Raw genomic sequence first — 71,168 nt, 5'->3', positions numbered from 1 at the left:
ACAAGCATGAAAAAATGAATTATATATTTGGATAGTTGGCCGTGGTGCTTTGAAGTAGCTATGTTGTTGATGCTCTGCCATGAGTTGGAAAATGATACTTGGTGATGTCCCACCATAGACAAAAAAATATGGTATTATTGATGCCCCGCTATGGATTTAAAACATAATACCTGTTGAAGCATCGCCATTAGTCGGAAATATGGTATCTATTAACTATTAATGTCCTATCACAGGCCAGAAATTTGGTACTATTAATATTCCACCATTGGCCTAAAATATGGTTGTGGTTAGTCCAGAGTCAAAAGGCTAAACATTACCGGATCCGATATATACTAATAAAAACCAAAGATAATTATTTGGAATACAAATTGCAAGGAAAGATATTTTAATACTATATGATACATTGCTGAATTGGAATAATTATTTTATTATGAGGATAGCTCGTATCAAAAGTTTTTTTTTAGCATCATATTTATATTAGCTTTGATTATTTCCTATTTTTAAAGTTATATTATTATTATACTAATCTGGGTGCGTGGAAATTCTTATTAAGCTGTAAAGTCAGTGTTTCACTTTTTCTTTCAAAGTCGCAGGATACTTAGTATATGGCTATGGTTTGGGATCAATGGTTTATAATTCTCAAAAATAGACAAAGCCTCAATAAATGAGGAGTAGGAAGTTATAATGCCAACAAAATATAAATATTTCTAGCAACAAAGAGTTCCTTGAAAAAACATACCTAATTTATGGCTTCAAGTTGTTTGTTTTTTTTTTCTCCGTCATGATATTGCACACTTGCACAGTTACGTCATCCGGGAAAAATCGATCCATGAAATATTACAAAAGCAAGATATTTGAAATAATTATTAGGAAAAGGCCATAATGCAAGGAATGGAGAAACATTACCATTAAAGGTATATTAACATCCTTTCTCAAATCAACATTTATTTAATAAATACCTCAAATTTAGTATATTCTATGTGGGCCTATATCGATTAGATCATCATGACCTGAACTTTCCATAGGTCAAATTTGGCTCACTAGTCTGCATAAGTGCCGTAAGCCCTCGTATCTCCTGTTGAGGAGTATTCTTTGGATTGATTCACAAGGGTCAAACTTGTAACAAAAATTTCCATGCCGATGTCAGTGCTTTGGATTCTACCCAAGAAAAAAAATATGGAAAAGGCGAAACAAAAGAAAATCAGCAAGAAAGACAAGCTGCAAAGGTGTCTCTTTATTACTTTGATCCTAAGGTTTTCAGACTTTAGGTACCAGGTACATGCATGGTAAGGCTGCTAGAATTTCCAGCTTGACACTGAGTGTGATGCGGACACCAGTGCCTAGTCAACCGGTCTCCACAGGATCCGGCTATCTCAGCGGGTCCCAGCCAATTCAACCAGCCTGATTTTATTTTGGATTGATTTATTTTAGTTAGGTTTATTTTATGTTGATTGGATTTATTTGCATATTATTATTTAGGTTTATTTGCATATTGTCGTTTTAGGGCCTTTTTGAGATTATTTTATTTGTAAGGGTCTATTTATTATTTTGTGACCCTACATATATGGATCCATACTCATGTTTAGAGTTTGATGAATGATGAATGAAAATTAGCCTCCTGGTCTTCTTCTTCTCCTCCTTTTCTCCTCCTCTTCTTCCTCCTTCTCTCTCCTTCTTCCAGTTGTCCAGTGGCTTTAATGATGTATTTATTCTTTAACTTTAAATTAATAGCCGAGTGACGGATTCAAACATTTTTTCATGGCATTTTTCTGTAAATGGCATTACTGAAGAGTGAAGAAGGGGTTATACGTAAAAAAAGGTTCACACCTTTCCGTTTTCCCGATAACACCCTGTAGAGAAGAAATATTAGATTTGAGTACCCTAGCTTTTGTTAAATTTTTCAGAAAATTTTACTTCAAAAGTGAATAAATGTAACAAGGGCAAAGAAAACATGAAGCATCATAGCAAAGACAGAAAAAAAACATGAAGGATCATAATCAGGAGGTATGATAACAAAGAATAAGAAGATGTCGTTCGAAACTTTTGACAAGATATCTCCAAATCTAGAAAGAAGAGTTGATGCCATTCTTTGCACCACGGACCACTCTGCCGCCGCCTCCACGATTTGCAAATTCCTCCTCAGCCTTAGCAACTTAAAAGTCTCTTGAGTCCTAATCACTCTTCCATGTCTTGCCATCGAAAGCTATCTAGAAACCATAGAATCTTATCCATCCACTGATAGGCTCGAGAATTACATGGGTGCTGTCAATTCTGTTGACTCAAGAATTAGCACATACTCCCCTGCATCCAAAGTAGCTATGGTTAGTGTATTAGAGGTGACCATAGGTGTCACTAGATGGGTTATTATCTTTAAGAATTTGTTGATAAGACTTGAAGCATCTTGAAAAGTTTTCCCAATCATGATAAGAGACTATTGCTAGTTTTGTAAGAGTAATAACATACCTTAAATTCTCTCTATTTAAATTCAATTTCTGAATTTAAGTCACCCGTCTGAAAGAGATGCAATGAGATGGCTAAAATCCCTCTTGATTGGTTGGAATTTCTTTGAATTTTTGTTGAACATATATAGCATGTACAAGAGTGATTATAGGAGAAAAATAAGAAAAAATTACAGCAACAATTCAAATTCAATATTTGAATTTGAATAGAGAGAAACTAGAAAAAAATAATGACAAGATTACAATAATAATTTGAATTCAAATTTTATGAATTTGAATTCAAAATTTAAATTTGAATGGGGAGAATTTAAGATATGTTATTAAGGAGTAGTAATGTTCAACTCCTGGTCAACTTGTAACATTGTGGGATCGATTAGCACAGGCTACATCATGCTGGGGCTGAGTTGAGCTTTAGGTCTTCAGTCATGACACTACAAAAAAATAGTCTTTTTCGATGTTTTTTAGAGTCTGTACTGATGCTTATAAGCATCGCTAATTTTGGCGCCAACCCTTTGAAAAGCGTCAAAACTTAAGCTATGCCAACCCTTTGAAAAGCGTCGGATAGGTAGGGGTGCAAAAACTTAAGCTATGCCGACGCTTATAAGTGTCGGCCTAGTTTGGAGTCTGCCAATACTAAATAGCATCGGCACTCATGAGATTTATTGAAAAAGAAGTAGGAAAACAAGTATCAACTCTTTAGCAGTATTATTTAACATGGTCACAATACAAATTGCTGATATGGCTGAAGAACTTGCAACCAAAGCCAACAACCAAATATGGAGGATACTAGCAAAGATCAATCATATTATGAGTATGTTTCCATCTACTTGGTGAGTTCAATAACCCAAGTAGTGGCAAAACAATACTGAGCTTTCAACCCCGTGAAGCCGGCTCCCTCGGCCAAGTCCTTGTACTCTTTCTCGGTCCTCTCTTTCCCACCAGGGTTGTGAGCCAACATGATCATGTCCAAATGGAAGACCCCCTGTGCTGAGGGAGTTGGTTCTGGAGCTACTGGAAGGATACATTCAACAAGGATCACCTTTCCATTGTCTGGCAGAGCTTTGTAGCAGTTCTTCAAGATCTTCACACAGAGCTCGTCGCTCCAGTCATGCATGATCCACTGTAAATCACATTATTCAACTTCAATTGCTAAAATTCAAGGTTGATTTTGGATAACATTAGTTCTTGTTCCAAGGTTGCAAGCCAAAAAGACAGAAAGTTCTCCTGGAACATTTTCACTAGTGCCAAGTTAGTTTGATAGCTTCATCTTAGGGTTAAGGTAGTGTGAGATTGAGTTGTCCTATAATGGTTTTATAGTCAGATTTACTATGAAAACAGCAAAAGTTTATAGAATTTATTATTTAAAACAATTTTGCTCTCTCTCTTTTTTTTTCCTCTTTTTTTTTTGGAGGGGGGGCCTGCGGTAAGTAATCTGGTTCTTCCTTGATACCTAGAGAATTATAGCAGGGTTTGCACTGAAATTTTAATTTTAAGTGCATGTGTCAGTCTTTGGCTATTAGCGTTAGAGAAAGTGTTATCTCCATCGTAAAATAGAAATAATATCCACTTAAAGCCTATTTGGATAGTTGGGCTAGGCCTATATTCATAAATATTCTGGAATAGCTTTAAAGTGGGCTGGCCTGAATTCCATAGAAAGAAGCAAAAGAAAAAAAAGACCACCAGCAGGCTCTTAATCGAGTTGGAGCACAACAAAAACCCCAAGATGGATGGAAAGAATTTGTTTTGGCTACATCAATTGGCGAGGATGTATAAATAAATCTGAAAGTCTTCTAACTAGATATGGCTAAAATGTAAATACTTATAGGCAAAACAAGCCTACCAATTATATAAATTAGATATTCTATCAGCTAGTTGTTTAAGAAAGTGGAGTGTGTAGCTCATGGAACATAGGTTACTTTCACCTAAATTCATGTGTACATCTATGCAGCCCATGCTGCATTGACCATTGGTTTCTCTGACTAGCATCTCATGTGAGCCATACCCTTAGCTTGGAAACTGATGTTAAGCAAGACCTGCTTTATTAATTATTTAATGCAACCTAAAACAGATAAAGGTTAAGATTCGATACATGAAATTCTTTTGTTTCAGTTTTGAGTTGACTGCTATATTGCAAGAGGATTATAGTGCTACAATTTTGATGCACTATAATTTATGCAAGCCATGCACTTATGTAATTACCTAATCAGATTTGATGGATTGATGGCAACAATTATGATGCATGACAATTATCAAAAAAAATTGCATATACCTTTTTTTCCCCTCTCTCTCTCTCTCTCTCTCTCTCTCTCTCTCTCTCTCTCTATATATATATATATATATATATATATATATGGTTGTAGACTTTTGCATGTATCACTTTTACACTCCGTATTTTATTACTTTACCCTTTCTTCTACCATACACAAAACTACTACAAACTAAACGTTTGCTAATTAATTTGACTTCTATCACGAAGTAGTTGGCAAAACCTACCTTCATGAAAATAGCATCCCCGCTTGGAACGCTAGCAAACATGTCTCCACCAACATGCTCCACACCTGCACCAAAATTGCACCGAGAGGATCAAGTCTTAAGGAAAATCTCATGACCAAGCAACAAAAGACAACCATTTAAGTCTAGCGAGTAGGGTAAACCTTGGAATGCCGGCGCTTCGGAGATGACATGAGGAAGATCGAAGTTGATACCCTTGATGTGGGGATACTTGGAGGTGATCATGTTGATGGTGGCCCCGATGCCCCCGCCGACATCAACAAGCACCTTAACATCTTCAAAGCCATTGTAGAACTCCAAGAGCTTCATGGTGGTGATGGTGGAGTGGTCCTTCATGGCCTCATTGAACACCCTGTTGAACCTAGGGTCGGTGCCATAATACTCAAATGCCGTCGTGCCATAGGCCTTGTTGAAGGGAATTCCTCCATCCAAGACTGCATCCTTCAAGTAGTACCTATTATTGTTGTTGAGGACAATTTAAAAAGAGATCAAACATAGTGTACTTTCTTTTAATTTTTGTGATGAAAAGAGAGTATGAATTTCATATTATCTCTTATTCTTTACACAAGACAACTTATTGTCAGCTAACTAGATCATTGCCCTACTTAAAAATTTATTTAGATGCGAACCTAAAGCCGCCATCCATTAATCAAAAGGCCTTGTCAAGGAAACGGGAAGTCAAAGAACCCCTTCATTCATTTCAAAAAAGTTCCACGGAAAAATGGAGGAAGCATTTCAGAAAGGAGTAAGGTCACATTTTCTTGACCATAGCGGTTTTTTTTTAGAAGAAAAGAAAAAGAAATGGTTTTGTATCAACTCTTTACCAGCTCCCCATGAGGATCTTGTCCTGGTTCATGAGGGTCAGAGCGGACATGGACGCCCCTTCGTTGTTCTTTGTCAGCCACTTGCACACCGGCGCTGCGCCGTATCGACGGAACGGCTTCCCATCGGCATCGATCTCCACCGAGCAGGTAAGGATGTTATAGGAGGCGAGAAGGCGGAGCATGCGGTCCAGCATGGTGGCGGCCATGGGATTCTCGGTCGGCAGCTGGGTCGCCACCTCGGCCGGGCTGAGCTTCGCACCTGGGCCGGCTTTGACGATGATCTCGAGGATGTCGAGCTCGATGGCGGCCTTAAGGGTCATGGGTAGGATGGAGGAGCTGGCCAGTTGCACTGCATACATGCACGCCGCCTCGTCCGCCGCCTGTTCCTCCCGCGACGGCGGCGGCACCGCCTGGTTCTTGATGGACCCCATGCTTTTGCTGTTGTTGTTGGTAGTGGTGGTGGTGGTGGTGGTGGTGGTGGTGGTGGTGGTGGTGATTGTGGTGGTCTCTTGGAGAGGGAGTGGAGAGTTGGCTGGCGGGGAGCGGCTTATATCTATGGAAGGGGGTGCAAATGGGTTCTTGGCTATTCCAACCACCTCGTCACCTAACGAGGCGGACTTCAAACTTGGTTTTCGTTTTCATTCGATTATTTTATTTGTATTTGATTGCTTTAACATTTTTTATTTGGTAAGTGGTGGACATCTTCCACCTTGTACGTGGTTTTCTATGCCGTGGCTTTATTTCTCCCTTGTGGTAAATGGTTGTCTGGGAAAGGCGTTTCTGAATGAGTACAATAAAGTGATAAGTTTGTCAAAACGGAGTCACTTTTTTCTTCGTACCTTTATTTCTTTGTTGACTGGTTTAAGTTTTGATCATCTCCTCGCAGCAACATGATTGAAGAGACTCTGAATACTAACTAGTAGATGTCCGTACATTATGTGGGCTGCGTTCAACCAAAACTATCATGCAATACATGAACAAAATGATTGAGAAGCTAGCTAGATCCTTCTTCATTCAACCTGAGCTGAGAGGATTCCGATTCAACTGAATTTGCATTCTAATAAAAAAAAAAAATCATTGCCGCGTTATTTCGGTACCTATGGCACCAATAGAAATGATATTCGAAGTCTATATTTGTCGACAATCAAAATTGCTGGTTTGAAAGAGAGAGCTTACGCGAGCAATCATCTCCCTTCCCTGAGCACAATTGGTGATGGATTGATATGTAATAATCCACAGTCTTTGTGTATAGTATCAATCGTAGAATACATATTTCTGGCAGAGAAGAAAGTGGTGCAGTATAAATGCTTGAGAATTGTTTAATAAAAAATATTAATAATAATAATTGCTAGAGAATTAAGTTTTCATACAAATTAAAAAAAATTAGCTATTTTGTTAATTTTTAAACTGGATTCCCCCAATATTACAGAGGAAACGAGGCTTGGCAAATGGTACCGTTTCCCACATCCATTTCCCTCTGGGGGGAGAATCCGAATAGCCGATACGCCTATTTTTGCTTGGGCCAATGGGGTTTTCTTGCGCCATGTGTCCGGTTGCTACTGGCTAAGCCTGCGCTCTGTGACATGCGTTGGACCTGGGTGAGGCCTGGGCGCCAACAAACCTGTGGGCCCCAGAAAGATGGATTATCCTCCGCAAATAATTCCACTACGCTGTTGCAATCTAGTAGGGTGCAAATGGGTCGGGTCGGGTCGGATCCTGGATGATCCCGATCCGACCCAATTTTTTGTTCGGGTCCTAATTTGGATCTAGACCTGATCCGGTTGAAGATCGGGTCGGGTTCGAGTTGGGTCCGGATCGAGTCCGGATCCGAGTCGGATCGGATTCGGATCCTAATCGGATCCAATTTTTTTGTATTTTGGAAAAGAATTTGGACAAATCTAATTTAGTCATATCATAATTGTTACGGGGGAACTCAGCCACCATGCCCCACGTGACCGACACGCGCGCCCAAGAAGACCACAGCTGCCCCTTGATCCAGTAACCCGACCCCGAGTCGGATATCTTTGGCTTCGCAGCCCGACCCCGAGTCGGCTGCCCCTTGACCCAGTAACCCGACCCCGAGTCGGATATCTTCGGCTTCGCAGCCCGACCCCGAGTCGGCTGCCCCTTGATCCAGCAATCCGACCCCGAGTCGGCAATCTCTCGACAACGACAGGCTGTTCCCCTGAAGCACGCCACGACCCTCTGTCCCTGCAACGGTCGTATCCGGCGCTGCTCCACGATCTCCTGTAACAGCCATACAAGGCGGAGCTCCACTACGCCCTGTCACGGCCGTACCTAGCGCTGCCCCACGACGCCCTGTAACGGCCATGTCAGTGGCAACTCCATCGTGCTACACGATGACCAACCCCCCCCGAAGGACCCCCAGCCTGATATATATGCTGCGGGGGGGGAGAAGGGGGGAGGTAAGCAAGAACTTCCAGAGCATTCTCCTACTACCTGCAATTATCTCTCCTTCTCCTCCAATCTCCTCTGACTTGATCGTCGGAGGGCCCCCACTACCCCAGTGGTGGTGCGAGGCTTGCTTGCAGGTTTCCCGGTGGAAGGTGGAGCACAATCAACACCAACCAAGGCAACTCAGACGGAATCCCGTTCACACCGCTGTGCCAATCGTTCTCGGTTTGGACCACCAGCAACAGTTGGCGCTAGAGGAAGGGCCCGAATCTTAGAGCGATCGTAATGGCACGGCGAGGTGGTCGTGGAGCTTCCAATGCCTCCGGTCGCGGGGCCTCTCGCGCCTCCGGCCGGGAGGCTGCTGCGTCTCCAACACATTCTCAGCAACACTCCACCGTTCCACCCCCCATCCAGATGGTCGAAGCCGCTCAGTTCGACCTGTTAGCTCAGCAGGTTCGCACCCTCGCGGAGGCGGTGCAGAACCTGCAGGGTGTAATGTCTTGGGCGCCGCAGCGGGCCCAGGAGCCGCTGCTCCCTGAGCGCTCACCTGTCCTCCTTAACCCGCGCTCCTTCCTCTCCCATGGGGAGGAGCGTCGGCGCGAGGAAGATTCTCGAGCACGGTCCATTCTGCCGGGACCGTCCCATCGGAGCTGCGCGGGTACGAGAAGCGGGCCCGGGCGCGTTCCCAGACCCCCCAGTCCTCAAGGAACCCGCGCTCCAGTCGGTCCCCCTCTCGGTGCTCCTTGTCTCCCACCCATCGGTCGCGCTCCCTGGACCGGCGGGTGGACGATCTCCACCGACAACTCCAGGTCCTGAAGGGCCACTCTAAAGATCCCTTCGCCGACTTGGAGATCTCCTCCCAACCGGCGCTTGCCTCGAGGATCCTGCGGACCCCGAATCTGCCGGAGTTTAAAATGCCGGCGATCGAGCCCTATGACGGGGCGGCGGACCCGCGGGATCACGTCGAGAGTTTCAGGACCCTTATGCTCCTCCACGGAGCATCAGGTCCTCTCCTCTGTAAGGCTTTCCCGGCGACCCTCCGTGGCCCGGCAAGGGCGTGGTTCGCCGGCTTGGAGGCTAACTCGATCCAGACCTTCGATCAGTTTACCCGCCTCTTCATCACCCATTTCGCCATCAGTAGCCGGCGGCGACTGGTCTCCGACTCCCTCTTTGATGTCCGGCAAAACGAGGGAGAAAGCTTGCGGGATTATCTTACCCGCTTCAACAAGGCTACGTTGGAAGTCCGGAACCTGAGCCAGGAGGTGGCTCTTTCAGCCCTGAAGCGTGGCTTCCGAAAGGGCAGACTCACCTTTTCCATGGACAAACGCCTGCCGCGGAGTTTCCCGGAGCTGTTGTCCCGAGCGAACCAGTATGCGGACGCCGAGGAGGCGGCCGCCCACCGGAGCAAGGAGGCCGTCGAGATCCTTCCAAAGCTCGGGAAGAAAAGGCGAAAAGAGGCACGCCAGGGGAGGAGCCCGACGCCTCAGCGTCGGCGCAGAAGCCTGTCGCCGGCGAGGAACCACGGCGCCCTACGCCCTCGTTCTCCGCCCCGACGTTTCAACCGGTACACTCCTCTCCTGACTCCCCGGGCCCAGATCCTCATGGAAATCAAGGGGCGGGAGGACCTCCCGATCCCGAGACAGATGAAGAAGATCCCTGGGAGGAGGCCCTCTCGGGCGTACTGTGAGTACCACCGGGACCACGGCCACGACACCGAAGACTGCTTCCAGCTTCGGGACGAGATCGAGGCTCTCATCCGCCGAGGGCGTCTTGGTCGATATATGAACGACCGACGTCCCCCCGCAGACTCGCGTCCGGCCGACCCGGCCCCTCCGGAGCCTCGAGAGCAGAATCAACCCGCCGCGGGCGTGATCCATACTATTACTGGGGGCTGCCCCCGGCCCGAGAGGAACACGGGGGGCTCGACTGAAGCATCAAGGGCAGCCGTCGCAAAGAGGCAGAGGGTCGGTAATGTAATCACTTTTTGTGATGAAGATGTAAAGGGGGTTCAGACCCCCCACGACGACGCCATGGTGATCTCCCTCACTATGGCAAACTATGATGTAAGGCGTGTTCTTGTGGATAGTGGAAGCTCAGCTGATATTTTGTTTTACGAGGCCTTCCAAAAGATGAGCTTGTCCAGACAATTGTTGCACAAAACATCCACCCCCCTCATAGGATTCACTGGAGACGCTGTCTCGGCCGAAGGTGTCGTTGAGCTGCCTGTGACTGCGGGCGTTGCACCCGCAGAAGCCACGGTGCGGCTCGGGTTCTTGGTCGTCCGTGTTCCCTCGGCCTACAACGCTATCCTCGGACGACCCGGACTGAACGCCCTTCGCGCGGTGGTCTCAACGTACCACTTGCTCATGCGGTTCCCCACGGCGGCCGGGATTGGAGAGGTCCGAGGTGACCAACCGACCGAAAGGCAATGTTTCCTAGCAACTCTCAAAGGGAAGAAGCCCGTAGAAGCCTTAAGCGTCGAGTCCCTCGACGCCAGAGACGAGGTGGCCTTGCGGCACGGGGAGCCGGCCGAAGGTGTGATCGAAGTCCCCCTCGAGGAAGGTCGCCCGGACCGGACGGTCCGGGTCGGCACCAATCTCGACCCGGGAGCTCGGGCTCGGTTGGTGGAATTCCTCCGAGCCAACGCCGATGTATTTGCCTAGTCGGCGGCCGATGTACCTGGGATCGACCCGGAGGTCATTTCTCACGCCCTCAACGTCGACCCAACCCACCGACCAGTAAAGCAGAAGAAAAGACACTGTGCCCCGGATCGGATCCGAGTGGTCGACCAGGAGGTAGACAAGCTCTTGGAGGCAGGATTCATAAGGGAGGTCAGCTACCCCGAATGGCTGGCAAATGTCGTACTTGTCCGGAAGGCGAGCGGAAAGTGGAGGATGTGCGTCGACTACACCGACCTGAACAAGGCATGCCCCAAGGATAGCTTTCCGCTTCCGCGGATAGACCAACTGGTCGACGCGACTTCCGGATATCAGCTGCTGTCTTTCATGGACGCCTTCTCCGGCTACAACCAGATAATGATGGCTCCACAGGACGAGGAGAAAACTGCCTTTATAACAGACCGGGGGCTGTACTGTTACAAGGTAATGCCCTTCGGTCTGAAGAATGCTGGCGCCACTTACCAACGCCTCGTCAACAAAATCTTCAAAGAGCAAATCGGCCGGAACATGGAGGTGTACGTGGACGATATGCTGGTGAAGAGCCGCCATGCAGACCAGCACATCGCGGATCTGGAGGAGACGTTTGCCACCCTGCGGAAGTTTCGCATGAAGCTGAACCCAGCGAAGTGCGCCTTTGGCGCTTCGGCCGGGAGGTTCCTCGGTTTCATTGTCAACCAGCGGGGGATCGAAGCCAACCCTGACAAAATCAAGGCCATCCAAGATATGTCCCCTCCGACCAAAGTGAAGGAGGTTCAAGAGCTCGCTGGGAGGGTCGCCGCGCTCGGACGATTTGTGGCAAAGTCGGCCGAACGCTGCCAACCTTTCTTCAAGGTGTTGAAACGCCCGAAAGACTTCCTCTGGACGGCCGAATGTCAAGCAGCATTCGACCAGCTCAAGGAATACTTGGCGTCTCCTCCCCTGCTGTCCAAGCCGCAAGAAGGGGAGATGCTCTACCTTTATCTGGCGGTCTCCCAACCGCAGTCAGTGCGGTACTGGTTCGGGAAGAGGCAAAGTTCCAGAAGCCTGTGTACTACATCAGCCGGGTCTTACGGGATGCCGAGACGCGGTATACGAAGGCTGAAAAGATCGCCTTCGCGCTGCTGACCGCGACCAGGAGGCTTCGCCCCTATTTCCAGGCCCATTCTGTCACCCTCTTGACCGATCAACCGCTGCGGCAGATCCTCAGCAATCCTGAGAATGCAGGACGGTTGGTGAAGTGGGCAGTAGAACTTGGTGAGTTCGACATCCGCTACCAGCCCCGACCCGCTATCAAGGCCCAGGCGCTCGCGGATTTCTTCGCTGAGTGCACGGTGCAGGAGGCGGAACCTAGGTCGCCGGAAACACCTAGCCTCGACCTCCCGATTTAGACGCTTCACATCGATGGGTCGTCGAACCCCGAAGGTGGAGGGGCCGGGCTGGTCCTCACCAGCCCTGATGGGGTGATAGCCGAGTATGCCTTGAGGTTCGGATTTCCAGTGACCAACAACGAGGCGGAGTATGAGGCCCTAGTCACGGGACTCAAACTCACCAAGGAGCTCGGCATCCGGCGCCTGAAGGTCTTCACCGACTCCCAGTTGGTGGTCGGGCAGGTCCGTGGGGAGTTCGAAGCCCGAAACCCGACCATGCAGAATTACGTCCGGAAGGTGCAAGCACTCATTTCCGACCTCGGCAATGTCGACATCCAGCAGGTCCCAAGAAGTAAAAATGTCAGGGCCGACAGGCTGTCCCGCTTAGTGAGCGCAGACGCGCACAACTTGTCGAGGGCGATCTACCTGGAGACCCTGGATGCCCCGAGCATCGGCGAGGCTGGAGCGGTGATGGCGATTGACCCGGAGCCGTCTTGGATGGACCCGCTTGTCGCCTACCTCGCCGAAGGGATCCTCCCTGAAGACGAAGATCAAGCTCGGCGACTTGTTATGAAGTCCGCCCACTACGTACTCAACGAAGGGAGGCTGTATCGGACCTCGTTCACCGCCCCCCTCTTAAAGTGCCTCCGCCCCTCGGAAGCGGCCTACGTCCTCGGCGAAGTCCACGAAGGCGTTTGCGGATCCCACTTGGGGGCTAGGTCCTTGGCGCACAAGATCATGAGGCAAGGCTATTATTGGCCTACCTTGTTGGAGGACTCAAAGGATCATGTACGGAAATGCGACGCCTGCCAGCGCCACGCCAACGTCCAGAGAGTCCCTTCTGTCCCCTTGGCACCAATCACTGCACCCTGGCCCTTCGCCCAGTGGGGAATGGATATCCTCGGACCATTCCCCGTCGCTTCAGTTCAGCGGAAATTTTTGATTATTGCAATCGACTACTTCACCAAGTGGGTGGAGGCAGAGCCGCTGGCCACTATCACAGAGGTGCAAGTCCGGAAGTTCGTGAAGAAGAACATCATTGTCCGATTCGGGGTACCGCGGGTCCTCATCTCGGATAATGGCCGACAGTTCGACAACAAGCATTTCCGTGACTTCTGCGAGGAGTTCGGGATCGAGCATCGGTTCACATCTGTGTCGCATCCCCAAACCAACGGCGAGGCCGAGGTCACAAATTGGACAATCCTCCAAGGAATCAAAGCGCGAATCGGTCGGACGGGGCGAGCTTGGGTCGAAGAACTCGAGAATGTCCTTTGGGCGTATCGAACCACGCATCGGACCCCTACCGGGGAGACGCCTTTCAGCCTAACCTATGGCACGGAAGCCGTTGTCCCCGTGGAGCTCGGACTCCCCTCACCTCGGGTGGCCGCGCACCGACCCGAGGCCAATTCGGAACAACTCCGAGGGAACCTGGATCTCTTGGAAGAAGCGAGAGAAATGGCGCAGGTTCGGATGGCGATGTATCAGCGGAGGGTGGCCCGATATTACAACTCCAAGGTCCGACCGAAGCTTTTCAGAATCGGAGATCTGGTGCTAAGACGAGCTAAAGCATCTCAACCTGCGGAAGGTGGGAAGCTAGCGCCAAATTGGGAAGGCCCGTATGAGGTTCGCTGGGTAAACCGACCCCGCTCCTACCAGTTGGAGGCCCTAGATGGTCGAGAAATTCTAAGGAGCTGGAATTCTGCTAACCTGCGGATGTATTACCAGTAGAACGACGATGCCAGAAAGACAGTTCAAAAATGTATAACACTTTGCATTTCAATAATTTCTGGTTACAACGGCGTGCTCGTGTGATTACAAGGAATTTCCAGAGGGGAATTAGGATGTAAAGAAAGTAAAGAAGAGGTGGAGACTCCAAGGAGCTGAAGATCTGGGATCCCGAAACCTCCATCTGAAGCGGTTGCAACCCCGTCGGAAGTGGGTGCTTCCAACCGGAGGCGCCATCGGCGTCTCACGAAAGAGACGAAGAGCCGGCGCGGATGAAGAAGAAGTGGACGAAGGAGAAGTCCACACTGCCTCCAACCGGAGGCGCCATCCACGCCCCACGAAGAGGACGAGGAGCCGCCGCAGACGAAGCTCCCGCTGCCTCCAGGGGAACGCCACCTCCAAGGGATATTCCGGTCCTCCCCAGTGTTAGGGGAGAGAAGGAATACAAGGGGGAAGAGCGTATGGAGGCGCGGTCCCGGATCAAGCACCTGGTGCGGAGCTCAATCGGGAGGCCGAACTTCAAGGAGGGGAGACGTGATCCCGGATGAAACGCCTAGAGCGGAGTTCCGCCGGGAAGAACCTCCTTGTTGATCCCAGATGAAACGGCTAGTTGGCGGAAGTCGCGAAGGGCGCGCCTCCCGTTCCTTCGGCAGGGGTCTCTCAACCATGCGCCGGAGAGGAGGCCCACGATCCATGGCAACCTGAACAGCTCCGGCTTGGCAGGCTCCATCGCACCTGCACCTATATTTATAGCCAAACTGCGGCCCCCGGTCGTTCCGATACGGGTGGCTCCAATAAATGCGGGCGCATTGAATCCGGAGCCGATCCGGCTCTCAAGGCGTATCTTTCCGCGATTTCCTGAGCGTCATTCTCCTTAATCGCATTCTTTGTGCAGGACACTCCGGGTGGCCTGTACCCCTAGGTCCACGTATCTCCGCTCGCGCCCCAAGCCGCATCCGCCTCGAAGAACGCGCGTATCGCGGCCGCTTAACTGACACTCCTCGCAAGCAGCAACTGGCGTTCCGATTTCCCAGGTAACCCCTTAATTAGCACTTAATGCCCATCTGGTGTTCCCCAGGCGACGCTTGGAGAGGAGGAGAAATACAATCGCAGCTGGCCATGGAGAAATCCCGTCGGGCGGCGAGCGACAGGCGCACGACCAGCGAGCCTTGGCCGACCAACGAGCGGAATTTTCCGAGGCTCGGCCCTTGGATGCCAGGCTAACCCGATGATCATCCCGGGAGCAGACTAGCCTGAAGCCCCGACCGGTCGCCTCGGCTTGCTCCAGCCTTGGCCGACCAACGAGCGGAATTTTTCGAGGCTCGGCCCTTGGATGCCAGGCTAACCCGATGATCATCCCGGGAGCAGACTAGCCTGAAGCCCCGACCGGTCGCCTCGGCTTGCGCCAGCCTTGGCCGACCAACGAGCGGAATTTCCCGAGGCTCGGCCCTTGGATGCCAGGCTAACCCGATGATCATCCCGGGAGCAGACTAGCCTGAAGCCCCGACCGGTCGCCTCGGTTTGCGCCAGCCTTGGCCGACCAACGAGCGGAATTTCCCGAGGCTCGGCCCTTGGATGCCAGGCTAACCCGATGATCATCCCGGGAGCAGACTAGCCTGAAGCCCCGACCGGTCGCCTCGGCTTGCGCCAGCCTTGGCCGACCAACGAGCGGAATTTCCTGAGGCCTAACCCTCGGATGCCTGGCTTAGCGCCGGAAGAATTTTCGGAGGCCTAACCCTCGGATGCCTGGCTTTGCGCCGGAAGAATTTCCTGAGGCCTAACCCTCGGATGCCTGGCTTAGCGCCGGAAGAATTTTCTGAGGCCTAACCCTCGGATGCCTGGCTTAGCGCCGGAGGAATTTCCTGAGGCCTAACCCTCGGATGCCTGGCTTAGCGCCGAAAGAATTTCCTGAGGCCTAACCCTCGGATGCCTGGCTTAGCGCCGGAAGAATTTCCTGAGGCCTAACCCTCGGATGCCTGGCTTAGCGCCGGAGGAATTTCCTGAGGCCTAACCCTCGGATGTCTGGCTTAGCGCCGGAAGAATTTCCTGAGGCCTAACCCTCGGATGCCTGGCTTAGCGCCGGAGGAATTTCCTGAGGCCTAACCCTCGGATGCCTGGCTTAGCGCCGGAGGAATTTCCTGAGGCCTAACCCTCGGATGCCTGGCTTAGCGCCGGAAGAATTTCCTGAGGCCTAACCCTCGGATGCCTGGCTTAGCGCCGGAGGAATTTCCTGAGGCCTAACCCTCGGATGCCTGGCCTAACCCTCGGATGCCTGGCTTAGCGCCGGAGAAATTTCCTGAGGCCTAACCCTCGGATGCCTGGCTTAGCGCCGGAAGAATTTCAAGAGTCGGGAGTCAGCGAGACGCTACCAAGAGTTAAAAAGAAGAAGGACGAAAGTGAAATGAAGAAACTCTATTTGCATTAACTTTTATTGTTTCAGGGCTGAGACCCATACAACTTGGCAAAACGCCAACACACAAAGAAAAGAACAAAATACAGAAGGTCAGCTTGGAGGAACCCCCGGGTCGAGAACGTCGGGCACGTCCGTAGGGGGTGGGGAGACGGTTGGAGAAGCAGCAGGCAATGGCGCCGGAGGGGAGTCGAGAAGGGAGATCCCACTCAGGTCAATTTCGGGGTACTTAGCCGACACCCTTGCCAGGCCTTCCTCGAAGCCTAAGACAAAGGAGTCGGACCCCGCGTCCGACATATCACGGACGAACTCGTCGGACTGACGATAGGCCTGTACCGCCTCCGACATATCACGGGTGAACTCGGCGGACTGACGATAAGCCTGTACCGCCTGACGCCCGATCTCCGCACTCTTCTCGGCCAGCGTCGCCTCTGCTCGCTCCATAATTTGAGCTTTTGCCTCCAAGACCTTCGCCACAATCCGGTCATCCGCCTCGGAGGAGACCCTCAGCAGATCAGCCTGGGCCTCCTTGTGCTTCACCTCGGCAGCGATGCGAGCAGCCTCAGCCTCCTCCAGGCGCGAATGAAGCTCCTGGTCGCTCGTGCGGGACTTCTCCAAAGCCGACTCCAATTCGCCCAGCTTGGCTTCGAGAGACCGGGTCCGGTTGCGGGCGTTGTCGGCTGACCGCTGGGCCTTCTCCCACCTCTCCCGGTAGTCGGCAGCCTTCCGGGACTGCTTCTCGGCCCGCTCCTCCGCCTTCTTGATCTCGCCCTCGAGACCTGAGGCAACCTTGAGTTGCTCCCGAGCCTCCAACAGTTGCTTCTCGAGGGTGGCGAAGCCGAGTGCCCGCTCTTCGACTACCTGGAGCCTCGTCTCGAGGTCCCGGGTCGTCCTCCCCGCCGCAGCCTGACCTCCCTCTTCTGTCGCCTTCAGTTGGCTCTCGGCCCTCGCCAGAAGCCTCGCCTGTTCCTCGTAGCACTCCTCCAGGAGGATCATGTACTGGGCGAGCTAAGAGATAGGAAAAACGAGGGCGTCAGGCGGGGATCAACAGAGCCTATAAATGATGAAAGCGACCGAAAGAACACTCACCGACATGAGACAGACGCAGCTGGCAGCCCCAACGTCAGGGACCCTCATCTCCCGGACCTGCCTGCGGTCCTTCTCCAGCAGTACCGTCTCGATGAGGTTTCGGGCCCCGGCGAAAGTGAAGGCCGACCCCGACTTCTCCCCGGAGTCGGACGGTGGTTCCGCAGCCTTACCCTTACCCATCGCTTGGGGAAGAGTCATGCTGACCACGCTCGGGGCGGGGGCCGCCCCTGGAATTGACAGGGTCCTGCTCGGCCGGGGCCTCGGCGCGTCCCCCCTCGTATCGTCCGGAGCCGACCGAGTCGAAGGCTGGGCTGGGGACCGATCACGTCCGACCCGTCCATCTTGGGCGCGCCCGGGTGATGCCTCCGGAGAAACGGTAGTCTCGGCATCGGAGGGCTGATACAACGTCAACTCCCGGTCCGCGCCCGCGGCGTCCCCCTGATCGGTGGGTCCGGACCCGTCTGTCGGCGTCGGAGTCGCCTGCCGACGGGACTTCTTTGCCGGTGGAGCCCCGCTCGGAGGAGCTCGTTTCTTCCTCCGGACTGCTTCCAGTAGGGACGTCCTACCAACGGCCGTTGCCTTGTCCGACCGCATGACGTCGTCGATCTCTGCAAAAAGGACGAGGTGGTCGGAGGTTGAGAAACTGAAGGAAAGAACGAAACGAAAGAGGAGAAAAGAGCTAAAAAAGAAATGGTGGCGGGCTCACGGTCAATGGGGACCGAGCTCAGACCGACGTTCACCAAGGTATCCTCGGAAATAAGGCGACACACCGGGGGGAGCCGACCCTCGGCAACCAACTCCTTCAAGACGGCGACGCCATCGGATTCCTCCCTCGACAACCTCGATAGGCCAATCGGGGACTTCATCGGCGTCTCCCAGGTTGCCCTGATTCCCCAAGAGGGATCTGCGTCAACGAAAAAGAAGCGCTCCTTCCAGCCGTGAATGGAGGTGGGAGCCTCCTTGACGAGGCCGCACCCTCGCCGCGCCGCAAAGCACCACCACCCTTTATCCTGGGGGTGGCCACTCAGGCCGTAGCATTCCCAAAAGACATTCAGGGTGGCGGGAACCTCGTGCATGCGGCAGAGAACCTGAAAGGCTGTCAGGGCGCGCCATGAGTTCGGCACCAGCTGCGTCGGCGCCACTCTTAAACCCCGAAGCACCTGAACGACTAAGTCCGAGAGGGGAAAGCGGAACCCGGCCTGAAGAATGCCCTCATTGATGGCAACCTTCCCTGGAGGAGGATGGGACATCCTCTCCTCAGGCCCCGGGAGTGTAACATTGCAGGCCTCGGGAAGGTGGTATCGAGCCACGAACCTATCTAGGTCTTCGGCGGCCAACTCCGACTTAATGCGGTTTGCTCTCACTTCGCCCATCCCTAATGGCCAGTGAATCTACGGTCAGGACAGGGTCGAAAAGGGGGAAAAGACCGGAACGACTGGAGTACACTAATACAAAAGGAGAGTATGGAGAGCCCTAAATTAAAGAATGGAGCAACTCACCGGAAGAGAAGGAAGAACAGCTCCGAAAGCATCGAAGGAGGAGCAAGCGAACAGTCCGACGGCGATGACGGCAGCGCAAAGGAGAAACTCGAAGATGTCTGTAAAGAGAAAGGCGGATGGAGGAGGACCCCCGGTTAAATAGGCGGAAAGGTGGGTGACGCCCCGGGGACGCCAGAGGACGCCTGGCTGCCGAAGGGTCGCTCGCGCCCCAAAGGCGAATCGACGCCATTAAGGAAGGATGTCCGCCGAAATCCTCAGACTGCCAGGTCAGCAACAACCGCCATACGCCATAAAGAAGACGGAGAGCTCGAAGCGCGCGCGCCTCTCCGAGGGATGGCGGCAATCTCGAAGCATCACTTCCTTCACCCGTTCCCCTTCTGGTTCCAGGCTCGGAAGTGGGGGGCTACTGTTACGGGGGAACTCAGCCACCATGCCCCACGTGACCGACACGCGCGCCCAAGAAGACCACAGCTGCCCCTTGATCCAGTAACCCGACCCCGAGTCGGATATCTTTGGCTTCGCAGCCCGACCCCGAGTCGGCTGCCCCTTGACCCAGTAACCCGACTCCGAGTCGGATATCTTCGGCTTCGCAGCCCGACCCCGAGTCGGCTGCCCCTTGATCCAGCAATCCGACCCCGAGTCGGCAATCTCTCGACAACGACAGGCTGTTCCCCTGAAGCACGCCACGACCCTCTGTCCCTGCAACGGTCGTATCCGGCGCTGCTCCACGATCTCCTGTAACAGCCATACAAGGCGGAGCTCCACTACGCCCTGTCACGGCCGTACCTAGCGCTGCCCCACGACGCCCTGTAACGGCCATGTCAGTGGCAACTCCATCGTGCTGCACGATGACCAACCCCCCCCCGAAGGACCCCCCAGCCTGATATATATGCTGCGGGGGGGGGAGAAGGGGGGAGGTAAGCAAGAACTTCCAGAGCATTCTCCTACTACCTGCAATTATCTCTCCTTCTCCTCCAATCTCCTCTGACTTGATCGTCGGAGGGCCCCCACTACCCCAGTGGTGGTGCGAGGCTTGCTTGCAGGTTTCCCGGTGGAAGGTGGAGCACAATCAACACCAACCAAGGCAACTCAGACGGAATCCCGTTCACACCGCTGTGCCAATCGTTCTCGGTTTGGACCACCAGCAACAATAATTATGAGGTGCTGGGTGACCCATGACTTGAAAGACTTGCAATTGATCTCCAGTCAGGACAGATGGCCCCGACTTACTAACTAAGTCGGTCTACAAGCCAAATTTCATATCACACTATTTTTTGTCCATGTGACTAATTGGACGGAACTTGGTGTCTCCCAGCTCCCCTCTCACGAGGACAAAAAAAATCCCAGACCTTCTTCCAAAATCCAATTCCATTGCAGAAAACTGGCACATGACCCATATTCAGTTCGGTGTTCCCTCACTTCCTCCCTGTAAAAGTTAAAAAAAACAGAAACAAAAAAACCAAAGGAAAAAAAAAAAAAAGCCAGCTACGAGACATGACCCAGAGGTATCAACAGTGTAATAGACCGAGAGAGGATCCTGACGGACCAATAGTACCACGACCCATAAAAAAAAAGAAAAAAAAAACTCTCTTTTGCTTTTTCTCCCTCTCTCTTTCTCTCTTCGGGTCCATTTGGGTCGGATCGGGTCCGTTCGGTAAACCTAGACCTGACCCAGAAAATGATTCGGATCCAATTTTAGGACCTGACCCGGACCCGCGGGTCCTAAAATTCGGGGTCGGATCGGATTCGGGTTCGAATTCCATAGATAATCTAATATAGATGGTATTTTCTATAATAATGGAGAAATGAAACACACTTACTCATGATTTCATCTACTTGACATTTTGAAAAAAGAATTGGCTGAACTTGAAAATTGACTCATCGAATGAGTAAACGATTGAATCAGATTCGGTTGGGTGGTACCAACTAAATCGAGTACTAACTCCCATTTTTTTTCTTATTGAATTAACCGATCAACTTGCTATCGGACATTTATTTTTGATTTGACATCGCCCTAGGTTTTTTTCTTCAAGTGTGGAAACCACAGGACTAGAAGGGGTAGGATTGATTCTCATAATTATAATAAAGTGAAATATGTCGAAAATTTTTTTGGAATTCGGGCCGGGTCGAGTCTCGGGTCAACCCGACCCATTTGCAGCCTTACAATCCACATAAGATTTTATGTGGGGCTTCTTTAACGTCACGCCGATGTGAAGGCTGGCTAATTTAGGTTGCTCATGTAAATGCTATATAATACTGAGCGCATAATATCCATCAGAACCTATTTTTATATTCAAATTTATCTAGATATAATAGAAATTTGAACATCTAATTAATATCTATATCCGTAAAAAAAATAGATATGAATATAGATAGATAATTATCCGATCAGTATCCGAATATCCGATTATATTTATAATTCTATTTAATTTATATATCACTCATAAACTTTTTTAAAAATAAATGATCATATTAACATACTATTAATTTGATATATTATCCATTTAGTAATATCTTTGATTCTGTGTCATAAAGTTTAATTTTTTTATTTATATCTATATTTATATTCTGGTATTCGATTTGTATCCGTATTCGTTTAAAACAAATACAGAAATAAATTTTTGCATCCGACTAACATCCGTATCCATATTTATATTTGTCAAACAAAATAAATATAGATATGAATATACTAGTATTCGATCCGATTTCAACTTCGGCTTTTCACCAACATGTCATCCACATAGACCTTCATGTTTCGGCCTATCTGGTCTTTGAAGATTTGGCTGACCAGTCTTTGGTATGTGGCTCCTGCATTCTTCAATCCGAACGGCATCACTTTGTAACAATAAGTGCCCTTATCGGTGATGAAAACCGTTTTCTCCTTATCTTCTGGTGTCATTCGGATTTGATTGTATCCCGAGAAGGCGTCCATGAAGGTCAGCAGCTGATGTCTCGAAGTGGAATCGATGAGCTGGTCGATTCTTGTTCAAGTCGGTGTAGTCTACGCACATATGCCATTTTCCATTGGCTTTTTTCACGAGGACCACATTGGCGAGCCAGTCCGGATAGAAGACCTCCCGGATGAAACTGGCCTTGAGAAGCTTGTCCACCTCCTTTGCTGCTGCTCGTTGTCGTTTTAGGGCGGAGCCCCGTTTTTTCTGTCGCACGGGTCTGCAGGTTGGCTTCACTTGGAGCCGGTGGACCATGACCTCAGGGTCAATTTCTGGCATGTCGGCGGGCGACCAGGCAAAGATGTTCAGGTTGGTCCGAAGGAACTCGATCAGGCGGTCCCTCTCGAGGGAACTCAGGCCGGAGCCGACCTGCACGGTTAGCTCTGGGCAATTTTCTTGTAAAGGAATCTGAGTAAGAAGCTCACCAGGTTCCACCCGTTTCTTCCAAGTGCTGTCCCGCACCTCCAAGGTTTCAATGGGCAACGCCTGATTTGATGTTTGGGTTGGCGCCTCGGCAGTTTGTTCGCCATGACTTGGTGCTTCAGCTTTAGCCGGTTGCTTTGCTTTATGGGTTGCCGTATAGCACCGCTTAGCCATCAGCTGATCTCCACGAACTTCGCCTACTCCTTGGTCGGTGGGGAACCGTACGAGCAAGTGGTAAGTCGAGACCACGGCTCGGAGAGCATTTAGCACTGGTCGTCCGAGAATGGCGTTGTAGGCCGAAGGTAGGCGGACCACAAGAAAGTCCATCCTCACAGTACTTTCTCGGGGGGCGAGCCCGACCGTGACCAGGAGGCCAACCTTGCCCTCCACTGGGACTGAATCCCCAGTAAATCCGACCAATGGAGCATTAATTCTCCGAAGCTGGTTCTCTGTCATCCCTATTTTTTGATAGGCGTCATAGTACAAGATGTTTGCCGAGCTTCCATTATCTATTAAGACACGTTTTACATCAAACTTATTTACAATCATAGAGATGACCACAACGTCATCATGAGGAGTTTCAACTCCTTTCAAGTCCTTGTCCGAGAACGAGATGGCTTCAAAAGTGCGCAGGCGCTTCGGAGGATCCCTTTCATTGGCTGGCCCTCCGACCGAGGTTCCTCCGATGGTGTTGATGGTGCCTGCGATGGGTCGGTTGGCATTCAGTTCTTCGTGCTGCTCGGCATTTTCTGCTAGCTTCCTTTCCTCGCGCCGGTTCCGTACAAACCAGTTCAGCACTCCACGACGGATGAGTGCCTCGATCTCGTCCCAGAGCTGGAAGCAATTCTTCGTATTATAGCCGTGGTCTCGGTGGAAGCGGCAATACTTTCTAGGATTGCGGTAAGCTTCGGGGTCCCTTATTGGGTGGAGGCCGGAAATAATCTCGGCCCTCGATCTCTATTAGATCTCTATCCGGGGAGCGTTGAGGAGAGTGTAATTTTCATACCTCCCTGGTGGTACCCGTGGCCGTGCTGGAGACCTTAGTCGGGGCGGGGACCTTGGTCTGCGTTGTCCCTGCTGCCGAGGTGGACTCAGCCACGACAAATTTTTGTTTCGGCGGGGAGACTGGCTTCTCTGACGGCCGCGCTCCTTGCGGTGTTTTTTCTGCTTCTTTGAAGCCTGCTCGGTCGCACCCCGCCTGGAGGCGATGGCCTCCTCGGCCTTTGCATACTCCGAGCTCGGGTCAGCATTTCGGTGAAGTCAGCGGAGAAGCTCTTCTCGATAGAGAAGAGAAATCTGTAGGAGCGAGCTCCAGTCTTCAGCGCCGATATGGCTATCGACTGGTCGAGCTCGCGAACCTCCCAAGTTGCAGCGGTGAAACGGTCGAGGTACTCCCTGCTACAAGATCTCGTGCATTGGAACCCATGGTTATGGACCCGAATACGTTAGTATGGAACATTTTCTTTTCCAAGTGAAAGATTCTCCCTCCCGCTGTTTGACATTCAGGAGGGAGTCCGACGTTCGCCGCTGGCGCTGGCTGGCAGCAAAGTTGGTGGCGAACTGCCTGCCGAGCTGCTCAAAAGAGGAGACCGTGCTCGGCTTTAGCCCAGAAAACCAAAGCCGAGCCATTTCCCTAAGAGTTGCTAGGAAGGCCTTGCAGAGCACAGCCTCCGAAGATCCTTGCAATGCCATAAGGGCTCGGTAGCTCTCCAGATGATCGAGAGGGTCGGTAGTCCCATTGTAGGGCTCCACTTGGGCATTTTGAATCTAGGTGGAACCGGCTTATCCTCGATCTGGCGGGAGAAGGGGGACTTGGTGGTAAACTCAAAGTCGCCCTCGCGCCTTACCTTTCTGCTGTGAAGTGCCTCAATCTGGCGCTCAAGGTTCTCGACCTTCCTGTCGAGTTCTCCAACCTGGGGGATTGCCACGGTAGTTTGCTCCGGCTCACGGCGGTCTGGGTCCGACTCGGCCTCCGAAAACTGTAGCCTCCTGTCTATGCTCCTCCCCGGCAATTCTCTCCGATGAGACGCCCTGGCCAAGTCTTGGCGACAGCATCGCTCTTCATTGTTGGCCCTTGAGGAGCCGTGAAGATCTTGGCCCTGGGGCATCGGTCCATTTAGGGGGAGCACTGGCCGGAGCTGGGCATGCGAAGGCGGCATAGGTGGGGCTTCCCCACGTTGCAGTCCTTGAACAGCGGTGGCCAAGGCCTGAACCTGCTGGACCAGGACGTTGAACTGTTCCGGCTGGACCTGGGGAGTTGAATCAGCCGGAGATGGCGAGTTCCGGACAGAGTGTCCGAGGCTTTGTGGGAGACGCCGGGAGACATTAGAGGCTCCTTTACTTCTCAACTTTATGGCCGCGACTCGGGCCCTTCCTCTAGCGCCAACTGTTGCTGGAAATTGGACCCGAGGGCGACCGTCGGTTGAGAAGGAGGAGCTTCGGTGCTGGAATGGCAGAGGAGGTGGTCCGTCGGCGGGCGGCGTTCTCCGGAAGACCTGCAATAAACCGGTGGCTGGGGTTTCCGGCGCCGGCCCTCCGATGCTTAAGTCAGAGGGGGCTAATATGTAAGAGGAGAGGGGAGATATGCTTTTTTTGGGTTTTTGAGTCCAACCCCCTCTAAGGTGGAAGGGTTCCCCTTTTATTGAGGGGTATTGTATTACCTGTGAAGTGACGGGGCAAATGGTTCTTTTTTGGTCATAATTGAACACGATCGTGTGCATTAATATAGTGTCGTGGGAGATCAAATCGGAGTCAGTGAGTCATCGTGGCTGATTAGATGTGGCGGAGTAGTTCAACTGCCTGCCGTGGAGGGCTTGAGATCCGTAGATAACAAGCACATTGATTGTTGAGTGAACCGGAGATCAGCAGAGGCCATACGCTTTAATGGCTGAGTGAGCCGGAGATCAGCAGAGGCCATACGCTTTAATGGTTGAGTCAGCCGGAGATCAGCAGAGGCCATATGCTTTAATGGTTGATGGCGAAGCAGGGTATGGTCTCCGGTTGAGCTACGGAAGGGCGTGACATTAGTAGGTGAGCGGTGAGGTTGGGCTTTTGAAACTAGGCTCCCAAAGGAGATTAGACCGAGGTCGAATACTATGACGGGGCGTCTCGGAGTCCAGCATTTGGTCGGGCGCCGAGCTGAGCTAGTCGCCTTCAGGTTGGGCGCCTTCTGGTCGGGCGCCCTCTGGTCGGGTGCCTCCTGGTCGAGTGCCCGCAGGTTGTTCTGGGATAACTTAGTTTTTTTCCGAACACTACTCCTTATGTGATTAGTGTTTTTCTTTCCAACAATAAGCATTTTATTACTTCATGTAAAATAGATGGCTTCATCTTCGTAAAAATGCCTTAATTCTAGTTAGTGCCATTAGATATTATCTATCTAATTCATTTGACATGATAATTATGCATACATACTCAAATTACATTGAAGGGATGATTTATTATAATTTATAACATAATAATTGCCGATCTATAGAATTAATATTCAAGCAACCATACTTCGATATATTGCAGGTCATCGCCAATTGGTTGCCACTACATTTTTCGTATGTTTGTAGGTGTAGATGAGAATTGTTTAGAAATTCTATAAGAATTCCACCAAAAAAAAGAGATTCTATAAAAATTTAATATCTTCTTAGTTTGCAGTTGCATGCCAACAATTCTTTGTCAATTTTTTATTTCTTTTTATTCTTTCTCTTATTTGTATCATTTTATCATCCTGAAATAGAGGTGGAAGATCCAAGAAGTCTGAAAAGTTGGGGATGACTGGGGTCTCTCATATGGTGGTTGAATGTGATTTAAAAACCTGAATATTACTCCTCTAACACAAGAAATAAGACATGATACCCCATCTTTGCAGGGACGATTGGGATGAATAAAGGTTTCAATTATTATTCATTTCTAAGGGAGATCCAATAAATTATCGTTATTTATCATTATGATATTGATAATAGTTATTATTTATTTCATTATATAATCTAAAATTATTTAATATTTTAATAATGTTTATTATATTATTTAGTATAAAAATATCATATAAAAATAATAAAAATAAATTATTATACAAAATTTGTCATGTATATAGTAAAAACATCTTTTGACAAATATTAAAAATTTGAATTGCAAGTTGCTAAACAAATCTATCTTATAATCAATTATTATAGCACAAAATAACTTGTTAAAATGATAGTTACTATTTCCTCTTATTATATTTAGAAATAGAAATTTTTGACCTTACCAACGTACTCAAGTCAGATCTGACCCTTAAAATTTATGGATTGGGTAAGGTTAACCAATCTCAACAAACCGACATGCTAGATATGTTTCGAATCAGGGCTCCTCAATCCATTAGATCAAAAAAAACATATTGTTGCTGGTGGTCCAAACCGAGAACGATTGGCACAGCGGTGTGAACGGGGTTCCGTTTGAGTTGCCTTGGTTGGTGTTGATTGCGCTCCACCTTCCACCGAGAAACCTGCAAGCAAGCCTCGCACCACCACTGGGATAGTGGGGGCCCTCCGACGATCAAGTCAGAGGAGATTGGAGGAGAAGGAGAGATAATAGTAGTAAGTAGGAGAATGCTCTGGTAGTTCTTGCTTACCTCCCCCCTTCTCCCCCCAGCCGCATATATACCAGGCTGGGGGGTCCTTCTGGGGGGTTGGTCATCGTGTGGCACGATGGAGTTGCCACTGACATGGCCGTTACAGGGCGTCGTGGGGCAGCGCTGGGTACGGCCATGACAGGGCGTAGTGGAGCTCCGCTTTGTACGGCTGTTACAGGAGATCGTGGAGCAGCGCCGGATACGACCGTTGCAGGGAGTAGTGGAGCAGAGGGTCGCGGCGTGCTTCAGAGGAACAGCCTGTCGTTGTCGAGAGATTGCCGACTCGGGGTCGGATTGCTGGATCAAGGGGCAGCCGACTCGGGGTCGGATTGCTGGATCAAGGGGCAGCCGACTCGGGGTCAGGCTGCGAAGCCGAAGATATCCGACTCGGGGTCGGGTTACTGAATCAAGGGGCAGCCGACTCGGGGTCGGGCTGCGAAGCCGAAGATATCCGACTCGGGGTCGGGTTACTGAATCAAGGGGCAGCCGACTCGGGGTCGGGCTGCGAAGCCGAAGATATCCGACTTGGGGTCGGGTTACTGGATCAAGGGGCAGCTGTAGTCTTCTTGGGCGCGCGTGCCGGTCACGTGGGGCATGGTAGCTGAGTTCCCTCGTAACAGTAGCCCCCCACTTCCGAGCCTGGAACCAGAAGGGGAACGGGTGAAGGAAGTGATGCTTCGAGATTGCCGCCATCCCTCGGAGAGGCGCGCGCGCTTCGAGCTCCCCGCCTTCTTTATGGCGTATGGCGGTTGTTGCTGACCTGGCAGTCTGAGGATTTCGGCGGACATCCTTCCTTAATCGCGTCGATTCGCCTTTGGGGCGCGAGCGACCCTTCGGCAGCCAGGCATCCTCTGGCGTCACCGAGGCGTCACCCACCTTTCCGCCTATTTAACCGGGGGTCCTCCTCCGTCCGCCTTTCTCTTTACAGACATCTTCGAGTTTCTCCTTTGCGCTGCCGTCATCGCCGTCGGACTGTTCGCTTGCTCCTCCTTTGACGCTCTCGGAGCCGTTCTTCCTTCTCTTCCGGTGAGTTGCCTCATTCTTTAATTTAGGGCTCTCCATACTCTCCTTTTGTATTAGTGTACTCCAGTCGTTCCGGTCCTTTCCCCCTTCTTGACCCTGTCCTGACCGTAGATTCACTGGCCATTAGGGATGGGCGAAGTGAGAGCAGACCGCATTAAGTCAGAGTTGGTCGCCGAAAACCTAGATAGGTTCGTGGCTCGATACCACCTTCCCGAGGCCTGCAACGTTACACTCCCGGGGCCTGAGGAGAGGATGTCCCATCCTCCTCCAGGGAAGGTTGCCATCAATGAGGGCATTCTTCAGGCCGGGTTCCGCTTTCCCCCCTCGAACTTAGTCGTTCAGGTGCTTCGGGGTTTAAGAGTGGCGCCGACGCAACTGGTGCCGAACTCATGGCGCGCCCTGACGGCCTTTCAGGTTCTCTGCCGCATGCACGAGGTTCCCGCCACCCTGAATGTCTTTTGGGAATGCTACGGCCTGAGCGGCCACCCCCAGGATAAAGGGTGGTGGTGCTTTGTGGTGCGGCGAGGGTGCGGCCTCGTCAAGGAGGCTCCTACCTCCATTCACGGCTGGAAGGGGCGCTTCTTTTTCGTTGACGCAGATCCCTCTTGGGGAATCAGGGCAACCTGGGAGACGCCGATGAAGTCCCCGATTGGCCTATCGAGGTTGTCGAGGGAGGAATACGATGGCGTCGCCGTCTTGAAGGAGTTGGTTGCCGAGGGCCGGCTCCCCCCGGTGGCTCGCCTTATTTCCGAGGATACCTTGGTGAACGTCGGTCTGAGCTCGGTCCCCGCTGACCGTGAGCCCGCCACCATTTCTTTTTTAGCTCTTTTCTCCTCTTTCGTTTCGTTCTTTCCTTCAGTTTCTCAACCTCCGACCACCTCGTCCTTTTTGCAGAGATCGACGACGTCATGCGGTCGGACAAGGCAACGGCTGTTGGTAGGACGTCCCTACTGGAAGCAGTCCGGAGGAAGAAACAAGCTCCTCCGAGCGGGGCCCCACCGGCGAAGAAGTCCCGCCGGCAGGCGACTCCGACGCCGACAGACGGGTCCGGACCCACCGATCAGGGGGACGCCGCGGGCGCGGACCGGGAGTTGACGCTGTATCAGCCCTCCGATGCCGAGACTACTGTTTCTCCGGAGGCATCACCCGGGCGCGCCCGAGATGGACGGGTCGGACGTGATCGGTCCCCAGCCCAGCCTTCGACTCGGTCGGCTCCGGATGATACGAGGGGGGACGCGCCGAGGCCCCGGCCGAGCGGGACCCTGTCAATTCCAGGGGCGGTCCCCGCCCCGAGCATGGTCAGCATGACTCTTCCCCAAGCGATGGGTAAGGGTAAGGCTGCAGAACCACCGTCCGACTCCGGAGAAGTCGGGGTCGGCCTTCACTTTCGCCGGCGCCCGAAACCTCATCGAGACGGTACTGCTGGAGAAGGACCGCAGGCAGGTCCGGAAGATGAGGGTCCCTGACGTTGGGGCTGCCAGCTGCGTCTGTCTCATGTCGGTGAGTGTTCTTTTGGTCGCTTTCATCATTTATAGGCTCTGTTGATCCCCGCCTGACGCCCTCGTTTTTCCTATCTCTTAGCTCGCCCAGTACATGATCCGCCTGGAGGAGTGCTACGAGGAACAGGCGAGGCTTCTGGCGAGGGCCGAGAGCCAACTGAAGGCAGTAGAGGAGGGAGGTCAGGCTGCGGCGGGGAGGACGACCAGGGACCTCGAGACGAGGCTCCAGGTGGCCGAAGAGCGGGCACTCGGCTTCGCCACCCTCGAGAAGCAACTGTTGGAGGCTCAGGAGCAACTCAAGGTTGCCTCGGGTCTCGAGGGCGAGATCAAGAAGGCGGAGGAGCGGGCCGAGAAGCAGTCCCGGAAGGCTGCCGACTACCGGGAGAGGTGGGAGAAGGCCCAGCGGTCAGCCGACAACGCCCGCAACCGAACCCGGTCTCTTGAAGCCAAGCTGGGCGAATTGGAGTCGGCCTTGGAGAAGTTCCGCGCGAGCGACCAGGAGCTTCATTCGCGCCTGGAGGAGGCTGAGGCTGCTCGCATTGCTGCCGAGGCGAAGCACAAGGAGGCTCAGGCTGATCTGCTGAGGGTCTCCTCCGAGGCGGATGACCGGATTGTGGCGAAGGTCTTGGAGGCGAAGGCTCAGATTATGGAGCGGGCAGAGGCGGCGCTGGCCGAGAAGAGTGCGGAGATCGGGCGTCAGGCGGTACAGGCTTATCGTCAGTCCGCCGAGTTCACCCGTGACATGTCGGGGGCGGTACAGGCCTATCGTCAGTCTGACGAGTTCGTCCGTGACATGTCGGACGCGGGGTCCGACTCCTTTGTCTTAGGCTTTGAGGAAGGCCTGGCAAGGGTGTCGGCTAAGTACCCCGAAATTGACCTGAGTGGGATCTCCCTTCTCGACTCCCCTCCGGCGCCATTGCCTGTTGATTCTCCAACCGTCTCCCTACCCCTTGCAGACGTGCCGGGCGTTCCCGACCCGGGGGTTCCTCCAAGCTGACCCTCTGTACTTTTCTTTGTGTGTTGGCGTTTTGCCAAGTTGTATGGGTCTCGGCCCTGAAACAATGAAAGTTAATGCAAAGAGAGTTTCTTCATTTTACTTTCATCCTTCTTCTTTCTAACTCTTGGTAGCGTCTCGCTGACTCCCGACTCTTGAAATTCTTCTGGCGCTAGGCCAGGTATCTGAGGGTTAGGCCTCAGGAAATTCTTCCGGCACTAAGCCAGGCATCCGAGGGTTAGGCCTCAGGAAATTCTTCCGGCACTAAGCCAGGCATCCGAGGGTTAGGCCTCAGGAAATTCTTCCGGCCCTAAGCCAGGCATCCGAGGGTTAGGCCTCAGGAAATTCTTCCGGCGCTAGGCCAGGCATCCGAGGGTTAGGCCTCAGGAAATTCTTCCGGCGCTAAGCCAGGCATCCGAGGGTTAGGCCTCAGGAAATTCTTCCGGCGCTAAGCCAGGCATCCGAGGGTTAGGCCTCAGGAAATTCTTCCGGCCCTAAGCCAGGCATCCGAGGGTTAGGCCTCAGGAAATTCTTCCGGCGCTAGGCCAGGCATCCGAGGGTTAGGCCTCAGGAAATTCTTCCGGCGCTAAGCCAGGCATCCGAGGGTTAGGCCTCAGGAAATTCTTCCGGCCCTAAGCCAGGCATCCAAGGGTTAGGCCTCAGGAAATTCTTCCGGCACTAAGCCAGGCATCCGAGGGTTAGGCCTCAGAAAATTCCGCTCGTTGGTCGGCCAAGGCTGGCGCAAGCCGAGGCGACCGGTCGGGGCTTCAGGCTAGTCTGCTCCCGGGTTGATCATCGGGTTAGCCTGGCATCCGAGGGCCGAGCCTCGGGAGATTCCGCTCGTTGGTCGGCCAAGGCTGGCGCAAGCCGAGGCGACCGGTCGGGGCTTCAGGCTAGTCTGCTCCCGGGATGATCATCGGGTTAGCCTGGCATCCGAGGGCCGAGCCTCGGAAAATTCCGCTCGTTGGTCGGCCAAGGCTGGCGCAAGCCGAGGCGACCGGTCGGGGCTTCAGGCTAGTCTGCTCTCGGGATGATCATCGGGTTAGCCTGGCATCCGAGGGCCGAGCCTCGGGAGATTCCGCTCGTTGGTCGGCCAAGGCTGGCGCAAGCCGAGGCGACCGGTCGGGGCTTCAGGCTAGTCTGCTCCCGGGATGATCATCGGGTTAGCCTGGCATCCGAGGGCCGAGCCTCGGAAAATTCCGCTCGTTGGTCGGCCAAGGCTGGCGCAAGCCGAGGCGACCGGTCGGGGCTTCAGGCTAGTCTGCTCCCGGGATGACCATCGGGTTAGCCTGGCATCCGAGGGCCGAGCCTGGGGAGATTCCGCTCGTTGGTCGGCCAAGGCTGGCGCAAGCCGAGGCGACCGGTCGGGGCTTCAGGCTAGTCTGCTCCCGGGATGATCATCGGGTTAGCCTGGCATCCGAGGGCCGAGCCTCGGGAAATTCCGCTCGTTGGTCGGCCAAGGCTGGCGCAAGCCGAGGCGACCGGTCGGGGCTTCAGGCTAGTCTGCTCCCGGGATGACCATCGGGTTAGCCTGGCATCCGAGGGCCGAGCCTCGGGAGATTCCGCTCGTTGGTCGGCCAAGGCTGGCGCAAGCCGAGGCGACCGGTCGGGGCTTCAGGCTAGTCTGCTCCCTGGATGATCATCGGGTTAGCCTGGCATCCGAGGGCCGAGCCTCGGGAAATTCCGCTCGTTGGTCGGCCAAGGCTGGCGCAAGCCGAGGCGACCGGTCGGGGCTTCAGGCTAGTCTGCTCCCGGGATGATCATCGGGTTAGCCTGGCATCCGAGGGCCGAGCCTCGGGAAATTCCGCTCGCTGGTCGTGCGCCTGTCGCTTGCCGCCCGACGGGATTTCTCCGTGGCCAGCTGCGATCGTGTTTCTCCTCCTCTCCGAGCGTCGCCTGGGGAACACCAGATGGGCATTAAATGCTAATTAAGGGGTTACCTGGGAAATCGGATCGCCAACTGCTACTTGCGAGGAGTGTCAGTTAAGCGGCCGCGATACGCGCGTTCTTCGAGGCGGATGCGGCCTGGGCGCGAGCGGAGATACGTGGACCTAGGGGTACAGGCCACCCGGAGTGTCCTGCACAAAGAATGCGATTAAGGAGAATGACGCTTAGGAAATCGCGGAAAGATACGCCTCGAGAGCCGGATCTGCTCCGGATTCAATGCGCCCGCATTTATTGGAGCCACCCGCATCGGAACGACCGGGGGGCCGCAGTTTGGCTATAAATATAGGTGCAGGTGCGATGGAGCCTGCCAAGCCGGAGCTGTTCAGGTTGCCATGGATCGTGGGCCTCCTCTCCGGCGCATGGTTGAGAGACCCCTACCGAAGGAACGGGAGGCGCGCCCTTCGCGACTTCCGCCAACTAGCCGTTTCATCTGGGATCAACAAGGAGGTTCTCCCCGGCGGAACTCCACTCTAGGCGTTTCATTCGGGATCACGTCTCCCCTCCTTGAAGTTCGGCCTCCCGATTGAGCTCCGCACCAGGCGCTTGATCCGGGACCGCGCCTCCATATGCTCTTCCCCCTTGTATTCCTTCTCTCTCCTAACACTGGGAAGGACCGGAATATCCCTTGGAGGTGGCATTCCCCTGGAGGCAGCGGGAGCTTCGTCTGCGGCGGCTCCTCGTCTTTTTCGTGAGGCGTGGATGGCGCCTCTGGGTAGGAGCAGTGTGGACTTCTCCTTCGTCCACTTCTTCTTCATCCGCGCCGGCTCTTCGTCTTCTTCGTGAGACGCCGATGGCGCCTCCGGTTGGAAGCACCCACTTCCGGCGGGATTGCAACCGCTTCGGATGGAGGTTTCAGGATCCCAGATCTTCAGCTCCTCGGAGTCTCCGCCTCTTCTTTACTTTCTTTACACCCTAATTCTCCTCTGGGAATTCCTTATAATCACACGAGCACGCCATTGTAATCAGAAATTATTGAAATAAAAAGTTGTTGCTGGTCTGCATGGCGGCTCTTCACCAGCATATCGTCCACGTACACCTCCATGTTCCGGCCGATTTGCTCTTTGAAGATTTTGTTGACGAGGCGCTGGTAAGTGGCGCCAGCATTCTTCAGACCGAAGGGCATTACCTTGTAACAGTACAGCCCCCGGTCTGTTATAAAGGCAGTTTTCTCCTCGTCCTGTGGAGCCATCATTATCTGGTTGTAGCCGGAGAAGGCGTCCATGAAAGACAGCAGCTGATATCCGGAAGTCGCGTCGACCAGTTGGTCTATCCGCAGAAGCGGAAAGCTATCCTTGGGGCATGCCTTGTTCAGGTCGGTGTAGTCGACGCACATCCTCCACTTTCCGCTCGCCTTCCGGACAAGTACGACATTTGCCAGCCATTCGGGGTAGCTGACCTCCCTTATGAATCCTGCCTCCAAGAGCTTGTCTACCTCCTGGTCGACCACTCGGATCCGATCCGGGGCACAGTGTCTCTTCTTCTGCTTTACTGGTCGGTGGGTTGGGTCGACGTTGAGGGCGTGAGAAATGACCTCCGGGTCGATCCCAGGTACATCGGCCGCCGACCAGGCAAATACATCGGCGTTGGCTCGGAGGAATTCCACCAACCGAGCCCGAACTCCCGGGTCGAGATTGGTGCCGACCCGGACCGTCCGGTCCGGGCGACCTTCCTCGAGGGAAACTTCGATCACACCTTCGGCCGGCTCCCCGTGCCGCAAGGCCACCTCGTCTCTGGCGTCGAGGGACTCGATGCTTAAGGCTTCTACGGGCTTCTTCCCTTTGAGAGTTGCTAGGAAACATTGCCTTGCGGTCGGTTGGTCACCTCGGACCTCTCCAATCCCGGCCGCCGTGGGGAACCGCATGAGCAAGTGGTACGTAGAGACCACCGCGCGAAGGGCGTTCAGTCCGGGTCGTCCGAGGATAGCGTTGTAGGCCGAGGGAACGCGGACGACCCAGAACCCGAGCAGCACCGTGGCTTCTGCGGGTGCAACGCCCGCAGTCACAGGCAGCTCAACGACACCTTCGGCCGAGATAGCGTCACCAGTGAATCCTATGAGGGGGGTGGATGTTTTGTGCAACAATTGTCTGGACAAGCTCATCTTTTGGAAGGCCTCGTAAAACAAAATATCAGCTGAGCTTCCACTATCCACAAGAACATGCCTTACATCATAGTTTGCCATAGTGAGGGAGATCACCATGGCGTCATCGTGGGGGGTCTGAACCCCCTTTACATCTTCGTCACAAAAAGTGATTACATTTCCGACCCTCTGCCTCTTTGCGACGGCTGCCCCTGACGCTTTAGTCGAGCCACCTGCGTTCCTCTCGGGCCGGGGGCAGCCCCCAGTGATAGTATGGATCACGCCCGCGACGGGTCGATTCTGCTCCCGAGGCTCCGGAGGGGCCGGGTCGGCTGGACGCGAGTCTGCGGGGGGACGTCGGTCGTTCACATATCGACCGAGATGCCCTCGGCGGATGAGAGCCTCGATCTCGTCCCGAAGCTGGAAGCAGTCTTCGGTGTCGTGGCCGTGGTCCCGGTGGTACTCACAGTACGCCGGAGAGGGCCTCCTCCCAGGAATCTTCTTCATCTGTCTCGGGACCGGGAGGTCTTCCCGCCCCTTGATTTCCATGAGGATCTGGGCCCGGGGAGTCAGGAGAGGAGTGTACCGGTTGAAACGTCGGGGCGGAGAACGAGGGCGTAGGGCGCCGTGGTTCCTCGCCGGCGACAGGCTTCTGCGCCGACGTTGAGGCGTCGGGCTCCTCCTCTGGCGTGCCTCTTTTCGCCTTTTCTTCCCGAGCTTTGGAGGGATCTCGGCGGCCTCCTTGCTCCGGTGGGCGGCCGCCGACTGGTTCGCCCGGGACAACAGCTCCGGAAAGCTCCGCGGCAGGCGTTTGTCCAGGGAGAAGGTGAGTCTGCCCTTTCGGAAGCCACGCTTCAGGGCTGAAAGAGCCACCTCCTGGCTCAGGTTCCGGACTTCCAGCGTAGCCTTGTTGAAGCGGGTAAGATAATCCCGCAAGCTTTCTCCCTCGTTTTGCCGGATATCGAAGAGGGAGTCGGAGACCAGTCGCCGCCGGCTACTGACGGCGAAATGGGTGATGAAGAGGCGGGTAAACTGGTCGAAGGACTGGATTGAGTTAGCCTCCAAGCCGGCGAACCACGCCCTTGCCGGGCCACGGAGGGTCGCCGGGAAGGCCTTGCAAAGGAGAGGATCTGATGCTCCGTGGAGGAGCATAAGGGTCCTGAAACTCTCGACGTGATCCCGCGGGTCCGCCGCCCCGTCATAGGGCTCGATCGCCGGCATTTTAAACCCCGGCGGATTCGGGGTCCGCAGGATCCTCGAGGCAAGCGCCGGCTGGGAGGAGATTTCCAAGTCGGCGAAGGGATCTTTGGAGTGGCCCTTCAGGACCTGGAGTTGTCGGTGGAGATCGTCCACCCGCCGGTCCAGGGAGCGCGACCGATGGGTGGGAGACAAGGAGCACCGAGAGGGGGACCGACTGGAGCGCGGGTTCCTTGAGGACTGGGGGGTCTGGGAACGCGCCCGGGCCCGCCTCTCGTACCCCGCGCAGCTCCGATGGGAAGGTCCCGGCAGAATGGACCGTGCTCGAGAATCTTCCTCGCGCCGGCGCTCCTCCCCATGGGAGAGGAAGGAGCGCGGGTTGAGGAGGACAGGTGAGCGCTCAGGGAGCAGCGGCTCCTGGGCCCGCTGCGGCGCCCGAGACATCACACCCTGCAGGTTCTGCACTGCCTCCGCGAGGGTGCGAACCTGCTGGGCTAACTGGTCGAACTGAGCGGCTTCGACCATATGAATGGGGGGTGGAACGGTGGAGTGTTGCTGAGAATGTGTTGGAGACGCAGCGGCCTCCCGGCCGGAGGCGCGAGAGGCCCCGCGACCGGAGGCATTGGAAGCTCCACGACCACCTCGCCGTGCCATTACCATCGCTCTGAGATTCGGTCCCTTCCTCTAGCGCCAATTGTTGCTGGTGGTCCAAACCGAGAACGATTGGCACAGCGGTGTGAACGGGGTTCCGTTTGAGTTGCCTTGGTTGGTGTTGATTGCGCTCCACCTTCCACCGGAAAACCTGAAAGCAAGCCTCGCACCACCACTGGGGTAGTGGGGGCCCTCCGACGATCAAGTCAGAGGAGATTGGAGGAGAAGGAGAGATAATAGTAGCAAGTAGGAGAATGCTCTGGTAGTTCTTGCTTACCTCCCCCCTTCTCCCCCCAGCCGCATATATACCAGGCTGGGGTGTCCTTCTGGGGGGTTGGTCATCGTGTGGCACGATGGAGTTGCCACTGACATGGCCGTTACAGGGCGTCGTGGGGCAGCGCTGGGTACGGCCATGACAGGGCATAGTGGAGCTCCGCTTTGTACGGCTGTTACAGGAGATCGTGGAGCAGCGCCGGATACGACCGTTGCAGGGAGTAGTGGAGCAGAGGGTCGCGGCGTGCTTCAGAGGAACAGCCTGTCGTTGTCGAGAGATTGCCGACTCGGGGTCGGATTGCTGGATCAAGGGGCAGCCGACTCGGGGTCAGGCTGCGAAGCCGAAGATATCCGACTCGGGGTCGGGTTACTGAATCAAGGGGCAGCCGACTCGGGGTCGGGCTGCGAAGCCGAAGATATCCGACTCGGGGTCGGGTTACTGAATCAAGGGGCAGCCGACTCGGGGTCGGGCTGCGAAGCCGAAGATATCCGACTCGGGGTCGGGTTACTGGATCAAGGGGCAGCTGTAGTCTTCTTGGGCGCGCGTGCCGGTCACGTGGGGCATGATGGCTGAGTTCCCCCGTAACACATATATTATATATATTACATATGAATGGTAGATTTGTGGGATAAATGTGTGACATTGAACCAATAATTTATATTGTTATTTTATTTATTTTGTTATACCATGTAATTTAATCCAAAACTATAAAAGTACAACTTATGTCGTACAATATGAAACTCAAAACTATATGAGCTTAGGCCCAGTAAAATGAGATGATTGGTTCGAGTCAAGTAATATTATGGGTTGAGATCGAATCAAGTAATATGAGCTTTGATATATGGTCTCAATGCAGCCAATTTAGTAGCTAGCGTACAACATAGCATGGTAGAAAGCTAAAATATATCATAATTACAATGGTTGTTAGTATAAACCTTTGTGTGAATTAAAGTTGAAGGCATTAATTGGTAGATCATTCTCCCGCATAACAAAGTTATGCGGACGCTCGTACATTGGGAATCCATAACACGGAGCTCCAGTTCCTGTGGATCAGGGCACGCCACGTCTTTTTCGTTCCCTCCAAAAAGCGCCCTTAGACTCTGGACCGGCCACTAAATTCGCGCCACTTGGCGTCAACTCCTGCGCCGCGGCCCTTCTATTCCCCCCCGCTCTCTTCCAGCCTCAAGTTTCTAAAACCCCGACCTCGGTCATCTTATTTTATTTTTTTTCTTTATTTCCCCCCGAGTCCGGGAAATCCACAAGAAATTATAGTGGCTGAGATTTCTCCTGGCCTTCCCCCAGAGCGTGTGAGAGAGAAAGCGATGCCCGGTCACTGGCTTTAAGCCTTCCGTTCTTCTCCGAGAAGCTTCCGCGAGACGCCATTGCCGCCGACCTCTCTCTCTCTCTCTCTCTGTCTCTCTCTTTTTCCCCCCTCCCTCTTCTTGAAGAGAGTTTAGTTTACCCACCTCTAGATTCGATCGCTGGTTAGTAAGAGATGTGGGGGGGTTGTGGCCTGTGGGAGAAGGAAGAAGGGATAATGTGCAGGCGTTCTTGATTCGCCCATGGCGGTGCCCGAGGTGAGTTCTTGCCTAGGGTTTGGTTTTCCGTGATTTCTTGGTCTTTCTTGACAAATTACTGGTTACGGCTGCTGATTTCTTGTTTCTTGATCTGTTTGTAGACCTTGACGACTGGATTGATTCGGTTTGGTGAGGAATTTGATGGTAGTGGTTTGTGGATTACGGGGTTGTTTTTATTGGATGAGTTCTTGAATTTTGTTTTTGGTTTCTTGATTTTGGAGTAGATTTTGTTGAGCTATGAGGTACTATTTCCGGCAAATGGAGCGACTGGTGGGAGACATGGAGGGAGGATTGCTGCTGTTTGTGGATGATTTGAACTCGAAGTGATCTGTGGTTATTTTCTTCTGTTTGCTCTGCGGAAATTAGGAGTTTTGGAAATGGAATCAAATTCCTTGAGGGAAGAGTTGGTTGTGAAGGTGAGTTATGGATATTTTCCCCGTATGCTCTTGCTTTTCTTGATGCTGAAAGGGATTTTTTTGGTTACATGTACGTCAATGGGAATATAGACTAGGAAGCCTTACACGATCACGAAGCAGCGAGAGAGGTGGACAGAGGAGGAGCATAACAGGTTCCTTGAAGCTCTGAAACTGTATGGGAGAGCTTGGCAGCGGATTGAAGGTTATCGATTCTGTTTTAGTTTCTCCTAGATTTTTTTCAAGATTTTCTATGGGAACTAGCCAAATTGGCTATTCCTTATATTCTGTACCAAGTATTTAGACATGTCAAATTCCCTTTATAAGAAATATAATGTATATAAAGTTTCCTGAAACGTGTTGTTTCACCCTTTTGTCTTCTGTGTTACAGAGCATATAGGAACAAAGACAGCTGTGCAGATTAGGAGTCATGCACAAAAATTCTTCACAAAGGTCCAATGTCCTTTTACCACTTATGCACTTGTTTTGTCATCATTGACAGTACAATTAACTAGATGAGTTTATCTTTTTGGATCTTACATGGTTAGTCGAACTGGTACCAGGAACCATACTGGTTGGCTACCGTTTCGGTATGAGCTATCCAGCTCACCTAGGTTTAGCCAACTATAAATTCAAGCCTTTTGGAAAGAGAGGGCGAACCAGTTCCAACCGGTTCCGCTCCGAACTGAGCGGTTCGTACCGGTTCATGACATTTTCTGAAAATATTAGCTGAATCATGCCAGTTCCATGCTGGTTCATTACAGAGTGAACCGGGTAGTTCGGCCTAGTTTGGAATTGCTCGGTTCAGTGGACCATGAGATCTTATGAGTTTTTCAAACCACTTTATATTAATGAGTCAACCTAAAGATTATTCCCTTAATTGAGTGCTGATAATAGATAAATAACTGAAGAATTTGCATTTTTAAGTTCATGCATTTTGCTGCTAAATATGCTATTTGATGTCATGATCACTTGTTATGTATCTTTCAGGAACATTTATCTAGTGTTCTGATTTTGTGAAGTAGAAATTTTTACAAACTGACAAATCAAAGTGAGGTGAACCATAACACAAGAGGTATAAGCTGGCATAATTGTATGGATTCCTTTTCTGGATAAAATAATACACAGTCATCTTCTAATGAAACATAGCTTATCCTCTTGTGTTTGCATGTCATTGTCATCCTAACACAATGCTGACAATATATGAAAGACTCATGCTTGAAATAGTGATGAATGAGCACTTGCCAACTATGAACGTTAACTATTTTGTTAGCAAGAGTCTACTAAAATATGTTAAAATTGGAAACACATATATGTGACTACCAAAGTACGAACACAAAGGAGCCAAAATGAAATATATATAAGTACTTTCCAAGTGTCCATCACTTAACACTCCCCAAAACTGTATAGGTAAACCATTCCTTATGGATGTTGACATTTGTGAAGTAATGCATTCTGTTGGGCTAGGCTAACTAATCTCTAACCTACACTTTTCCTTTCTCTTTTTTGAGTATCTTTTTAAAAGACTTCATATGAATGTAAATAAGAAAACCAGTATCCTATAATTTCTCAATATGACATACATATACAAGACATCACCTCAAAAATTTGCCATTCAAGAATATTTGTCTTGCATTCTATTGTGCTCACTCTCTCTGTGTTATTTATCCTCTTTTTACTATCTTTTATTTTATACTCTTTTGTCATTTTCGTTAAAAGTTCACTGTACTAGATAAACTTCCCAATACTTGTATTTTATGATAGTCTTGGGATACAGAACTTTCCTAAAAATATATCCTATACTTAATATGTATGTTTATTATTAAATCCTATGGCTTACAAGTATTAACTTGACAACATCTGTTTTTTTAAGAAATATTTGGTTAATTTTTAAAGAAAGAACCAAAATCTTGCGGGCCTTGATTACAGATAATTGAGACGAAGTATTTAGGTGCATTTATTGTGATAGGGTGACAGTTGGCCGAGCATCTGATGTTTAAGGACATTATGCAGTTAAAGAGTAATTTTGATATATCCTAGGGTGCTCAATGGGGTTGAGTGATATATGACAAGATGTTAAAAACCTAGGCAGTGACTCAAGAAGAAGACTCTGTATTAATAGATGTGGTTGGAAAAGGAAAATCAAAATTGAAACTTGTCATCATCACATGGAAGGTTCATATAACCAATACATTTTATGTGATTGAGTTAGGGGGCTTGAGGGAGAATGTTCACAAAGCAAGGGGTATAATTGTGGAAAGATAGAGGCCTTTAATGTAGACAAAGGGTATGCATGATTTTGGAGGTACAAAGAGAGAAGAGAACACAATGAAAACCTTGATACAAGGTTCGTCGAACTAGTGTCGTGACCTACACCGGTCTGCTAACTGTATGGTACAATACTGGTTCGGTATTATACCAACACATGGTATTGACTAGCATATCGATCATCTAACTGATACGCTCTTTTCTTAATTTTTTGTTGTTTCCTCATTCTTTTTTGTTTCCACCTATGATTTTAGTGATTTTGGTTGTTTATAATGTGTAATTCTGACATTGTTTTGATAGATTTTTTATCATGAAATGGAATTGAAGAACAATTAAAGTATTTAGAAGTGAATATGCAAATAATACAACAAATAGAGTCGATTTAGTGTATGTAAAATATAAAACACATACAGTTGTCTAAACTTTTGTGGAGCTTCGATGTTCTTCATGGACGTCGGGATTGCGATCGTAATCTAGGCCTAGGATAACACTTCAAGATTCGATGAGGACTGTTGCATATTCCTTTGGCCCATAATGCATGTCTGTTGGATAGCCATTCTGATACCGATCCTCTATTTGATACTGGACTGGCCATTCGAAGATTGTTTGCAGTGAAATTCGACCCGTAAGCTACATGAGGTTGTGGACGATAGTATATACTCGAACACGATATCTCAGATAAAGGATGCTATGCAGGTCGTAGCCTTGTTATGTAGAATAGGATCCAGTGTACGACTTCGATCTAGACATGCCTAGGAACCCTACTCCACATGCGAGGTCAACTACAGTATTAGCATCATTTCCCAAACAACATTGAGAGATTTGTCTTCTGTATGCAATGGTATCCTTACTAGATTGTGCACTGTGGTTCCTATCCTGTGTGTCATGAGTGAATTGGGACTCGCCTATGAATCAAAACTATGCTGGAATTGTGAGTCATACACTATCGTGCCATGTCTATCGCTACCTCCTTAGGCACCAGATGCGTCATCACTCGAACTCTCATCATCGCTAGTATCGCAGGATGATCTAGGCAACCAGTTATTTGAGGGCTCAACCATACAAGTTTGCTTGGATTGACAACACTTCTATTCTAGTAACTAGAAGATGTCTTTTGTCCCCTATTCTACTAGTGCTTACAAAGATTCTATATAGTGTGATGTGATTCCTATGAAAGTTACTCATATTTTTCTTGGTCGACCTTGGCTTTATGATCAAGATGTGCAACATTTTGGTAAAGAAAAGACTTATACTTTTTTTTTTAGGTAGGAAAATGATTGTTTTGAAGCCTATGACTACAACTAAGATGGAGAAATTTAAGGAGCAGGTTCCAAGGTTGTTGAAAAGAAGAAATTTGGTGAGCCAAAGGCTCCAGTAGTCCAGTTGTTGCTGAAAATACGAAAATGCACCTCACTATGCTAACCAAGAAGTACTTTCAAGTTGAGAGCAAGGAATCAAGTGTTATTTGTGCTGTAGTAGCTCAAGAAGTGAAAGAAACAACTGCTGGTTATGACTTAGAGATGCCTTCGGAAGTAACTAAGTTGCTGTTCGAGTTTTCTGATGTAGTACCTGAACAGTTGCCTAATGAACTCCTTCCTTTGCAGAATATTCAGCATGCTAAAGATCTTATACCTGGGTCTTAATTGCCTAACCTTCCCGCCTATTGCATGAATCCAAGTGAGCATACTCAACTCAAAAGACAAGTGGAAGAGCTGCTGTCTAAGTGACATATTCGTGAAAGTTTGAGTCCATGTGTTGTTCTTGCTTTACTTACCCCAAAGAATGGTTCTTGGCATATGTGTGTCGATAGCCGAGATATTAAGATGATTATTGACAAGTGTTCGTTTCCGCTTCCTCATCTTGATGATATGTTGGATGTTATGGGTAGTTCTACTATCTTTTCAAAGATAAATTTGAAGAGTGGCTATTATCAAACCCACATAAGGTCTAGTGATGAATGGAAAACAGCTTTTAAGACCAAGGATGGCCTCTAGGAGATGCTGATCATGCCTTTTGGCCTTTCTAATTCCCCTGGAACATTCATGCACTTCATGGTTCATGTATTGCAATCCTTTATTGGCCACTTTGTGGTTTCTTATTTTGATGATATTTTGATATATCGTAAGACCAAAGAGGAGCACATCTCTCATGTACAAGTAATGAGAGTTCTTTGCCAAGAGTAGTTTTAGATAAATTTGAGGAAGTATTCATTTATGACTTGTGTGTTGCCTTTTTGGGTTTTGCTATTTCTTTTAAAAGAGTGGAGGTTGATCTGGAAAAGTCAGAGCTATTCAAGAGTGGACTGTTCCTTCTACTTTGCATGGAATTTGAAGTTTTCATATGTTAGCTACATTCTACGATGTTTCATCAAAAATTGCTGCACTATAATGGCTCTAATCACTAATTGCATGAAGAAAGGACAGTTGTTTGGACCAAGGCAACAACAAAGGCATTTGAACAAGTTAAGAAAAGGATGATTGAAGCATCTGTTTTTCACCTTTTGGATTTTTTCTAAGGCGTTTGAGGTGTCTTGTGATGCATCACATGTTGGTATAGTAGGTGTACTTAGTCAAGAAGGCCATCCAATTGCCTATTTTAGCGAGAAGCTGAATGAAGCTAAGCAAAATTATTCAACTTAGGATAGAGAATTCTATGCTATGGTTCAAGCACTTCTTTATTGGCGTCATTATCTTATTCCTAAGGAGTTAGTATTGTATTCCAACCATGAAGCTCTTGAATACATCAACTCCTAAAGGAAATTGAGTTGTCGCCATGGCAAGTGGGTTTTGTTTCTTACAAGAATATGCTTTTGTTATCAAGTATAAGGGTGGAACCGAAAACAAACCAGCTGATCCTCTTAGCTATATTGTGTGTTGAGTGGCACTAATTCTTGCTTCTATGGCTGTCTAAGTTGTGGGCTTTGATTTGCTTAAGAAAGACTTCTTCTTACAAGAAATTTAGCATTATATATGCCGATTTGATGGCTGGACAATATGCTGGCATTTCAGATTTCTCTTTGCATAATGGGTATCTTTTTAAAGAAACTCATCTTTGCTTGCCTATTACTGTTAGATGTATGCCCTAGAAGCCAATCTGGCTGACACATTGTTAATTCTAGGGACAATTTTGTAATTGACTATTTATTATTGAATAAATAAAAGGCATCTTTTCATTCATATTATTTATGTGTCTATGAATCGTCCAAGAAATTAATAAGATGATGATGCATATTCTCAAGAGTTGAGAATTTGAGCCATGTATCATTGGTGATTAATTTCTAAATGCTCCTGATCAATGGATCATCACGAGGACGGTGATCGATCCGATCAGTGCACAGATCACTTTTCTTCTGGATGGACGAGACTTGAGTCCACAGTGTAGGGACACTGAAGTGATAGTGCAGGTGCTTGTTAGAGAACAAGGGTACTGAGCGTGACCAAGACAAGAAGTCACTTGGATGTCTATCCACTCGTCAGTGACTTGCTTGATGTTGCAGTAGTGTGACTGGTCCTTTGACCTGCGGTGCTTCGGCTACTCACAGTGAGGTTATTGTAGTTTGACTGCACACATACATGGTCTCTAGCCATATGGGTCCATGCAGTGTAGATTGGCTGCAGTAAGTTCACTGTAGGAGTAGGGTATGCACCTATAAGGAATCTATCGACTTTGATAGATAAGGAGAGATCCTATGTGATTTATAAGACTGAGTTCGTAAGACCTCGGCCGGGGCAGTATGCATAGTGGAGAAAGAGTTTTCCACTCTCGAACTTAAGTCGAATAAATCTTCACATATGATAGACGATGGGGTTTGACGAGTTGTCCACGACCTCCGTCCTGTAGGGATCCACGATAGTAGGACTGTATCACATGACAACTGCACCTAGAGGTTCATCTTTCTATTCTGCTGGGTAGCCACTACATGCTGCTAGGTGTCACTGGTGGATGGTGGGACTCATAGGGATTGTCTCGATGATCGATAAACCCTAAATGAGTTGAGTTGGAATCGTTCCAACCCATTGAAAGAAGTTTTCAATGATATTGTGATAGAGATCATAATATATCTCATTACCAGTCAGAGTAGAACCTATGGGGTCACACACACTAAAAGTATTGACCAATCCGATGGTTGAAAAGTGATTAGGAATCACAAGTAATCAATTCGATTGATAATAAGTTGAAGAAGGAACAATGGGAATTAATTGATTGGACTTAAAACAAGAGTCCTACTTGGACTGGGAATCCTACTTGGACTGGGATTCCTACTTGGACTGGGAATCCTACTTGGAGTAGGACTGGGATTCCTACTTGGAATAGGATTCCTACAATCCTAATGAGATTAGGAATTTTGAATTAAAATCGGATTCCTACTTGGAGTAGGATTCCTAGAAATCCTAATTGGATTAGGACTTCGAATTCAAATAGAGTCCTAATTGGATTAGGACTAAAATTAAATATGTCCTAATTTGGATTAGGATTCCTTAAGTCCTAATTAATTATTAATCTAATGAATCAACATGACTCCTAATTGGATTAGGATTGAAGAGTTCAATTGAGTCATGGTTCATTCAAGTTCTAATTGGATTAGGACTAGCATAGATTGAACCCGATTGATTCATGATTTGGTTAATCCTAATTAGATTAGGACTAAACCATGAGAAGGGCACCTAATCCTCTTTGGAAGAGGATTGGGTTAACCAAGTAAGAGGGGCATCAGCCCCTCTTCACTTAGTTGGTGCGACATGAAGAGAGAAGGGGCCGACGCCCCCTCTTGGAAAGTAGTCAAGGGCTCCTAACTTGTAGGAGCCCTTCATCCTTATAAAAGAAGGACTAGGGCCGGCGCCCTAGATGAACTTTTCCTCCTCTTCAAGCCGTGGCCACCCCCTCTCCATCTCCTCTTGTTTCAGCCGCAAGCAAGGGAAGAAGAAGATCCAAGTGTTGGCGGCCTCCTCCCCTTCCCTTCCTTCATCCAACGCAAGGAAGAAAAGAAGGCTGCGTGGGGATTCTTCTTCATCCTCTTTTTCATCCTTCTTCTTCCTCCTCTCAAGCATATTCAAGAGTTGAAAGAAAGAGTGGAGATCAGCCATCAAAAGAAGTCTTTGCAAGGGAGCTAGCACCCCGGGAAGACAAGAGATCTTTGATCAGGTCCTCTGCTTCGTGTGGATACCCGTAGAGGCCGGACGTTTGAACGGCTTCAAACGAACCCTCAACCTAAAACCACGAGCTTCAGTTTGCGGTGATCATCTACCCGCACAAGGTGAAGATTTGGTCTCCCTAAAGGTTTTAAAAGTATTAATCCTTATCTTAACTACGAACGGTCTAGAAACAGCGTTCATGCGATGAACGTCGATCCCGCTTATGCCGATTCCGCTGCAATCTGATTTTTGTTTTGAAATATCAGCGGCATAGGCGGGTTCCCAACAGTGGTATCAGAGCCTAGGCATCGTAGATTAAGGTAAGAATTAATTAACTAAAGGCTTATTAGATCTGAAAATTGAATGATCATGCATGCTGAAAATTTCTGCATGCAGATTTTTTCTAGGGTGCTGATTTTTATATGCTGATTTTTATGTGATAAAAAGATGATTCTAATTGCATTGTTAATGGGATTACAAAGTTTAGAATCATGATTAGCATGATCAGCAACCTATGTTATGAAATAATCAGTTAGTTTTCAGATCTGAAAATTATAATTGCTGCATGAGGTGATGATCATAGGATTCAAACCCTTTTGGTATCAAATGTAATGACCTGCGATGTGATCTGTAATGTCATGTAATTTTTCAGATGCTTGCATGCATCTTGTTTAATATTTTGAGAGGCCTGCGTGCCTCCTAAAAGGGAGATGTAATTTATTTTTATTTTTATTTTACATCTAGTTGTATTTCTGTGATGTGATGTACGTCAACGATCAAGTCGAAGATGATGCATGAGATGAACAAGGGGTCTAAGCGGTTGATGGCGATTGGATCAAGAGTTGGTCAAGGATCGAGTCAAGGAGGCTTGGAACCAATTCAAGAGTTGAAGATCAGTTGATCGATTGACGTGCATGTGCTTGTAATACGACCTAACTAGAATCCATGATCATCACCTATTTAAAGTTTAGCTTTAATTATTGCTGCGATTATAACTGCCTGCAATGTGCCGTTTGCATGTGATGTGAATGTGAGTCGGGTAGATAGGTTTACATGTGATGTAGCAAACCCAATTGAGACCTAAATTAAAACCTCCTCAATCAAGTCGAGAGTGAACCGACATGAGCAAGTCATATTAGATTAATTGATCTAATTGGTGTCTAGGAAAGCATGAAAGGTGGTTACTTAATTAGGACCTTACTCTCTGAGTAAGGGGAGCCTCCCACCTGCTTACCTGGCCAATTGTTCGATTACCTCTTATGAAGAGCTCAAGTTGCAAACACTAAGACCTGATTAACCAATATTAAGTCAACAGGTCTTCCACTGTAGTAGAGCTGCTAAGGCCTTTCTGATGTTGATTTGTCTCGGCTGGACACAGTGGTCAAGTTGCATCGGGGGGCTGGACCTCTCTATAGACATGAGATGTTGTAGGGTAAAGGTGGGGTTGGGCACCAATAACTGTTAGGTGAGGACCCAATGACGACTTTATTCCTACGGTTATACGGTGGGTCTGACTTAACTAAGAAATGGAACCAATAACTGTTAGGTGAGGTTTTCATGGCTTAGAGACCAAGTTACACTGCAACATGCTTAAGAAGCATTGTACAAGAGTTGTACATTCATCAATCTATGTGTCACCAATAACTGTTAGGTGAGGTGGCATGTAAATTGGTGGGACCACAGTACCCACTAGAAACTCTAGTCGTGTGGGATTTCCGTTTTCCTACCAGGGGAGTGTGAGGGATTCGAGAAAATAGTGGGAGTTACATTTGTTCTAAAAGACCTTAGAACAGATTAGGATCAAGTACAAAAGTCTAACTAGAATCTTTACTCTCTGCAGATACAATGTCAGCCTCAAACCCTTTGACCCGTATTCTTGAGACCAACCGATTGACCGGAACCAATTACAAAGACTGGCTTAGAAACCTCAAAATTGTTTTGGACTATGAGAAAATAGGCTACATACTCGATTCAGATATCCCCACACTACCAGCACGTCCTACTGATGTTCAGCGACAGATGCATCAAAAATGGCTGGATGATGACATTAGAGTCAAGTGCTATATGATGGCATCCATGTCTAATGAACTCCAATGCCAGCATGAGAATCTCAAGACTACTAGGGACATACTAGCACACCTGCAAGAGTTGTATGGTAAGCAGAGTCGCACAGCTCGTTTTGAAGTGTCCAAGAGGCTCTTCAAGACAAAGATGCGCGAAGGGCAGTCTGTCCATGATCACGGTCTGACTATGATCAAGGACCTAGAGGAGCTTGAGAAGCTCGGAATGAACATGCACAAGGAATTGCAAGTGGATTTGATCCTACAGTCACTTCCTGATTCATTTGGTCAGTTTATAGTAAACTACCACATGAATAAGATTGAATGCACTAAGACTGAACTGATCAACATGTTGGTAACTGCTGAGGGAGCCTTGAAAGGTTCAAGAGGCAATGTCCTTGTTGCTGAGTTGACTTCTGGTTCCAAGAGAAAGTCTACTTGAAAGAAAAAGAAGCTTGCTAAGAAGCAGAAGAAAGACAAAAAGCCAAAGAGGAAAGTTCAAAAGAAAAAGGCTAACGACAAAGGAAAATGTTTCCACTGCAATGTCGACGGCCACTGGAAGAGAAACTGTCCTTCATACCTCGAGAGCCTGAAGAACAAGAAAGGTGACACACCTTCAGAAGGTATAGACTTGCTCATTATTGAAACTAATCTAACGGTTTTTTCTACTTCTAGTTGGGTTATAGATTCTGGTTCTAGTGCTCATTTGTGCACTACCATGCAGGGTCTAAAGGAAAGTAGAAGGCTGACGGAAGGTGCGGTAACCCTTCGGGTTGGCAACGGGGCAAAAGTTGCTGCTGTGGCTGTGGGCACCTACCATCTGCGACTACCGTCTGGTTTTAGTTTATTACTTAGAGACTGCTATTATGTAGCTGCTGCTAGCAGAAATTTGATTTCTGTTTCATGTCTAGCACAGGAAGGTCATGTTTTTACATTTGACAAAGATTGCTGTTCTATTTATTTAAGAAATAAAATAGTCGCACGTGGTTTCATGATCGACAGTCTCTATCATTTACATATGGATGTATCTGTGAATGTTACCGAGCAAGAAGTGAGTGCCAAAGGATCCAAAAGATCCAGAGATGAGATAAACCAAAGATATTTGTGGCACCTCAGGCTTGGCCATATTGGAGAAGACAGAATGAACAAAATGGATAAAGATGGGCTTTTAGGCTCATTGACTTCCGAGTCATATCCAGTTTGCGAGTCCTGTCTTCAAGGAAAAATGGCTAGACTGCCCTTTGTAGGACATGGGGAGAGGACCACTGAAATACTTACCCTAGTACATATAGATGTATGTGGCCCATTCGATGTGCTAGCCAGAGGACGTTATTCTTACTTCATTACCTTTACCGATGATTATTCACGGTATAGGTATGTATATCTTATGAGACACAAGTCTGAATCTTTTGAAAAGTTCAAAGAGTTCAAGAATGAAGTAGAAAAACAAACTGGAAAACCTCTTAAGGCTCTTCGATCAGATCGAGGAGGAGAATACCTTAGTGGGGAATTCCGGGACTATCTCAAAGAAAACGGCATAGTCTCACAATGGACACCTCCGGGTACACCTCAACTCAACGGGGTGTCAGAGAGGAGGAATCGGACCCTGTTGGACATGGTCAGGTCCATGATGAGCTTCACTGATTTACCTATGTTTCTTTGGGGAGATGCCTTACTTACCGCAGTATATCTACTAAATAGAGTTTCCTCTAAATCCGTTCCTACCACACCGTATGAGATATGGCATGGTAAGAAACCAAGTCTTGGTCATCTCAAGATTTGGGGATGTCCGGCCCACGTCAAGAGACTACAGGCGGACAAACTAGAGGCTAGGACCATAAGTGCTCGTTTTATAGGATATCCTAAAGAGTCATTAGGATACAATTTTTACGTCTCAGAGGATCACAATGTGTTTGTGAGCCGTCATGCCATCTTCTTGGAAAACCAGTTTATCCTTGATAGAGGCAGTGGGAGGAAAATTGAGCTTGAAGAGAAAGTCTCTGAAAAGCAACGAGTCATGGATCCTATTGAACCCATTCGTACAGAGCCAGTACACGATGTCCCTCGACCACCTCGTAGATCTAGTAGGGTCTCCCATCCTCCCGATAGATACTTAGGTATACTAGAAGAGGATACCGAGGAAATATTCCTAGTGGGAAATAGGGATCACATATAGGATCCCAAAACCTACAACGAGGCGATATCTGATATCGATTCCGAGAAATGGCTGGAAGCCATGAAGTCAGAGTTAGACTCCATGCATTCCAACCAAGTCTGGACCTTAGTAGATCCACCAGAAGGTATTGTACCTATTGGATGTAAATGGATCTACAAAAGAAAGATAGGTTCGGATGGAGAGGTAGAGACCTATAAGGCAAGGCTTGTGGCGAAAGGGCATAGTCAACGCGAAGGCATTGACTATCAGGAGACCTTTTCACCTGTAGCCATGCTGAAATCCATCCGAACATTGCTTGCCATTGCAGCATTTCATGATTATGAAATCTGGCAGATGGATGTGAAAACTGCTTTCCTAAATAGACATCTTGATGAAGATATCTACATGGAACAGCCTTTGGGTTTCACTTCCAGTGATGGAGATCACAAGGTCTGCAAGCTGCAAAGGTCCATCTATGGACTAAAGCAAGCATCTCGGAGTTGGAACACTCGTTTCGATGATGCAATCAAAACGTTTGATTTCATCAAAAACGAGGAGGAACCGTGTGTTTACAAAAGGGTTAGTGAGAGTGCTGTCGTATTTCTCGTACTGTACGTGGACGACATCCTCCTGATAGGGAATGATATTCCCATGCTAACCTCGGTCAAGGTCTGGTTGTCAAAAGAGTTCTCCATGAAAGACCTTGGGGAAGCATCCTATATTTTGGGAATAAAGGTCTATAGAGATAGATCTAAAAGGATGCTTGACCTATCACAGAAAATGTATATAGAGGAAGTGCTGAAAATGTTCAGCATGGAAAACTCCAAAAGGGGTCTCTTACCCCTTAGGCATGGAATTCATCTCTCCAAGAAGATGTGCCCCAACACATCTGAAGAGATTCAACGCATGAGCAAGATCCCTTATGCATCGGCAATAGGGAGCCTCATGTATGCCATGCTATGCACACGACCTGATATAGCCCTAGCTGTGAGTGTCACAAGCAGATATCAGTCGAATCCAGGTGAAGAACACTGGACAGCTGTGAAGAATATTCTTAAGTACTTAAGAAGAACTAAAGATTTATTCTTGGTCTTTGGAGGATCATCAGAGTTAAAGGTAGAAGGGTACACAGATTCAGACTTCATGACTGACGTCGATGATAGGAAGTCAACATCTGGATATGTGTTCTTGTGCAATGGTGGTACGGTGAATTGGAAGAGTTCTAAACAACCGATCATTGCTGATTCTACTATGGAAGCTGAATACATCGCCGCCTCTGAAGCTGCTAAGGAAGACTTCTGGTTCAAGAAATTCATTGCAGAGTTGGACGTGATGACATCAGATGCCATAACACTCTACTGCGATAATAATGGCGCCATAGCTCTTGCTAAGGAGCCAAGGTCTCATCAGAAGTCCAAGCATATAGAGCGGCGCTTCCATCTCATACGCGACTATGTTGAGAAGAAATATGTAGAGGTGCAGAGAGTAGACTCCGCGGATAACGTGGCAGACTCGTTTACTAAGCAGCTAAGTCAGCAGAAGACTGAAGCCCACCTTGAGAAGATGGGGCTTAGATATATGACTGATTGGCTTTAATGCAAGTGGGAGATTGTTAGATGTATGCCCTAGAAGCCAATCTGGCTGACACATTGTTAATTCTAGGGACATAATTTTGTAATTGACTATTTATTATTGAATAAATAAAAGGCATCTTTTCATTCATATTATTTATGTGTCTATGAATCGTCCAAGAAATTAATAAGATGATGCATATTCTCAAGAGTTGAGAATTTGAGCCATGTATCATTGGTGATTAATTTCTAAATGCTCCTGATCAATGGATCATCACGAGGACGGTGATCGATCCGATCAGTGCACAGATCACTTTCCTTCTGGATGGACGAGACTTGAGTCCACAGTGTAGGGACACTGAAGTGATAGTGCAGGTGCTTGTTAGAGAACAAGGGTACTGAGCGTGACCAAGACAAGAAGTCACTTGGATGTCTATCCACTCGTCAGTGACTTGCTTGATGTTGCAGTAGTGTGACTGGTCCTTTGACCTGCGGTGCTTCGGCTACTCACAGTGAGGTTATTGTAGTTTGACTGCACACATACATGATCTCTAGCCATATGGGTCCATGCAGTGTAAATTGGCTGCAGTAAGTTCACTGTAGGAGTAGGGTATGCACCTATAAGGAATCTATCGACTTTGATAGATAAGGAGAGATCCTATGTGATTTATAAGACTGAGTTCGTAAGACCTCGGCCGGGGCAGTATGCATAGTGGAGAAAGAGTTTTCCACTCTCGAACTTAAGTCGAATAAATCTTCACATATGACAGACGATGGGGTTTGACAAGTTGTCCATGACCTCCGTCCTGTAGGGATCCACGATAGTAGGACTGTATCACATGACAACTGCACCTAGAGGTTCATCTTTCTATTCTGCTGGGTAGCCACTACATGCTGCTAGGTGTCACTGGTGGATGGTGGGACTCATAGGGATTGTCTCGATGATCGATAAACCCTAAATGAGTTGAGTTGGAATCGTTCCAACCCATTGAAAGAAGTTTTCAATGATATTGTGATAGATATCATAATATATCTCACTACCAGTCAGAGTAGAACCTATGGGGTCACACACACTAGAAGTATTGACCGATCCGATGGTTGAAAAGTGATTAGGAATCACAAGTAATCAATTCGATTGATAATAAGTTGAAGAAGGAACAATGGGAATTAATTGATTGGATTTAAAACAAGAGTCCTACTTGGACTGGGAATCCTACTTGGACTGGGATTCCTACTTGGACTGGGAATCCTAGTTGGAGTAGGACTGGGATTCCTACTTGGAATAGGATTCCTACAATCCTAATGAGATTAGGAATTTTGAATTAAAATCGGATTCCTACTTGGAGTAGGATTCCTAGAAATCCTAATTGGATTAGGACTTCGAATTCAAATAGAGTCCTAATTGGATTAGGACTAAAATTAAATATGTCCTAATTTGGATTAGGATTCCTTAAGTCCTAATTAATTATTAATTTAATGAATCAACATGACTCCTAATTGGATTAGGATTGAAGAGTTCAATTGAGTCATGGTTCATTCAAGTTCTAATTGGATTAGGACTAGCATAGATTGAACCCGATTGATTCATGATTTGGTTAATCCTAATTAGATTAGGACTAAACCATGAGAAGGGCACCTAATCCTCTTTGGAAGAGGATTGGGTTAACCAAGTAAGAGGGGCATCAGCCCCTCTTCACTTAGTTGGTGCGACATGAAGAGAGAAAGGGCCGACGCCCCCTCTTGGAAAGTAGTCAAGGGCTCCTAACTTGTAGGAGCCCTTCATCCTTATAAAAGAAGGACTAGGGCCGGCGCCCTAGATGAACTTTTCCTCCTCTTCAAGCCGTGGCCACCCCCTCTCCATCTCCTCTTGTTTCAGCCGCAAGCAAGGGAAGAAGAAGATCCAAGTGTTGGCGGCCTCCTCCCCTTCCCTTCCTTCATCCAACGCAAGGAAGAAAAGAAGGCTGCGTGGGGATTCTTCTTCATCCTCTTTTTCATCCTTCTTCTTCCTCCTCTCAAGCATATTCAAGAGTTGAAAGAAAGAGTGGAGATCAGCCATCAAAAGAAGTCTTTGCAAGGGAGCTAGCACCTCGGGAAGACAAGAGATCTTTGATCAGGTCCTCTGCTTCGTGTGGATACCCGTAGAGGCCGGACGTTTGAACGGCTTCAAACGAACCCTCAACCTAAAACCACGAGCTTCAGTTTGCGGTGATCATCTACCTGCACAAGGTGAAGATTTGATCTTCCTAAAGGTTTTAAAAGTATTAATCCTTATCTTAACTACGAACGGTCTAGAAACAGCGTTCATGCGATGAACGTCGATCCCGCTTATGCCGATTCCGCTGCAATCTGATTTTTGTTTTGAAATATCAGCGGCATAGGCGGGTTCCCAACAATTACCTCTTTACATGAAGAAGTCATTAGAGAACATTCTAGTATGATGGCTGGTCATTCTAGAAGAGATAAAACCATTGCAATCAAGGTATGCCAAATCAACCGAACCGGACAGTATAGGGTGTACCGTACTATACCGGTTTGGTACCGATACACAATACGAAGGGTGTGGCAACATTCGGTATAGTGAACCGGCCTTGTACTGTACCGTACCGACATAGTGATAGGGTTGACACCGGTATGAGGCCGGTACCAAGATGGGATACCTTGATTGCAATGGTTGTGGACCATTTCTATTGGCCTAGTTTCAAGCGAGAAGTTGGTAGAAGTGTCTCACAATGTTGGAGTCATCAAATTTCAAAGGGAAGAAAGAAATATACACTCATTATCTTTGCCACATGAGCCTTGGCAAGACCTAAGCATGGACTTTGTCCTAGGGTTGCCAAAGTCTCCTAGGGGTCATGATTATGTTCTTATGGTTGTGGATCACCTATTCTAAGATGGCTCACTATATTCCTTGTTCGAAGACTCTCATTGCTTTCTGTTGTGCTAAACTCTTCTTTAAGAAAGTTGTTCTTCCAAGGTCCGCTGAACCGGTACTGAGACCCATATCGGTCAGCGGACGGGCCGGTACGGTTCGGCCTACGAATAGTTCTTCTTCATGGGGTGCCTAAGACTATTGTTTCTAATCATAATATGAAATTCATAAGATACTTTTGGTGCACATTATGGAAGATTCTAAAAACGAAGCTACAATTTTCTTCTTCATTTATTCACAAATTGATGGTGCAAGGGAAGTTGTTAATAGGAGTTTGGGTGGTTTGCTTCATTGTTGTGTTGGTGATCATGTTAATAATTGGGATCAGGTTCTTCCTTTAGCTGAATTTACTTATAATAGTTTGGTAAATGGAACTATAGGTCGTAGTCTCTTCGAGATTGTGACAGGTTCAATTCCAAGAAAGCCATTGCCGGTGTTGAAGCTGAAGCTTTTGCCAAACATATTTGTGAGCTACATGATGAAATTGGAAGAAAGATCACTTTGAGCAATGAAGGCTATGCAGTTCATGCTAATTTGAGAAGATGGTTTGCTGTATTCAAAGAGACATGGTTATGGTGTGAATCAGACTTGAACATTACCCTAAGGGGGGTGCATACAAGAAACTTCATTCAAAAAGTGCTGGCCTCTACAAGATTCTCAAGAAAATAGGCTTTGATGCTTATATTTTTGACCTGCCCGAGGATATGGGGATTAGTAATATCTTTAATGTTGAAGATCTCACTTTATATCAAGGCCATGATGATGATGCACAACATGACACCCTTGGTTCTAGACTTCTACCAGCTCCACATTTGAAAAAGGAGATTGAAGACATTGTTGACCATCAAGTGGTTTCTACGAGAGGTGGTGGCTGCCAAAAGTATCTTGTCAAATGGAGGGGGTGTCCACTTTCAGAGTGTACATGGATTGCGGATGAAGAGCTCCAAAATGCTTGGTCATGATCTTTATGATAAATTCCATGCTTTTACCTCGCGAGAGTCGAGTCTTCTCAAGCAGGGGATGGATGATGGAGGACGTTGGCAGCAGCCATTAAAGACTTATAAAAGGCACCTTAAGGCTGATTTTAATGCTCAAGCCTTGCTTTGGAATGTGTTGGATGATGTGGGGTCATCTTGGGACCTTGCTTAGAGTCAGTTAGTTATTCTGGAATCTTAGTTTTATTTTGTTCAACAGTAGTATAATGCTGGTTCAGTTTTATTAATGTTTTCTCCAGATTTTATAGTTAGGGGCATTTTTGTAATTTTTCAGATTTTCTGGACATAGTTTGTTATATGGTTCATGGATCATATTTTAGGTCTATTTATCTTTTGGGACTTTATTTATAGTCTTTAGTTGGGTTTTATTTGTCCAGATTACAGATTTGTTATTTGGAGTCGAAGTCCTAATAGGAGTAGGAGTATTAAAAGTCCTTAATGCGGTCGTAATCTCTATTATTTGTAGGAAATCAAAATATCAGAGATTTTTATTAGCAGTTATGCTTTCTCTTAGAGTTGTGTAATATCACTGTAACCCTAGGTGTGATGTCTAAGGGATTCTAGGTGTGCTTCCCAGAAAAAAAAGTTTTCTATCTCTTTTTTTTCTTTAATTACAACATCCTAAAATCTCAAACTTAGATCTAATTCTATCCTCACTAAACCCTAGCAACCAAAAGCAACAAAACTCATGGCAACTCATCCATCAATTAGCCTTTAAATTCACAAAACAAACAAAATTTTTTATTGTCGTTTTTCTACTCTCAACCCACATAAAACCTTCAAAACTTCATCTTTTTGCCTCTATTTTGCTCCCAAATAACTCCTCATCCATATACCAACATAAATCCTAGTTTCTTACATAATTTTCCTTCCCTTTCAGCACAAAACAACCCATTAAGAATCCCTGAAATTTTCCTAACCAAGGCTGTTGTACATCAGTTTGGTATAAGACCTGAGGTTTGCAACATGTTCACGCGTCCAGGAAGGCCTTTTAGAGGAAGACTAACTAATATCCAACGACATAGGATGTTGTTCAGAATCATGGCGCAACTAGATGGAATAGCTGCTCTATTTGATGATGTTGAAAGCTGGATTTCTCAACCTAGTTGCAACCTGACAGTTGGTGCTCAAGTAGAAACATTGAATGTAACAATAATGCAGGATATGGTGAAAGTTAAGAAATTCGGCTTGAAAAACAGCAACAAAATCCTTTCCAGAGATGTGATTTGAGGGTTGTTCATGTGCAAGGAGCTTGTCAAAATCCTAATCTTGAGTGGGCTAGAGAATCTTTGGAAAGAGCTGGCTATGAACCATATGATACAACTGGTGATAAAACAAAGAACGTTAGGATGGATGTTCCAGATTTTGAAGGAAGGAATGATCCTGCAATATTCCTTGATTGGTTGGCTTCTATTGAGGACTATTTTGATTGGTATGACATGATCGATGAACAAAGAGTGAGATTTGCCAAGATGAAGCAGGTAGGCTTAGCAAAAGTTTAGTGGACTGGTACTGTTACTGAACGTGATATTAGGAGGTTGACATAGCCACCAATTAGTACATGATAAGAGATGAAAGCAGGGCCGACAGAATCGGTACCGGGCACCATATCGGTTGTCTGGCGGCATGAGTTGGTATGGGCCTGCACCGTGCCGTGCCAGGCCTGTACCGACATAGTAGAAGAGACGGAAGAGAGGGAGAACGAGAGAGAAAAAGAGAGAGAAGAGGGAGGCCAGCGGAGGGCTAGGGAGCCGCCAGAAAGCCGTGGAAGAAGGGCTCCGCTTTAATCCCCTGTTTTGTTCAAAATAGGGGCCAGAGGGGGCCTTTTATTTTTGAGATTTTTAAGTGAAAGTTGGCAATGGGTTTGCCGATTTTCACTTAAAAACACCAAAAAAAAGGGGCCCCTTCGGTCCCTGTTTCGAATGAAACAGGGGACCGGAGCGAGCCCCTCTTTCGCAGCTCCCTCCGCGCGGCGGCTCCTTGGCCTCCGCCGGCCGGCCTCGACCTTCCTATCTCTTCCTTTTTCTCCCTCTCCCTCCCTCGTTGTCTCCCTCTTTTCCTCGTTCTCCTTTGTCTTCTCTCCCTTTAGCCCCTGCCTCGTTTTCATCGCCGGAACCGTCCTGGTTTGCACCCGGTATGACTCGGGGCGCCCCGAACCGTCCGGTTTGGGACGGTTCCACTAACACTGGATGACAACCGTGCTTCATGAGAAGCATATGCTAGCGAATTATCATGATAAGTTGTGCAAACAATTTGTGTCTTTGAAGTAGGCAGCATGTCGGTGGCAGAGTATATGCAAAGTTTGATGACTTGAAGACTAGGAGCCAAGATGTGGAGGATCCCATCAATGCTTGGTTTATTTAAGGTTGGTTAGAGGCTGATATATGGACAACATTAATTTGACAACCAATTTATAGCGTGGAACATGCATTCCAGGTAGTTCTCAACATGGAGGAGTATTTGAGGTTCCCTAACACTAGAAAAATTAGATCTCAAGCTAGGGAGCCAAAGTTCCAAGGTTGTTGAATAGAAGAATTTGGTGAGCTAAAGACTCAAGTTGTTGCTGAAGATACGAAAATGCACCTCACATCCTAACCAAAAAGTACTTTCAAGTTGAGAGCAAGAAATCGGATGTTATTTGTGCTGTAGAATCTCAAGAAGTGAAAGAAATAGCTATTGGTTATGACTCAGATATGCCTCCGGAAGTATCTAAGTTGTTGTCTGAGTTTTTTCTGATGTAGTACCTGAAGAGTTGCCAAATGAACTCCTTTTGCGTAATATTCAACATGCTATAGACCCTATACTAGGGTCTTAATTTCCTAACCTTCGTACCTATGGCATGAATTCAAGTAGAAGAGCTACTGTCTTGCTTTATGTACACCAGAGAAGGATGGTTCTTGGCATGTGTGTTGATGGCTAAGCTATTAACTTGATTACTGACAAGTATCGGCATGGTACACTATACCATACCGAATTGGGCGGTACAAGGCGTACCGTATTGGTTCAATACTGGTAAATGGTATGGAGGATGTACCAACAGTCCATATGCCAAACTAGCCCTCCGTACCAGGCGTACTGACACAGTGACAAGGTGACACTAGTACAGGGCCTGGTACCGAGACAGCGTACATTGAGTATCGGTTTCCACCTTGTGTTGATGATATGTTGGATGTTACAAGGGGTGATACTGTCTTTTCAAAGATAGATTTGAAGAGTGGCTATCATCAAATCCATGTAAGGCCTGGTGAGACCAAGGATGTCCTTTATGAGTGGGTGGTCATACTTTTTGGCCTTTCTAGCGCCCCTAGCACATTCATGCACCTCATGATTCATATATTACAACCCTTTATTTGCCACTTTGGGGTTGTTTATTTTTTATGATATTTTGATATATAGTAAGACCAAAGAGGAGCACATCTCTCATCCACAACAAGCTATGAGAGTTCTTCGCCGAGAGAAGTTTTAGACAAATTTGAATAAGTGTTTATTCATAACTTCAAAGGCTGCCTTTTTTGGTTTTTTTGTTTCTTCTAAAGGAGTGGAGGTTGATTCGGAAAAAGTTAAAGCTACTCGAGAGTGGCCTATTCCTTCTACTTTGCATGAAATTTGAAGTTTTCATAGCTACATTCTATGATGCTTCAACAAAAATTGCAGCACTATAATGGCTCTGATCACTAATTGCATGAAGATAGGACAGTTGTTTTAACCTAGGCAACAACAAAAACATTTGAAGCAGTTAGGAAAAGGATGACTGAAGCACCTCTTTTGCACTTTCCGGATTTTTCTAAGGTTCGAGCTATTGAGGTGTCGTGATATTACATGTTGGTATAGGAGCTGTACTTTAGTCAAGAAGGCCATCTAATTGCTTATTTTAGCAAGAAGCTGAATGAAGCTAAGCAAAAGCATTCGACTTATGATAAAGAATTCTATATTGTGGTTGATACACTTCATTATTGGCAACATTTTCTTATTCCTAAGGAGTTTATGTTGTATTTCGAGCATGAAGCTCTTAAACACATCAACTTTCAAAGTAAATTGAGTTGTCGCCATGGCAAGTGGGTTGCTATTGTACAAGAATATGCTTTTGTTATCAAGTATAAGGTGGAACTGAAAACAAATCAATTGATGCTCTCAGCTGTGTAGTGGGTCGAGTGGCACTAATTCTTTCTTCTATGGCTGTCCAAGTTGTGGGGTTTTATTTGCTTAAGAAAGATTATTTTTCTTGCAAGGATTTTAGCATCATATATGCTAATTTGATGGCTGGACAGCATGCCGACCATTCAGATTTCTGTTTGTGTAATGGTTATCTTTTCAAAGGAACTCACCTTTGCTTGCCTAATTCCTCTTTACATGAGCAAGTAATTAGAGAATTACATTCCGCTGGGATGGCTGGCCGTTGTGGAAGAGATAAAACCATTGCAATGGTTGAGGACTGTTTCTGTTGGCCTAGTTTGAAGCGAGATATTGCTAGAATTGCGTCACAATGTTGGACTGGTCAAATTTCAAAGGGAAGAAAGAAAAAAAAAGGTTTGTACATACCATTACCTTTGCTGCACGAGCCTTGGCAAGATCTAAGCATGGACTTTGTCCTAAGGTTGCCAAAGACTCTTAGTGGCATGGTTTGCCGTACTGGCCCAAAACGGACGGTACGGAGCGTACCATATCGTACCAGTTCGGTATTGGTATTTAGTACAGGTGGCGTATTGATACTCGGTATGCCAAAAAAACTCTATATCGTACCGTACTAATACTGTGCTAGTGTGGCATTGGTACGGGGTCCGGTACCGAGACGGCGAACCTTGCTTAGAGGTCTTGATTCTATTCTTGTGGTTGTGGATCTCTATTCTATGATGGCTCATTTTATTTCTTGTTCGAAGACTTCCAATGCTTTCCATATTGCCAAACTCTTCTTTAAAAAGTTGTTCGTCTTCATGGGTTGCCTAAGACTACTGTTTTTGACTCCGATGTAAAATTCATAAGTTACTTTTGGTGCAGTTTATGGAAGATGCTGAAAATGAAGCTACAATTTTTTTCAATTTCATCCACAAATCGATGGTCAAAGGGAAGCTGTCAATAGGAGTTTGGGTGATTTGCTTCATTGTTGTGTTGGTGATCATGTTAATAATTAGGATCAAGTTCTTCTTATGGCTGAATTTGCTTATGTGAATTAAGTAAATCAAGCTACAGGTTGTAGTCCCTTCGAGGTTGTAACAGATTCAGTTCCAAGGAAGCCAGTTGATCTGGTTCTTTTACCTGTTGATGCACACCCTAGTGTTGAAGCTGAAGTTTTTGCCAAGCATATCTGTGAGATGAAATTCGAAGAAATATTGCTTTAAGCAATGAAGGCTATAAAGAACATGCTGATTTGAGGCGATGATTTCTGTATTCAAAGGAGGCGGCATGGTTATGGTGTGAATCAGACCTGAATGTTATCCTAAGGTTGCATACAAGAAACTACATCCATAAAGTGCTGGTCCCTACAAGGTTCCAATGTTTATATTCTTGACCTGCCCGAGGATGTGGGATTTTCTAATATCTTTAATGTTGAATAGCTCACTTTTTGTCAAGGCCATGATGATATGATGCACAACACGACACATCCATTGCTAGACTTCCACTAACTCTATGTTTGAAGGAGGAGATTGAAGACATTGTTGACAATCAAGTAGTTTCTACAAGAGGTGGTGGCTACCAAAAGTATATTGTCAAATGGAGAGGGCATTTGCCATCAGAATACACATGGATCACGGATAAAGAGCTCCAAAAGCTTGATCATGATCTTTATGAGAGATTCCATGCTTTTAACTTGCTGGAGTCAAGTCTTCTCAAGCCGGGGAGAGATGATCAAGGATGTTGGTAGCAGCCATTGAAGACCCATAAAAGGCATCCTAAGGCTGGTTCTAATTCTCAAGCCTTGATTTGGAATGTATTGGATGATGTGGTTCCCTCTTGGAACCTTGCTTAGGGTCAATTAGTCATTATAGAATCTTAGTTTTATTAGTTGAAAATTACGATTTGTTATTTGGAGTCCAAGTCCTAGCCGGAGTAGGAAACTAAAACTCTATAAATAGGGCTGTAATCTCTCATTATTTGAAAGGAAATCTCAGGGATTTTTCCTAAGCAATCATGCTTTCTTTTAGAGTTGTGTGGTGCAATTTTAATGCTTGGTGTGATGCTTATGGGATTCTTGGTGTGTGATGCCTTCGGGATTCTCGGTGTGATGCCCAGAAAATCAATTCTTTTCTTTTTCTTTTTCTTTAATTACAACATACTAAAATCTCAAATTCAGATCTGATTCCATCACACTAAACCCTAGCAACCAAAAGCAACTAAACCTGTGGCTACCCAACCATCAATTAGTCTTTGAATTCATGAAACAAATAAATTTTTTCTTGTTTTTCTATTTTCAGCTCACATAAAACTCTCAAAATTTCATATTTTTGCCTCTATTTTGCACCCAAATCACTCTCCATCCATATACCAGCATAAACCCTAGTTCTGACACAATTTCCCTTCCCTTTTAGCCGAAAACAATCCATTAACCATCCCTGAAATTTCCCTAGCATTAACCATCCCTGAAATTTCCCTAGCAGAGGATGTCCTACATTTTGGTATCAGAGTTGAGGTTTGCAGCATGTCGATCCATACCTTTTAGGAGATGACTGATTGATATCCAATGAGATGAGATGCTATTCAGAATCATGGAGCAACTAGATAGGATAAGCGCTCGATTGGATGATATTGTAAGCTGGATTTCTCAACCTAGTTACAACCTGACAGTTCGGATCAAGGAGAAACATCCAAATGTAACAATAATGCTGGACATGGTGAAAATTAGGAAATTCAACTTGAAAAACAGCAACAAAATCCTCTCCAAAGATGTGATTTGAGGGCTGTTCATGTGCAAGGAGCTTGTCAAAATCCTAATATTGAGTGTGCTAGAGAATCATTGGAAAGAGCTGGCTATGAACCATATGATACATCTGGTGATATCACAAAGAAAGTTAGGATGGTGTTCCAGATTTTGAAGGAAGGATTTGATTGGTTGAGCTCTATTGAGGAGTATTTTGATTGGTATGACATGATCGTTGAGCGAAGAGTGAGATTTGCCAAGATGAAGCTGGTAGGCCTAGCAAAAGTTTGGTGAACTAGTATTGAAGGTGATATTAGGATGTTTGAGGTAGCCACCAATAAGTACATGGCAAGAGATGAAAGCCATGCTTCGTGAGAAGTATATGCCAGCGAATTATCAATTTATCATGATAAGTTGTGTGAACAATTTGTGATTTTGAAGCAAGGAAGCATGTCGGTGGCAGAGTATATGCAAGGTTTGCTGAATTGAACACTAAGAGCCAAGTTGTGGAGGATCCCCACCAAATGCTTGATCAATTTAAGGCTGGCTTAAGGGCTGATATATGGAGAGCATCAATTCGACAACCAATTTATAGTGTGGATTGTGGAACTTGCATTTCAGATAGTTCTCAACATGGAGGAGTATTTGAGTTTCCCTATTTCTAGAAAAATTAGATCTCAAGCCTGAGAGGCTACAGCTATAAGGTCTAATGAAAAACCAACTGTCTAAGCTTCAAATTGGCTTCATCCTCAGCATGGTCTCACAGTTACATTGCCTCCCCTCCTCCTCCCAATTAAAAGAACAAAAAAAGAAAAGAAAAAAGGAAGAGAAAAAGAAAAAAGCCTGCAAGGCTTCAGCTATAGCAAATGGGCTTTCAGGTACCCTCCATATGGGGTTTAGGTTGAGTCTTTGTAGTTTGTCCTTTATAACCAAGTCCTTTCAAATTGTTGTCAATAAGTGCTATTTGAAAGGAATTTCTATAAGATCTTTTTCCATGGCATCCCAATCTGATCATCAAGGACGCCAACCTTTGAGCTCAAAGGGGAAAAAAGAAGAAGAGGAAGAAGATGGATACCTTCAACTTTAGGTTGTTAATGCTTGGCAAGCAGTGAAATTGAATGTATGAAACTTCATCAATCGAATCCTAGTGCCTCAAGTATGCAATTAGATTGGCAACATATAAGATTAGTTTGATCTTTACGCTTTTTGGCAAATCAAGAAAGTAACCATAGTGTCCAAAACATGGTTCACCGTATCAGCCCGAACCGGGTGGTACAGAGACATATCGTACTGTATAGGTTCGGTACCGGTATCTGGTATGGAGACGTACTCACATTCGGCACACCGAAAAGACCTCATATCATACCGTACCGACACAATGTTGGTGCGGCACCGGTTTCCTCAATTGCAACTTTGAAAGGTTCCAGTTATGAATCATCAAGCCTGATGCAAACAATTTTGACGTTTTTACCACGACATTAGCTACAAATGCTATACTGTCTCAAGAGTATGTTGCCATCACCTCATATTCTGTTGGTGGGGGTTTTCTTTGCCCTTAAACTCAAGGATATAGCTCAAATTTTCTTGGTATCCCTTGCTTAGTATCAACCATTATCCATGTTATTCTTATCATGGACTCGGCTAGCATGATTAATTCTTTAATTGTAGGTTAGTATCTAACTCGTGTAACAATGACAACATGAAGAAGTTCCAAATGGCAGAAAAAAAATAAAGCAAAAGGCAGAAAATGTCTTTCTTTTGGCTGTAGTTATGAAAGAGACGTCCTGGTCTTTCTTTTGGCCTTATTACTGAAAAATAATATAGCTTCACAACTTTTACCTAAATCCTCCAATGATTCATATTGTACTTTGTTCCATAACCAGCAGTCCTGGCTGAACCTACCAACATCTTAACATGAACTTTGTCTTGACTCTTTACATGCCTAATCATTTGATTAAAGAACAGCCTGCATAGATGTTGAATGCTAAGGATGAAGTGTTTGGGCACAACAAAACTACACATTTAGATATCATATGTAGGAGAATGCCATATAGCAATAAAAGTGCTGCAAATATCTGAAATATATTAAGATCCTATGTGCTTGTTTAAGAGAAATGCTACCTTCTGCAATTTTTATTTGTTAAATGAAGTACTAAGAGGTAAACTTGATGATTAAAAAAATAATAATTCTAGAATCCTTATTTTGTTAGTAATTTTGCATATTTGCTGAACTTTTCACCAGTGGTCACTTGGGAATTCAAGGAAACGATAATGCTTGAACTATTAGGCAATTTGACAGTTCAGTGCTGTTGTGTCAGCGGTGTTAGATTCATTATTCAAACTACATGTTGACCAACTTCAAAATTATGTTCCCAGCATCATACAGTCATTAGTAATTTCTTGGACTAGATTTATAATTAAAAATCATGTTTTGCATGGCTAACAAGTAATCAAATTGCAGTTGGAAAAAGAAGCTGTGCTGAAGGGCATTCCTCCAGAACAAGCTCATGACATTGATATTCCTCCCCCAAGACCCAAAAGGAAACCAAGCTCTCCATATCCTCGGAAGAGTTGGGTAGGTTCTGTCTCTCCAACTGGGGGTGCAATGAGCGACAAATCATCAAAATCTGTTTCTCTTGTGAGCACCAATAAACAAGTCTTGGACATGGGAAGTGAAGCACCTCAAAAGGCACACATTTCTCTCCCTTGTTGCTTTCCATTATAAAAGCTTTTCTATGGTTCATTATTGTCTTATTTGGTTTCTTCCCCCCTTTCCTAAGTTTTTACCCCTTTAATTCTTTGTTCAGAAATTTGCTGCAACTGTAACATTGCAAAAGAAAGAAGTTTCTGAAGACAGAAGCTGCTCAGAAGTTCTTAACTTCTTTCATGATGCTCCGTCTGCTTCCATCTCTTCTGTGAACAAGAGCTCTTCAAATCCTTATACGTACATGGAGTTTGTGCCCAAGATGAAAGAAATAAAAGAGAGTACAACAGACAAATCTTCTGCCTCTGTTGAAGTGAATAAGGATCTAAACATAGATGGCACAGCCTATACCGCTCAGGAAATTCAGAGACCTGAAGGATTTCACATGGATTCACAAACAAATTTAGCTCGTGAAAAGGTTGCAGATACATCAAAGCAGCAAGAGAACCTTGGTTCATTATTAAGGGACAATATGCAAGGCAATTGTAGCAACTCAAAACAAGTTCCTGTGCATTTATTAGACAGAAGTGGTAAAGAAGTCGAGCAGACAACAGACTCTGATGGACATAATTTCACAGCAGTGCCTGGCCACGTGGGAGGAGCTCAAGAAAATTCCAAGTCATTCATCAGTCCTACGGTTTCTGCCACACCAAAGCTCCACAACAGTTCTGCAATGCCTTGTATTCACCAATCATTTCCTGCTTTGCCACCTTTTACCATGTTCCACGGCAATCAGGATGCTTATAGGTCATTCCTCAACCTCCCAACCACCTTCTCTAGTCTCATCATGTCTACCTTATTACAAAATCCAGCAGTTCATGCAGCAGCCAGCCTGGCAGCATCATTCTGGCCGTCTGCAGATGTGGATTCTTCTGCTGATTCAACTCCAGAAACCCTATCTGGGGGATTTCAAGTAAGGCACACGAACCATTCTCCAAGCCTGGCATCTATTGCTGCTGCTACAGTTGCAGCTGCATCAGCATGGTGGGCAACTCAAGGCCTATTACCATTATTCCCTCCTCAAATTGGTTTCACATTTAATCCAGCACCCACAACCACAATTCCCACATTGACTGCAGCCCAGGCTCCAGAATATAAGACAGAAGGAAAAGAAGTCACATTTCAGAATCCTGTAGCAGAAGATCAAGCTGTAAATCCAGATCAATCTATGGCTTTAAATACACGTCATCCTTCTTCTAAATCATCATCAGAAGCAGAGGATTTAGATGACAGTGGAAGTGGTGAAAGATCACATTGCACGGAGCTCAAGGCATCTAGAACTAACAAGTTTAAACCATTAGCAGCAACTGGATTTAATGATTCTGATGAGACAAAGATAGAGAAGAAACCTGATCGTTCTTCATGTGGCTCCAATACACCTTCGAGCAGTGAAGTTGAAACAGATACCATACTGGATGAGCATGAGAAAGTCAACGATGAAGCTAAACAAGCCTGTTTTGGTAATCCTTCACCTGGACAGACTAACAATCGCAGATCTCGAAGCAATGGGAGCATTTCTGAGGAGGTTGTAATCTGGCAAATTTTCTAGTTCATCACTAGGCCCGTAACTATTGAACACCCATGACTGCTTCTCTAATTTATGTTTTGTTTGTCAGGGTCGACTTGCCTTCCAAGCGCTCTTCAGTCGAGAAGTGCTGCCTCAAAGCTTTTCGCCTCCACATACTGAAGATACAATGGCCAGAGAGAGAGAAGCTATGACCTTGCCGGTCGATCTTAACAAGGCATGTGCAACAACGGATCTCAATCATCTTCATGGCTTTACAAAGGAGGCTTCAAACAGAAGCAATGATAACACTGGAAATGATTCTTTGACAAGTGAAATTGGTCAGGGGAAGCTGAAGTCTCGTCGAACAGGATTCAGGCCTTATAAGAGGTGTTCAATGGAAGCTAAGGAAAACAGGACAGCAGCTGTTGAAGAGACCGGTAACAAGAGGGTACGTCTTGAAGGGGAAGCTTCAACCTGATAGCATGGGTGCAAGAACTCGTGCAAGTCAGGTTGCTGCTTCTGGAATGTAAGTTTATTTTTACTACTTATGGGACATAAAGTATGTCATGGACCATGGTTTCGAAACTTATTTTACTGTATCTTGTTGTATTGAAATAATCACGCAGCCCCTTTGGAAGGTGAACTGCTTGTAACCTTGCCTTTTTTTTGCTTTGACTCTGCTTAAGTATTTTGTTTGGCATTCCAATTCAAGAACTCCTTGATCAAGATTAATGTCTTTGCAGCAAGCACCTTAGGGCTCGTTTGGTTCGCAGGAAAAGAAGGAGGAAAGTGTGGTCAACGGAAAAGTAATGAGATGCCTTTTGTTTGGTTGGAGTTTTCAAAGGAAAGATATGGAAAAGTTGTATTTCTATAAGAATATGATTTCCACATTTTATGGAAAAATCTTTTTCATGAGAAACATGAGAAAGTTACTTTTCTATGAGGTGGGAATCATTTTATTTTTATTTTTTTCAAAAAAATCCTTCAATATTAAAGTAGTATTAAAGAGGCATTGAAAATCTAATTTTTATTAAGGGTATAATAAAAATTATATATAACTTTTTCAAGAAAGTGGATGGTCAATCAAATATAAACATTCCAAAAATTTGTCACTTTTCTATGGTCAACCAAACATGCCAAAAGTACTTTTCTAAACATTCTCTTTCTAGGAATCTGCTTTCCAGAATCATATTTCTAGGAGGAAAAATGCTTTCTGCGAACCAAATGAGCCCTTAGAGTTTTGTGCCTTACAGATGGCTCAAGAGTGCTACTCTTTCAATATGGTACTTATGATAAAGCTTAAATCTAGAGTGATCAATATTGTCTGGATTGGCGTAAAATTACATAAGACGTAGGATCAATGGTATAAGCTTAAAAGCTATTGGTTCAAGGATAAAGCAGACTATAAGGCAGATATCTTGTATCAGATGGAACTAGAATTGCAGCTGCAAACGTCAACATTTACAGATCATCTCAAGGAGAAGCATATGGATAAACTTTGTTTGGTGGCGCTGAAGTCCTCAGGCAGTTATTCATTTTTCTTCCCTAGTTCATGATATTCTACTAGAAAGCATCAATAAATTCTTTAAATAATAATAATAATAATTAGAGAAAAAAGAAAGAGATTTGAGTCCATGATTGTAGATTTTTTTGGTGCCCTGCAGTTTATCAAATTTTTTTATAAGCAGGTCCAACTTTGATTTTCCTTGGAGATATGGTAGAGCCGTTGTCTAGGGGAGAGGTAATGATGCCGAACCGGAAGGGAGAAATGGCTGCAGTGATGAGAACGTACTGTTGGGGTTCTGTACGTTGTAGCTTTAAGATGGAAACAGAAGAAGAGGGAGAAGAGAATGAGGAGGAGGAAGAGAAGAGGGAGAAGAGGAGGAGGAAGAGAGGAGGGGAAGACGTGGGGAAAAATTATTAAATCTTCATTAAACCCTAATCATGCAAATAGGTCCCTACATATAGGGTCCAAATACACAATTTGCATAAATCTCCTTACACAGAAATAAATCCTAATAAGCCCACAAATAACACAAATAAGCCCTAAAATACAAATAAATTCAGAAATAAAAATAAAACAAATATGCAAATAAAATGGTGGTCTAGCTGATGTCCCCATCAACTCCTCCCGGGTGAAAAAAACTCGACCCCATCGAATGCAGATCTGGCCGGCTGTCGTACTGCTCCAGAAGATCAGGGTCAAGGCGCTGCAACTCGGCTCGCGAAATCCACGTCACATCTGATTCGGGTCAACCTTTCCACCGAACAAGGTAACATTGGTAGCTTCCTCTCCTGGTAGATATAACCTGCTCATCTAATATATGTTCTATATGTTCTCTGCGTGCATGAAACTTTGGAGGTGGAGGCTCAATAGCAGGTGCTGGATCAGGGTGATCAACAATAGCGGGTATATCCACAAAAGGGTCAGAAGGAATGAATGTTGACTTCTTGTATGGGACTAAATCTTCAATATTAAATGTCGCACTAATCCCATAGTTTTCAGGAAGATATACAACATAAGCATTCAAACTGATTTTCTTTAGGATTTTGAACGGTCCCGCACTACGAGATTGCAATTTTTTGAACGTTCCTAAAGGGAGTCGTTTAGGTCTAATTCTTACCATGACATAATCACCTACATTCAATTCTTTATAACGTCTGTGCAAATCAGCAAGGGATTTATATTTTAAGTTATTAGAGTGAATATGTTTGCTGATCTTCTGATGCAATGAATGCAAGTGTGAAGCAAATGATTGTACAGATTCAGAGACTCTATGTTGATGAGACATAGGAATCAAGTCTATGGGTTGCCTAGGTTTATATCCATTCACCACTTCGAAAGGACTCATGCCTAAGGTCCTATTAACCGAACTATTATATGCAAACTCGGCAGTTGGTAACACGAGATCCCAAGTCCTAGCTTGCTCACCTACCAAAACATCTTAAAAAATTTCCTAGACTTCGGTTGACAACTTCCGTCTAGCCATCAGTTTGGGGATGATAGGCAGAGAAAAATTTTAATTTGGTGCCCATCATGTGCCAAAGGGTTTTTCAAAAGTAGCTCATAAATTTAACATCCCGATCGGACACAATAGATTTTGGAAGGCCATGGAGTCTAACGACTTCGTCAAAATAAAGTTTCGCAATTCTAGAAGCATCAGAAGTCTTAGAACAGGAAAGAAAATGGGCTATTTTAGAAAATCGGTCCACCACTATGAAAATAGAATCGTGTTTGGTAGAGGTACGTGGAAGCCCTAACACAAAATCCATGCTAACATCTTGCCAAGGACAATCAGGAACGGGTAGTGGAGTGTAAAGACCAGTGTTCTGTTTACGTTGTTTAACTAGTTGACACGTGCGACACTGACCGACAATTTTAGCCACGTCTCTCTTGAGACTCGGCCAGAAGAAACGTCTTTCCACCATTTCAATGGTTTTGTCTCTTCCGAAATGCCCAGACAGTCCTCCAGCATGTATTTTCCATACTAAGAAATCTCTCAATGAGGTTCGGGGAATACACAATCGATCGGAGCAAAAGAGGTAATCATCTTGTAAAAAGAAGTCATCTTATTCTCTTTATACTCCATCTCATAGGGTCAAGTATACATTACTAAAATCGGGACATGTGGTATATTGTTCCCTGATCCTTTCAAAACCAATTACTTCAGTACTTATCATAGATAGGAGGAAGATTCGTCGACTGAGCGCATCAGCATCCTTGTTCTCATCTTCAGCTTTATGTTTCAGTATAAAAGTATAGGCTTGCAGAAACTCGATCCATCGGTCGTGTCGATGGTTCAGTTTCTTTTAGAAATTGAGATACTTTAAAGCCTCATGGTCTGAATATAAGACAAATTCTTGTGGTAGCAAATAGTGTCGCCAATGTTGCAAAGTTTGCACTACCGCATAGAATTCCTTATCATAGGTGGAATAATGCAACCTGCCGTCGCTTAATTTTTTGCTAAAGAACGCAACAGGGTGACCTTCTTAGCTTAACACGCTACCTATACCAACACCAGAGGCATTACATGCGACCTCGAATACCTTAGTGAAATCAGGGAAGCGCAAGACAGGCGCTTCGGTCATCCTTTTCTTAATTTTTTTAAATGCTTGGGATGCTGATTTAGTCCAGATAAAGTCTCCTTTCTTCATACAATCTGTAATGGGAGACATTATTGAACTAAAATTTCTAATGAAGCGACGATAGAAAGTAGCCAGGTCATGAAAACTACGTATTTCTGCTAGAATCTTGGGCTCAGGCCAATCGACTATCGCGCTTACTTTTTTCGGATCAGCGGAGACGCCCTTGGAAAACACTATGAACTCTAAGAAAGTGACGTGATCAGTCAGGAAGGCACACTTCTTAGGGTTTGCAAAGAAGCTTTCTTTCCGCAGGACATCACAAACCTGCC

At 47.1% G+C, this 71,168-nt stretch overlaps 2 protein-coding genes and 1 long non-coding RNA gene across 6 annotated transcripts; 2 read left to right on the top strand and 1 right to left on the bottom strand.

The window, feature by feature from the left end:
• Positions 1–3,133: 3,133 nt before the first annotated feature.
• LOC103696092 (tricetin 3',4',5'-O-trimethyltransferase-like) lies at positions 3,134–6,303 on the bottom strand. The gene is made up of 4 exons (XM_008777620.4): positions 5,795–6,303; positions 5,114–5,424; positions 4,953–5,017; positions 3,134–3,579 (listed from the first exon to the last, which is right to left on the bottom strand). The coding sequence occupies exons 1-4, from the start codon at positions 6,223–6,225 to the stop codon at positions 3,283–3,285; spliced, it is 1,104 nt and encodes a 367-aa protein (XP_008775842.2). The 5' UTR covers positions 6,226–6,303; the 3' UTR covers positions 3,134–3,282.
• Positions 6,304–37,812: 31,509 nt separating this feature from the next.
• LOC103722574 (protein LATE ELONGATED HYPOCOTYL-like) lies at positions 37,813–67,455 on the top strand. 4 transcript variants are annotated; one of them, XM_008813175.4, is made up of 8 exons: positions 37,813–38,166; positions 38,268–38,295; positions 38,391–38,582; positions 38,673–38,784; positions 38,971–39,032; positions 65,004–65,231; positions 65,350–66,771; positions 66,863–67,455. In XM_008813175.4, exons 3-8 carry the CDS (start codon positions 38,544–38,546, stop codon positions 67,229–67,231), a joined length of 2,232 nt encoding a protein of 743 aa, XP_008811397.2. In that variant the 5' UTR covers positions 37,813–38,166; positions 38,268–38,295; positions 38,391–38,543; the 3' UTR covers positions 67,232–67,455. The 4 variants fall into 4 exon arrangements, with proteins under 4 accessions (XP_008811397.2, XP_008811398.2, XP_026666376.2 ...); XM_008813176.4 differs by having other exon boundaries at positions 37,820–38,166; positions 38,268–38,310; XM_026810575.2 differs by lacking the exon at positions 38,971–39,032 and having other exon boundaries at positions 37,820–38,166.
• Positions 54,115–61,813, top strand: LOC120104419. The gene is made up of 2 exons (XR_005506841.1): positions 54,115–60,216; positions 60,685–61,813. It is a non-coding gene; the product is annotated as an uncharacterized LOC120104419 (long non-coding RNA).
• Positions 67,456–71,168: the final 3,713 nt, after the last annotated feature.

This window comes from Phoenix dactylifera, chromosome 18, assembly GCF_009389715.1.
Source record: "Phoenix dactylifera cultivar Barhee BC4 chromosome 18, palm_55x_up_171113_PBpolish2nd_filt_p, whole genome shotgun sequence".
Lineage (NCBI taxonomy): Eukaryota > Viridiplantae > Streptophyta > Magnoliopsida > Arecales > Arecaceae > Phoenix > Phoenix dactylifera.
This window is presented reverse-complemented; position numbering and strand designations above follow the sequence as displayed.

Bases quoted from the DNA above. Each gene is read 5' to 3' on its own strand.
- LOC103696092 (XM_008777620.4), bottom strand. From the start codon at position 6,225: ATGGGGTCCATCAAGAACCAGGCGGTGCCGCCGCCGTCGCGGGAGGAA. The intron at 5,425-5,794 runs GTAAAGAGTTGA...CAACAATAATAG, and splicing joins AAGATCCTCATGGGGAGCTG to GTACTACTTGAAGGATGCAG. The intron at 5,018-5,113 runs GTTTACCCTACT...ATTTTGGTGCAG, and splicing joins CGAAGCGCCGGCATTCCAAG to GTGTGGAGCATGTTGGTGGA.
- LOC103722574 (XM_008813175.4), top strand. From the start codon at position 38,544: ATGGAATCAAATTCCTTGAGGGAAGAGTTGGTTGTGAAG. The intron at 38,583-38,672 runs GTGAGTTATGGA...ATGGGAATATAG, and splicing joins GGGAAGAGTTGGTTGTGAAG to ACTAGGAAGCCTTACACGAT. The intron at 39,033-65,003 runs GTCCAATGTCCT...ATCAAATTGCAG, and splicing joins CACAAAAATTCTTCACAAAG to TTGGAAAAAGAAGCTGTGCT.